Here is a 72,089-nt window from a genome sequence, read left to right as displayed (position 1 = left end):
CGGATGAGATCCCGGACGTCACAAGGAGTTCCTGAATGGTCCGGAGGTAAAGATTTATATATGGGAAGTCCTATTTTGGCCACCGGAAAATGTTCGGGGTTTTTCGGTATTGTACCAGGAAGGTTCTAGAAGGTTCCGAAGTGGGGCCCACCTGCATGGGGGGACCCACATGAACGTGGGTAGTGGGGGCAAGGCCCCACACCCCTGGTCAAGGCGCACCAAGATCCCACCTTAGAAGGAATAAGATCATATCCCGAAGGGATAAGATCAAGATCCCTAAAAAAGGGGGATAACAATCGGTGGGGAAGGGAAATGATGGGATTTCTTTCCCCCACCTTTGCCAACGCCCCAATGGACTTGGAGGGCAAGAAACCAGCCCCCTCCACCCCTATATATAGTGGGGAGGCGCATGGGAGCAGCACCCCAAGCCCTGGCGCCTCCCTCCCTCCCGTGACACCTCTTCCTCCCCGCTTGCGCTTGGCGAAGCCCTACCGGGATCCCGCTACTTCCACCACCACGCCGTCGTGCTGCTGGATCTCCATCAACTTCTCCTCCCCCCTTGCTGGATCAAGAAGGAGGAGACGTCCCCGCTCCGTACGTGTGTTGAACGCGGAGGTGCCGTCCGTTCGGCGCTAGGATCATCGGTGATTTGGATCGCGACGAGTACGAGTCCATCAACCCCGTTCTCTTCAACACTTCCGCTCGCGATCTACAAGGGTATGTAGATGCACTCCTCCCCTCTCGTTGCTAGCATCTCCTAGATTGATCTTGGTGACACGTAGGAAAATTTTGAATTTCTGCTACGTTCCCCAAAAGTGGCATCATGAGCCAGGTTTATGCGTAGATTCTATGCACGAGTAGAACACAAAGTAGTTGTGGGCGACGATTTGTTCAATTTGCTTACCGTTACTAGTGAAGGAAATATGCCCTAGAGGCAATAATAAAGTTATTATTTATTTCCTTATATCATGATAAATGTTTATTATTCATGCTAGAATTGTATTAACCGGAAACATAATACATGTGTGAATATATACACAAACAGAGTGTCACTAGTATGCCTCTACTTGACTAGCTCGTTAATCAAAGATGGTTATGTTTCCTAGCCATAGACATAAGTTGTCATTTGATTAACGAGATCACCTCATTAGGAGAATGACGTGATTGACTTGACCCATTCCGTTAGCTTAGCACCCGATCGTTTAGTATGTTGCTATTGCTTTCTTCATGACTTATACATGTTCCTATGACTATGAGATTATGCAACTCCCGTTTACCGGAGGAACACTTTGTGTGCTACCAAACGTCACAACGTAAATGGGTGATTATAAAGGTGCTCTACAGGTGTCTCCAAAGGTACTTGTTGGGTTGGCGTATTTCGAGATTAGGATTTGTCACTCCAATTGTCGGAGAGGTATCTCTGGGCCCACTCGGTAATGCACATCACTATAAGCCTTGCAAGCATTGTGACTAATGAGTTAGTTGCGGGATGATGTGTTACGGAACGAGTAAAGAGACTTGCCGGTAACGAGATTGAACTAGGTATCGAGATACCGACGATCAAATCTCGGGCAAGTAACATACCGGTGACAAAGGAAACAACGTATGTTGTTATGCGGTCTGACCGATAAAGATCTTCGTAGAATATGTGGGAGCCAATATGGGCATCCAGGTCCCGCTATTGGTTATTGACCGGAGACGTGTCTCGGTCATGTCTACATAGTTCTCGAACCCGTAGGGTCCGCACGCTTAACGTTACGATGACAGTTTTATTGAGTTTTGATGTACCGAAGGAGTTCGAAGTCCCGGATGAGATCGGGGATATGACGAGGAGTCTCGAAATGGTCGAGACGTAAAAATCGATATATTGGACGACTATATTCGGACTTCGGAAAGGTTCCGAGTGATTCGGTTATTTTTCGGAGTACCGGAGAGTTACGGGAATTTGTATTGGGCCTTAATGGGCCATACGGGAAAGGAGAGAAAGGCCTCAAAAGGTGGCCGCACCCCTCCCCATGGTCTGGTCCGAATTGGAGTAGGGAAAGGGGGCGCACCCTTCCTTCTTTCTCCTTCCCCCTTCCCTTCTCCTACTCTCACAAGGAAAGGAGGAGTCCTACTCCCGGTGGGAGTAGGACTCCCCCCTATGGCGCGCCTCTCCCCTTGGCCGGCTGCCTCCCCCTTGCTCCTTTATATACGGGGGCAGGGGGCACCCCAGAGACACAACAATTGATCCTTGAGATCTCTTAGCCGTGTGCGGTGCCCCCCTCCACCATATTACACCTCGATAATACCGTTGCGGAGCTTAGGCGAAGCCCTGCGTCGGTGGAACATCATCATCGTCACCACGCCGTCGTGCTGACGAAACTCTCCCTCAACACTCAGCTGGATCGGAGTTCGAGGGACGTCATTGAGCTGAACGTATGTAGAACTCGGAGGTGCCGTACGTTCGGTACTTGATCGGTCGGATCGTGAAGACGTACGACTACATCAACCGCGTTGTGATAACGCTTCCGCTGTCGGTCTACGAGGGTACGTGGACAACACTCTCCCCTCTCGTTGCTATGCATCACCATGATCTTGCGTGTGCGTAGGAAAATTTTTGAAATTACTACGTTCCCCAACAGTGGTATCAAAGCCTGGTTTTATGCGTTGATGCTATGCACGAGTAGAACACAAGTGAGTTGTGGGCGATATAAGTCATACTGCTTACCAGCATGTCATACTTTGGTTCAGCGGTATTGTGAGATGAAGCGGCCCGGACCCACATTACGCGTACGCTTACGCGAGACTGGTTTCACCGTTCGGAGCACTCGTTGCTTAAAGGTGACTGGCGGGTGTCTGTCTCTCTCACTTTAGTTGAACCGAGTGTGGCTACGCCCGGTCCTTGCGAAGGTTAAAACAGCACCAACTTGACAAACTAGCGTTGTGGTTTTGATGCGTAGGTAAGAACGGTTCTTGCTAAGCCCGTAGCAGCCACGTAAAACATGCAACAACAAAGTAGAGGACGTCTCACTTGTTTTTGCAGGGCATGTTGTGATGTGATATGGTCAAGACATGATGTGATATAATGTGTTGTATGAGATGATCATGTTTTGTAACCGAGTTATCGGCAACTGGCAGGAGCCATATGGTTGTCGCTTTATTGTATGAGATGCAATCACCATGTAATAGTTTTATTTTATCACTAAGCGGTAGCGATAGTCGTAAAAGCAATAAGTTGGCGAGACGACAACGATACTACGATGGAGATCAAGGTGTCGAGCCGGTGACGATGGTGATCATGACGGTGCTTCAGAGATGGAGATCACGAGCACGGTGCTTCGGAGATGGAGATCACAAGCACAAGATGATGATGGCCATATCATATCACTTATATTGATTGCATGTGATGTTAATCCTTTATGCATCTTATCTTGCTTTGTTTGACGGTAGCATTATAAGATGATCCTTCACTAAATTATCAAAGTATAAGTGTTCTCCCTGAGTATGCATCGTTGCGAAAGTTCTTCGTGCTGAGACACCACGTGATGATCGGGTGTGATAGGCTCTACGTTCAAATACAACGGGTGCAAAACAGTTGCACACGCGGAATACTCAGGTTAAACTTGACGAGCCTAGCATATAACAGATATGGCCTCGGAACACGGAGACCGAAAGGTCGAGCGTGAATCATATAGTGGATATGATCAACATAGTGATGTTCACCGTTGAAACTACTCCATCTCACGTGATGATCGGACATGGTTTAGTTGATATGGATCACGTGATCACTTAGAGGATTAGAGGGATGTCTATCTAAGTGGGAGTTCTTAAGTAATATGATTAATTGAACTTAAATTTATCATGAACATAGTCCTGATAGTATTTTGCAAATTATGTTGTAGATCAATAGCTCGCGTTGTTGCTTCCCTGTTTTATTTTTGATATGTTCCTAGAGAAAATTATGTTGAAAGATGTTAGTAGCAAAGATGCGGATTGGATCCGTGATCTGAGGATTATCCTCATTGCTGCACAGAAAAATTATGTCCTTGATGCACCGCTAGGTGACAGACCTATTGCAGGAGCAGATGCAGACGTTATGAACGTTTGGCTAGCTCAATATGATGACTACTTGATAATTTAGTGCACCATGCTTAACGGCTTAGAATCGGGACTTCAAAGACGTTTTGAACGTCATGGACCATATGAGATGTTCCAGGAGTTGAAGTTAATATTTCAAGCAAATACCCGAGTTGAGAGATATGAAGTCTCCAACAAGTTCTATAGCTAAAAGATGGAGGAGAATCGCTCAACTAGTGAGCATGTGCTCAGATTGTCTGGGTACTACAATCGCTTGAATCAAGTGGGAGTTAATCTTCCAGATAAAATAGTGATTGACAGAATTCTCTAGTCACCATCACCAAGTTAGTAGAACTTCGTGATGAACTATAGAATGCAAGGGATGACGAAAGTAATTCCCGAGTTCTTCGTGATGCTGAAATCGACGAAGGTAGAAATCAAGAAAAACATCAAGTGTTGATGGTTGACGAGACCACTAGTTTCAAGAAAAGGGCAAAGGGAAGAAGGGGAACTTCAAGAAGAACGGCAAGCAAGTTGTTGCTCAAGTGAAGAAGCCTAAGTCTGGTCCTAAGCCTGAGACTAAGTGCTTCTACTGCAAAGGGGCTGGTCACTGGAAGCGGAACTACCCCAACTATTTGGTGGATAAGAAGGATGGCAAAGTGAACAAAGGTATATTTGATATACAGATTATTGATGTGTACTTTACTAGTGTTTATAGCAACCCCTCGGTAATTGATACTGGTTCAGTTGCTAAAGAGTAGTAACTCGAAAACGGGAGTTGCAGAATAAACAGAGACTAGTAAAAGGCGAGGTGACGATGTGTGTTGGAAGTAGTTCCAAGATTGATATGATCATCATCGCACACTCCCTGTACTTTCGGGATTAGTGTTGAAACTAAATAAGTGTTATTTGGTGTTTGCGTTGAGCATGAATATGATTTGATCATGTTTATTGCAATACGGTTATTCATTTAAGTTAGAGAACAATTGTTGTTCTGTTTACATTAATAAAACCTTCTATGGTCATACACGCCAACGAAAATGGTTTGTTGGATCTCGATCGTAGTGATACACATAAATAATAATATTGAAGCCAAAAGATGCAAAGTTAATAATGATAGTGCAACTTATTTGTGGCACTGCCGTTTAGGTCATATTGGTGTAAAGCGCATGAAGAAACTCCATACTGATGGGATTTTGGAATCAGTTGATTATGAATCACTTGATGCTTGCGAACCATGCCTCATGGGCAAGATGACTAAAACGCCGTTCTCCGGAACTATGGAGAGAGCAACAGATTTGTTGGAAATCATACATACAGATGTATGTGGTCCGATGAATGTTGAGGCTCGTGGCGGATATCGTTATTTTCTCACCTTCACAGATGATTTAAGCAGATATGGGTATATCTACTTAATGAAACATAAGTCTGAAACATTTGAAAAGTTCAAAGAATTTCAGAGTGAAGTTGAAAATCATCGTAACAAGAAAATAAAGTTTCTACGATCAGATCGTGGAGAAGAGTATTTGAGTTACGAGTTTGGCCTTCAGTAAAAACAATGTGAAATAGTTTCACTACTCACGCCACCTGGAACACCACAGTGTAATGGTGTGTCCGAACGTCGTAATCGTACTTTATTAGATATGGTGAGATATATGATGTATCTTACCGATCTACCACTATCGTTTTGGGGTTATGCATTAGAGACAGCTGCATTCACGTTAAATAGGGCACCATCAAAATCCGTTGAGACGACGCCTTATGAACTGAGGTTTAGCAAGAAACCAAAGTTGTCATTTCTTAAAATTTTGGGGTTGCGATGCTTATGTGAAAAAGTTTCATCCTGATAAGCTCAAACCCAAATCGGAGAAATGTGTCTTCATAGGATACCCAAAGGAGACAGTTGGGTACACCTTCTATCACAGATCCGAAGGCAAGACATTCGTTGCTTAGTATGGATCCTTTCTAGAGAAGGAGTTTCTCTCGAAAGAAGTGAGTGGGAGGAAAGTAGAACTTGATGAGGTAACTATACCTGCTCCCTTATTGGAAAGTAGTTCATCACAGAAACCAGTTCCTGAGACACCTACACCAATTAGTGAGGAAGTTAATGATGATGATCATGAAACTTCAGATCAAGTTATTACTAAACCTCGTAGATCAACCAGAGTAAGATCCGCACCAGAGTGGTACGGTAATCCTGTTCTGGAGGTTATGTTACTAGACCATGACGAACCTACGAACTATGAAGAAGCGATGGTGAGCCCAGATTCCGCGAAATGGCTTGAGGCCATGAAATCTGAGATAAGATCCATATATGAGAATAAAGTATGGACTTTGATTGACTTTCCCAATGATCGGCGAGCCATTGAGAATAAATGGATCTTCAAGAGGAAGACGGACGCTGATAGTAGTGTCACTGTCTACAAAGCTAGAATTGTCGCAAAAAGGTTTTTGACAAGTTCAAGGTGTTGACTACGATGAGAGAGTTTCTCACTCGTATCTATGCTTAAGTCTGTCTGAATCATGTTAGCAATTGCCGCATTTTATGAAATATGGCAAATGGATAAACAAAAACTACATTCCTTAATGGATTTATTAAAGAAGAGTTGTATATGATGCAACCAGAAGGTTTTGTCAATCCTAAAGGTGCTAACAAAATATGCAAGCTCCAGCGATCCATCTATGGACTGGTGCAAGCATCTCGGAGTTGGAATATACACTTTGATAAGTTGATCAAAGAATATAGTGTTATACAGACTTGCGGTGAAGCCTGTATTTACAAGAAAGTGAGTGGGAGCACTACAGCATTTCTGATAAGTATATGTGAATGACATATTGTTGATCGGAAATAATGTAGAATTATTCTGCAAAGCATAAAGGAGTGTTTGAAATGAGTTTTTCAAAGAAAGACCTCGGTGAAGCTGCTTACATATTGAGCATCAAGATCTATAGAGATAGATCAAGATGCTTGATAAGTTTTTTCAATGAGTACATACCTTAACAAGATTTTAAAGTAGTTCAAAATAGAACAGTCAAAGAAAGAGTTTCTTGCTTGTGTTACAAGGTGTGAAATTGAGTAAGACTCAAAACTCGACCACGGCAGAAGATAGAAAAAGAATGAAAGTCATTCCCTATGCCTCGGCCATAGGTTCTATAAAGTATGCCATGTTGTGTACCATATCTATTGTATACCCTACACTGACTTTGGCAAGGGAGTACAATAGTGATCTAGGAGTAGATCACTGGACAGCGGTCAAAATTATCCTTACTGGAATAAGGATATGTTTCTCGATTATGGAAGTGACAAAAGCCTAGTCGTAAATGGTTACGTCGATGCAAGTTTTGACACTAATCTAGATGACTCTAAGTCTCGGTCTAGATACATATTGAAAGTGGGAGCAATTAGCTAGAGTAGCTCCATGCACAGCATTGTAGACATAGAAATTTGCAAAATACTTACGGATCTGAATATGACAGACCCGTTGACTAAAATTATCTCACAAGCAAAACATGATCACACCTTAGTACTCTTTGGGTGTTAATCACATAGCGATGTGAACTAGATTACTGACTCTAGTAAACCCTTTGGGTGATGGTCACATGACGATGTGAACTATGGGTGTTAATCACATGGTGATGTGAACTATTCATGTAAATCACATGGCGATGTGAACTAGATTATTGAATCTAGTGCAAGTGGGAGACTGAAGGAAATATGCCCTAGAGGCAATAATAAAGTTATTATTTATTTCCTTATATCATGATAAATGTTTATTATTCATGCTAGAATTGTATTAACCGGAAACATAATACATGTGTGAATATATACACAAACAGAGTGTCACTAGTATGCCTCTACTTGACTAGCATGTTTCCTAGCCATAGACATAAGTTGTCATTTGATTAACGAGATCACCTCATTAGGAGAATGACGTGATTGACTTGACCCATTCCGTTAGCTTAGCACCCGATCGTTTAGTATGTTGCTATTGCTTTCTTCATGACTTATACATGTTCCTATGACTATGAGATTATGCAACTCCCGTTTACCGGAGGAACACTTTGTGTGCTACCAAACGTCACAACATAAATGGGTGATTATAAAGGTGCTCTACAGGTGTCTCCAAAGGTACTTGTTGGGTTGGCGTATTTCGAGATTAGGATTTGTCACTCCAATTGTCGAAGAGGTATCTCTGGGCCCACTCGGTAATGCACATCACTATAAGCCTTGCAAGCATTGTGACTAATGAGTTAGTTGCGGGATGATGTGTTACGGAACGAGTAAAGAGACTTTCCGGTAACGAGATTGAACTAGGTATCGAGATACCGACGATCAAATCTCGGGCAAGTAACATACCGGTGACAAAGGGAACAACGTATGTTGTTATGCGGTCTGACCGATAAAGATCTTCGTAGAATATGTGGGAGCCAATATGGGCATCCAGGTTCCGCTATTGGTTATTGACCGGAGACGTGTCTCGGTCATGTCTACATAGTTCTCGAACCCGTAGGGTCCGCACGCTTAACGTTACGATGACAGTTTTATTGAGTTTTGATGTACCGAAGGAGTTCGGAGTCCCGGATGAGATCGGGGGTATGACGAGGAGTCTCAAAATGGTCGAGACGTAAAAATCGATATATTGGACGACTATATTCGGACTTCGGAAAGGTTCCGAGTGATTCGGGTATTTTTCGGAGTACCGGAGAGTTACGGGAATTTGTATTGGGCCTTAATGGGCCATACGGGAAAGGAGAGAAAGGCCTCAAAAGGTGGCCGCACCCCTCCCCATGGTCTGGTCCGAATTGGAGTAGGGAAAGGGGGCGCACCCTTCCTTCTTTCTCCTTCCCCCTTCCCTTCTCCTACTCTCACAAGGAAAGGAGGAGTCCTACTCCCGGTGGGAGTAGGACTCCCCCCTATGGCGCGCCTCTCCCCTTGGCCGGCTGCCTCCCCCTTGCTCCTTTATATACGGGGGCAGGGGGGCACCCCAGAGACACAACAATTGATCCTTGAGATCTCTTAGCCGTGTGCGGTGCCCCCCTCCACCATATTACACCTCGATAATACCGTTGCGGAGCTTAGGCGAAGCCCTGCGTCGGTGGAACATCATCATCGTCACCACGCCGTCGTGCTGACGAAACTCTCCCTCAACACTCAGCTGGATCGGAGTTCGAGGGACGTCATTGAGCTGAACGTATGTAGAACTCGGAGGTGCCGTACGTTCGGTACTTGATCGGTCGGATCGTGAAGACGTACGACTACATCAACCGCGTTGTGATAACGCTTCCGCTGTCGGTCTACGAGGGTACGTGGACAACACTCTCCCCTCTCGTTGCTATGCATCACCATGATCTTGCGTGTGCGTAGGAAAATTTTTGAAATTACTACGTTCCCCAACAGTGGTATCAAAGCCTGGTTTTATGCGTTGATGCTATGCACGAGTAGAACACAAGTGAGTTGTGGGCGATATAAGTCATACTGCTTACCAGCATGTCATACTTTGGTTCAGCGGTATTGTGAGATGAAGCGGCCCGGACCCACATTACGCGTACGCTTACGCGAGACTGGTTTCACCGTTCGGAGCACTCGTTGCTTAAAGGTGACTGGCGGGTGTCTGTCTCTCTCACTTTAGTTGAACCGAGTGTGGCTACGCCCGGTCCTTGCGAAGGTTAAAACAGCACCAACTTGACAAACTAGCGTTGTGGTTTTGATGCGTAGGTAAGAACGGTTCTTGCTAAGCCCGTAGCAGCCACGTAAAACATGCAACAACAAAGTAGAGGACGTCTCACTTGTTTTTGCAGGGCATGTTGTGATGTGATATGGTCAAGACATGATGTGATATAATGTGTTGTATGAGATGATCATGTTTTGTAACCGAGTTATCGGCAACTGGCAGGAGCCATATGGTTGTCGCTTTATTGTATGAGATGCAATCACCATGTAATAGTTTTATTTTATCACTAAGCGGTAGCGATAGTCGTAAAAGCAATAAGTTGGCGAGACGACAACGATACTATGATGGAGATCAAGGTGTCGAGCCGGTGACGATGGTGATCATGACGGTGCTTCGGAGATGGAGATCACGAGCACGGTGCTTCGGAGATGGAGATCACAAGCACAAGATGATGATGGCCATATCATATCACTTATATTGATTGCATGTGATGTTAATCCTTTATGCATCTTATCTTGCTTTGTTTGACGGTAGCATTATAAGATGATCCTTCACTAAATTATCAAAGTATAAGTGTTCTCCCTGAGTATGCATCGTTGCGAAAGTTCTTCGTGCTGAGACACCACGTGATGATCGGGTGTGATAGGCTCTACGTTCAAATACAACGGGTGCAAAACAGTTGCACACGCGGAATACTCAGGTTAAACTTGACGAGCCTAGCATATAACAGATATGGCCTCGGAACACGGAGACCGAAAGGTCGAGCGTGAATCATATAGTGGATATGATCAACATAGTGATAACGCTTCCGCTGTCGGTCTACGAGGGTACGTGGACAACACTCTCCCCTCTCGTTGCTATGCATCACCATGATCTTGCGTGTGCGTAGGAAAATTTTTGAAATTACTACGTTCCACAACAACTAGTCTTATCTTGATTCGGCGGCATTGTGGGATGAAGCGGCCCGGACCGACCTTACACGTACTCTTACGTGGGACAGGTTCCACCGACTGACATGCACTTGATGCATAAGGTGGCTAGCGGGTGTCTGTCTCTCCCACTTTAGTCGGATCGGATTCGATGAAAAGGGTCCTTATGAAGGGTAAATAGCAATTGGCATATCACCGTTGTGGCTTTTGCGTAGGTAAGAAACGTTCTTGCTAGAAACCCATAGCAGCCACGTAAAACATGCAACAACAATTAGAGGACGTCTAACTTGTTTTTGCAGGGTATGCTATGTGATGTGATATGGCCAAAAGGATGTGATGAATGATATATGTGATGTATGAGATTGATCATGTTCTTGTAATAGGAATCACGACTTGCATGTCGATGAGTATGACAACCGGCAGGAGCCATAGGAGTTGTCTTAATTTATTGTATAACCTGCGTGTCAATGAAAAACGACATGTAATTACTTTACTTTATTGCTAACCGTTAGCCATAGTAGTAGAAGTAATAGTTGGCGAGACAACTTCATGAAGACACGATGATGGAGATCATGATGATGGAGATCATGGTGTCATGCCGGTGACGAAGGTGATCATGCCGCGCCTCGAAGATGGAGATCAAAAGGCGCAAGATGATATTGGCCATATCATGTCACTTTATGATTTGCATGTGATGTTTGTCATGTTTACATCTTATTTGCTTAGAACGACGGTAGCATAAATAAGATGATCCCTCACTAAATTTCAAGAGATGTGTTCCCCCTAATTGTGCACCGTTGCGAAGGTTCGTTGTTTCGAAGCACCACGTGATGATCGGGTGTGATAGATTCTAACGTTCGCATACAACGGGTGTTGACGAGCCTAGCATGTACAGACATGGCCTCGGAACACAAGCAAAACACTTAGGTTGACTTGACGAGCCTAGCATGTACAGACATGGCCTCGGAACACAAGAGACTGAAAGGTCGAACATGAGTCGTATAGTAGATACGATCAACATGGAGATGTTCACCGATGATGACTAGTCCGTCTCACGTGATGATCGGACACGGCCTAGTCGATTCGGATCATGTATCACTTAGATGACTAGAGGGATGTCTATCTAAGTGGGAGTTCATTAAATAATCAGATGAACTTAATTATCATGAACATAGTCAAAAGGTCTTTGCAAATAATGTCGTAGCTTACGCTTTAGTTCTACTAAGATATGTTCCTAGAGAAAATTTAGTTGAAAGTTGATAGTAGCAATTATGCGGACTGGGTCCGTAAACTGAGGATTGTCCTCATTGCCGCACAGAAGGCTTATGTCCTTAATGCACCGCTCGGTGTGCTGAACCTCGAGCGTCGTCTGTAGATGTTACGAAACATCTAACATACATGTTTTAATGACTACGTGGTAGTTCAGTGTGTGATGCTAACGGTTTAAAATTGTGGCACCAAAGACGGTTTTGAAACGTCGCAGAACATATGAGATGTTCCAAAGACTGAAATTGGGATTTCAGACTAATGCCCACGTCAAGAGGTATGAGACCTCTGACAAGTTTCTTAAGCCTGCAAAACTAAGGGAGAAAAGCTCAATCGTTGAGCATGTGCTCAGATTGTCTGAGTACTACAATCACTTGAATCGAGTGGGAGTTAATCTTCCAGATGAGATAGTGATGGTTCTCCATAGTCACTGCCACCAAGCTATTAGAGCTTCGTGATGAACTATAACATATCAGGGATAGACATGATGATCCTTGAGCAACTCTCGATGTTTGACACCGCGAAAGTAGAAATCAAGTAGGAGCATCAATTGTTGATGGTTAGTAAAACCACTAGTTTCTAGAAGGGCAAGGGCAAGAAGGGATACTTCATGAAACGGCAAATCAGTTGCTGCTCTAGTGAAGAAACCCAAGGTTGAACCCAAACCCGAGACTAAGTGCTTCTGAAATGAGGGGAACGGTCACTGAAGCAGAACTACCGTAGATACTTCGTAGATGAGAAGGCTGGCAAGGTCGACAGAAGTATATTGGATATACATTATATTAATGTGTACTTTACTAGTACTCCTAGTAGCACCAGGGTATTAGATACCGGTTCGGTTGCTAAGTGTTAGTAACTCAAAATAAAAGCTGCGGAATAAACGGAGACTAGCTAAAGGTGAGATGACGATATGTGTTTCCAAGGTTGATGTGATCAAGCATCGCATGCTCACTCTACCATCGAGATTGGGGTTAAACCTGAATAATTGTTATTTGGTGTTTGCGTTAAGCATAGACATGATTGGGTTATGTTTATCGCAATACGGTTATTCATTAAAGGAGAATAATGGTTACTCTGTCTATTTGAATAATACCTTCAATGGTCTTGCACCTAAAATGAATGGTTTATTGAATCTCGATCGTAGTGATACACATGTTCATGCCAAAAGATATAAGATAGTAATGATAGTACCACATACTTGTGGCACTGCCACTTGAGTCATATTGGTATAAAACGCATGAAGAAGCTCCATGTTGATGGATCTTTGGACTCACTCGTTTTTGAAAAGATTGAGACATGCGAACCATGTCTATTAGTATATATGCATGAAGAAAGTTCATACAGATGGATCATTTGGACTCACTTGATTTTGAATCACTTGAGACATGCAAATCATACCACATGGGCAAGATCACTGAAAGGCCTCGTTTTCAGTAAGAGGGAACAAGAGAGCAACTTGTTGGAAGTAATACATTTGATGTGTGCAGTCCAATGAGTGCTGAGGCACACAGTGGATATCGTTATGTTCTTACTTCACAGATGATTTGAGTAGATGCTGAGAATATTTACTTGATGAAACACAAGTCTGAATTATTGAAAGGTTCAAGTAATTTCAGAGTGAAGTTGAAGATCGTCGTGACAAGAGGATAAAATGTCTGTGATATGATCATAGAGATGAATATCTGAGTTACGAGTTTGGCACACAATTAAGAAATTGTGGAAATTGTTTCACGACTAATACCGCCTGGAACACCATATTGTGATGGTGTGTCCGAACATCATAACTGCACCCTATTGGATATGGTGCATACCATGATGTCTCTTATCGAATTACAAATATCGTTTATGGGTTAGGCATTAGAGACAACCGCATTCACTTTAAATAGGGCACCACGCAATTCCGTTGAGACGACACCGTATGAACTATGGTTTAGAGAAACCTAAGTTGTCGTCTCTTAAAAGTTTGGGGCTGCGACGCTTATGTGAAAAAGTTTCAGACTGATAAGCTCGAACCCAAAGCGGATAAATGCATCTTCGTAGAATACCCAAAACAGTTGGGTATACCTCCTATTTCAGATCTGGAAGCAAAAGTGATTGTTTCTAGAAACGGGTCCTTTCTCGAGGAAAAGTTTCTCTCGAAAGAATTGAGTGGGAGGATGGTGGAGACTTGATGAGGTCATTGAACCGTCACTTCAACTAATGTGTAGCAGGGCACAGGAAGTTGTTCCTGTGGCACCTACACCAATTGAAGTGGAAGCTTATGATAGTGATCATGAAACTTCAGATCAAGTCACTACCAAACCTCATAGGACGACAAGGATGCGTACTACTTCAGAGTGGTACGTAATCCTGTCTTGGAAGTCATGTTGCTAGACAACAATGAACCTACGAGCTATGGAGAAGCGATGGTGGGCCCGGATTCCGACGAATGGCTCGAGGCCATAAAATCCGAGAGGATCCATGTATGAAAACAAAGTATAGATTTTGAAAGAACTACTTGATGGTCGTAAGGCTGTTGGGTACAGATGGATTTTAAAGGGAAGACAGACAATGATGGTAAGTGTCACCATTAAGAAAGCTCGAATTGTCGTTAAGATGTTTTCCGGCAAGTTCAAGGAGTTGACTGCGATGAGACTTTCTCACTCGTAGCGATGCTAAGAGTCTGTTAGAATTATATTAGCAGTTACTGCATTATTTATGAAATCTTGCAGATAGGATGTCAAAACATTGTTTCCTCGATGATTTTCTTGAGGAAAGGTTGTATGTGATACAACCAGAAGGTTTTGTCAATCCTGAAAGATGCTAACAAGTATGCAAAGCTCCAGCAATCCTTCTAAGGATTGGAGTAAGCATCTCGGAGTTGGAATGAACGCTTTGATGAGATGATCAAAGATTTTGGGTTTATACAAAGTTCATGAGAAACTTGTATTTCCAAAGAAGTGAGTGGGAGCACTATAGAATTTTTGATGAGTATATGTTGTTAACATATTGTTGATCAGAAATGATGTAGAATTTCTGGAAAGCATCCGGGGTTATTTGAAAAGTGTTTTTAATGGAAAACCTGGATTAAGCTACTTGAACATTGAGCATCAAGATCTATAAGGATAGATCAAAAACGCTTAATAGTACTTTCAAATGAATACATACCGTGACAAGATTTTGAAGGAGTTCAAAATAGATCAGCAAAGAAGGAGTTCTTGGCTGTGTTACAAGGTGTGAGTATTGAGTAAGACTCAAGACCTGACCACGGCAGAAGAGAGAGAAAGGACGAAGGTCGTCCCCTACGCTTTAGACGTAGGCTCTACAGTATGCTATGCTGTGTACCGCACCTGAAGTGTGCCTTGCCATGAGTTAGTCAAGGGGTACAACAGTGATCCGGGAATGGATCACATGATAGCGGTCGAACTTATCCTTAGTATCTAGTGGACTAAGGAATTTTCTCGATTATGGAGGTGGTAAAACAGTTCGTCGTAAAGGGTTACGTCGATGCAAACTTTGACACTAATCCGGATGACTCTGAGTAGTAAACCGGATTTGTATAGTAGAGCAGTTATTTGGAATAGCTCCAATTAGCGCGTGGTAGCTACATCTACAAGATGACATAGAGATTTGTAAAGCACACACGGATCTGAATGTTGCAGACCCGTTGACTAAAACCTCTCTCGTAAGCATAACATGATCAAACCCTAGAACTCATTGAGTGTTAATCACATGGTGATGTGGACTAGATTATTGACTCTAGTGAACTTTGAGTGTTAATCACATGGTGATGTGAACTAGATTATTGACTCTAGTGCAAGTGGGAGACTGTTGGAAATATGCCCTAGAGGCAATAATAATATGGTTATTATTGTATTTCCTTGTTCATGATAATTGTCTGTTGTTCATGCTATAATTGTATTAACTGGAAACCGTAATACATGTGTGAATACATAGACCACAACATGTCCCTAGTAATCCTCTAGTTGACTAGCTCGTTGATCAATAGATGGTTATGGTTTCCTGACCATGGACATTGGATGTCATTGATAACGGGATCACATCATTAGGAGAATGATGTGATGGACAAGACCCAATCCTAAGCATAGCACAAGATCGTGTAGTTCGTTTGCTAGAGCTTTTCTAATGTCAAGTATCATTTCCTTAGACCATGAGATTGTGCAACTCCCGGATACCGTAGGAATGCTTTGGGTGTACCAAACGTCACAACGTAACTGGGTGGCTATAAAGGTGCACTACAGGTATCTCCGAAAGTGTCTGTTTGGTTGGCATGAATCGAGACTGGGATTTGTCACTCCGTATGACGGAGAGGTATCTCTGGGCCCACTCGGTAATGCATCATCATAATGAGCTCAATGTGACCAAGTGCTTGGTCACGGGATCATGCATTACGGTACGAGTAAAGTGACTTGCCGGTAACGAGATTGAACAAGGTATTGGGATACCGACGATCGAATCTCGGGCAAGTAACGTACCGATTGACAAAGGGAATTGTATACGGGATTGATTGAATCCTCGACATCATGGTTCATCCGATGAGATCATCGTGGAACATGTGGGAGCCAACATGGGTATCCAGATCCCGTTGTTGGTTATTGACCGGAGAGTCGTCTCGGTCATGTATGCATGTCTCCCGAACCCGTAGGGTCTACACACTTAAGGTTCGGTGACGCTAGGGTTGTAGAGATATTAATTAGTATGCGGAAATCCGAAAGTCGTTCGGAGTCCCGGATGAGATCCCGGACGTCACGAGGAGTTCCGGAATGGTCTGGAGGTAAAGATTTATATATGGGAAGTCCTATTTTGGCCACCGGAAAATGTTCGGGGTTTTTCGGTATTGTACCGGGAAGGTTCTAGAAGGTTCCGAAGTGGGGCCCACCTGCATGGGGGGACCCACATGAACGTGGGTAGTGGGGGCAAGGCCCCACACCCCTGGTCAAGGCGCACCAAGATCCCACCTTAGAAGGAATAAGATCATATCCCGAAGGGATAAGATCAAGATCCCTAAAAAAGGGGGATAACAATCGGTGGGGAAGGGAAATGATGGGATTTCTTTCCTCCACCTTTGCCAACGCCTCAATGGACTTGGAGGGCAAGAAACCAGCCCCCTCCACCCCTATATATAGTGGGGAGGTGCATGGGAGCAGCACCCCAAGCCCTAGCGCCTCCCTCCCTCCCGTGACACCTCTTCCTCCCCGCTTGCGCTTGGCGAAGCCCTACCGGGATCCCGCTACTTCCACCACCACGCCGTCGTGCTGCTGGATCCCCATAAACTTCTCCTCCCCCCTTGCTGGATCAAGAAGGAGGAGACGTCCCCGCTCCGTACGTGTGTTGAACGCGGAGGTGCCGTCCGTTCGGCGGCTAGGATCATCGGTGATTTGGATCACGACGAGTACGACTCCATCAACCCCGTTCTCTTGAACGCTTCCGCTCGCAATCTACAAGGGTATGTAGATGCACTCCTCCCCTCTCGTTGCTAGCATCTCCTAGATTGATCTTGGTGACACGTAGGAAAATTTTGAATTTCTGCTACGTTCCCCAACAGAAAGCCGCCTTGTCCAAATAATGCACATTCACTAGTTTATCCATCTAAAAACAATGGAACAAAATTGAGTCATCCATGGACCGGCCATTTCATATGGATGAACTATCTAAAATATGCATAATTTGAATCAAACAACTAGTATACCTTAATCATAGCATTAACCCTACCCCTAACCCTAACCTAACTAAACCCCTAACCCTAACACTTAAGCTAGCTTGGCACAACAAGGATTGACACAAATTACTTAGGCGAATCATAAATGCACCATAAATGCAAAACTAGAGGAAGAATTAGGGCTTGCAAAACTGTTGATTCCAACAAAAGTAGATGATTTCAACCAACCAAATGAAGGGGGGTGGGAGAGGTACCTTGGGTGATGCAAATGCCCCCGATCCACCGGACAAATCTCAAGCAATGGAGGGGGATCTAGTGGGTGCTTGGGTGGGGGAGAAGAGGGGAGAGAGCTTGAGCTCGGGGAAGAAGATGAGTGGAGTGGGTGGGTGGTGAGTGGGCCCCACAAACCTATCCTCCAGGACCCTACCGACAGAGTCCCCGGCGGTAGGGTGTTAGAGCCTACCTCCACGGTCGGCGGCGGTAGGACCCTTTGCCACGTCAGCACCCGTTAACGGCCAGACGGCCGTCAACAGCACCTACCGCCAGGCCTGGCGACGGTAGCCTGTGTAAAGCTACCACCAGGGCCTCCGGCGGTAGCCAAAAGGGTCAAATCTCGAAAAAAAATTAGACCGGGATCAGATCCTGCTAAACTACGTGAAAAGGGTCAAAACATGAAATTTTGCCACCAGCGGCAAGGCATATGAGATTTCAGATCCGTGCCTTGCCGCAAAGCCTGTGGTGGTCCCTCGGAGAAAAGAGACGGGGGTGATTTACATCGCTTTAACTTAGGCTAGGCGCACAGCACACTTTTCTCACAGAAGCTCATGCAGCACAAAAGCATTACTTGCCTGGGGTTTGATGCTGCTGCGTCCTTGCTTCCATGCCAGGCTCTAGCTGGTGCGTGCACGGCCAGATCAGCGGTTAATCTTGCATCAGGTCCGCTGCTTCATGTTTCTGTTTGTGTTTAAGAGAGCTTAGTTTGATCTGCTTCTTACATTCTGCGAAAATTGGATGGATGGTTGTTGGCATCTTGATTGAAAATTACAGCCCGAGAAACGTACGGTATGCCTTCTGCCGTCTGGCTTGAAAGTAGACACTGATCTTATTGCAACAGCCCGGCGTAAAATGACAGATTGAGCATTGTTGTTTAGGTGTACCACACTGCCGTGTGCGTTCAATCAAACCACTAAATAATCCACAAACTAGTGCAGAGCTGAATGGATCTGAGTTGGAATGACAACTCGGCAGGCATCTCCAATACAAATCTACGGGTGCCACGACGTCTGTACAATGGCACACATCAGTATCATAGCTACATTATATAGTACTCCCTTCGTCCCATAATATAAGAACGTTTTTGTCACTACACTGTATTATTAACACAGCAGCAAATGTCCTTGCCAAAATAAAACAGCAGCAACAGAGCCACAATGGTCATTTGAGCTTGGGCTTTCCTGATCTGCTGCCACCTTTCTTTGCCTTCTTCTTAGGAGGTGGTTTCGCTTTCACATGCCCGTCGTCGCACTTGGGGCACAACCAGTCACCATCCAGAGCAGCACTAGCTCCAGGCTGCGGGTTCAGGCAATCGGCATGCATCCCAGCGCCGCAGCCAGCCTTGCTCCCCTCGCCGCTGCCGCTGCATATCAACATGACGGCCCCTTCCCGGTTGCTCGATCCGCAAGCAGAACAGCTTATTTCGGGGTCGCCTCCCCCGTCTGCCGCCTCGCTGGTGGTGCCGGCACCGTCGAGTTCGCCTTGCTGAGAACGCTGTAGCTCCTGCAGGGACCTGTCTGCCAGGTCGTGCATGTTGAAGAGGACGTGCTTGTTCAGAGGATGGCCGGGCTTGCACACGTACTCCACCAGGTAGTCCGCGCTGATGCAGGGGATGTTGTGGCTCACGAACTCCTGGACCCACGCGTCTGTGCCCGACACGCCTGCTGATACGACCGCAAAACTGGCGCCATGTTTCAGTACCCGGGTGTAAGGTGGGGAGGTTGCTAAGATGGTGCCATCACCGGCCTTCACTACACGCTTCAGTGTGTCCTGTTGAGAAAATGAAAGGCTTATCAGATAAAAGTGGATATATAGAACTGAAGCATTACAAAGCTGCCAGGATGCTTATCAGACAAACAAGTGTGTGTCCAAACTTACCAATGATGGAGAAATGCACTCTCCATATATGATGATCTTCATCCCGTGGAAGGCGCCATGTCCAGTACGTTGCCTTAGTTGGCGCCATTTCCTTGGAGCATCCAAACTTATTGTGTCGCCGTTGTTAGGGCCATCACCGTGCCACTCAAATGGTTCTTCCTCCACAAACTTGCCAGCCTCATTGCAAGCACTCAAGTAATCAGACTTGAGTATCCACCTGATCTTTCAGAAAAGGCAACAAACATTCAGATGTCGTGAAATGGAAATAGGGGCAAGTGACTATGTACATTCTTTTTTGAAAGAGAAATCTAGGCAACAAGAACAAGGTATAAACAACTAAAACATGAAGCCTCTGAAACAGCTCATATGGCAAGAGACTTACCTCCCAGCTGCAGCAGCTGCAAAGAATTTTTCGGTTCTGCGGAGCTCGGGTGCGATAAAATGTGTCGCTTGGAAAGACCACTGATGTGAACCCCTGCATACTCTACCCTTCAGGCGTCTAAGTATCGACATACAATCCTTCCTCAGTAAGCCATGCCCGCTTAAAATAAACCATGTTGGTTCCAACAAGGCCAAGGTTGTGCAATCATTTCCTTCTCTTATACTGTGGTCACCAGGCACATCTTTCCCATTCTGTACAGATTTTGTGATACATTTGGAACTTACACGGTTATTTCCATATTTTGATTTAGGAAAGGGATTAGCATTGGATGGTACATTCTCCTTGTTATGGTCAGTAGAACCATCCATTGCACCTGCAACTTTTTTCTTTTTGCTGCTCCTCGGCTTTGTGTTTTGCACATCTTTGGATGGTACATTCTCCTTGTTATGGTCAGTAGAACCATCCATTGCATCTGGAACTTTTTTCTTTTTGCTGCTCCTGGGCTTTTTGTTTTGCACGTCTTTGGATGGTACATTCTCCTTGTCAATGTCAGTAGAACCATCCATTGCATCTGCAACTTTTTTCTTTTTGCTGCTCCTCGGCTTTGTTTTTTGCGCATCTTCCGATATGTCCTCAAAGGAATCTTTGCAAAATGATCCAACTTCATTTGCTGTACCATCCTTATTAGCACTCTGGACATCCTTGTCAGCCATTGCCTTGCCAGCATTTGTGGAGCACTCTCCAGCCCTCTTCATTATGTCAACTTCAGCTTCAGATGGGAAGACACCAGCAGTGTTGCAAGGTTCACTACCAGATACATACTGTTGTGTCGCAGAAATTTTCCTCTTCGCAACTGCTTTGCGCACTCTGTTCTTTGGTACTCTATCAGGAGTGCACGTTTCATGGTTATCAGCACTTGCAGTGCTTGAAAGCTTTTCAGTGGAAGCTTGGGGAACTGCATCACAAAACTTCGACTTCAAAGATACTGCCTCATCTTTATCAGCGGTTGGTGCATCAGCCATCTCTATGTCAGCAGGCTGGGAAACTTCTGGAACAGCACTCCTTGCTATGACATATGCCCCCTTCTCAGATGAACCTCTTTGAAATTGATCAGCAGTTGCACCGCTTGGAAGTTTTTTAGGCTTACTTCCCTTTGAAATCACATTAACGAACTCCATCTTTGAAGCCGCTAGCACATCATTCATCTCACTGTTGGCATTCAGTGAGTTCTTGGCAATTGTGTCTGCTCTACTTCTCAGGATTTCTTCAGGAAAGGATGTTCTACATTCAGCAGCATTCGGACTGGTACAATTATTTCCTTTTTCTGCTTCTACGTTTTCATGAGAAAGAACTGCCTCGATACCATGCTTAGACTTGGACTCACTTTTACAACGTGCAGATGATTGGCGTCTACCATTTGTAGCACTCCGAAGCCTCTTAGCACCAGCGTTCTTCACTCTAGAAGCCGATACTTTCCGAGCACCTGCTTCCATGGTTGCATGAGAAACCTCCTTGTCATGCTGCGAGTCCGTCGCTACCGCTTCAATGATATTAACCTGTGATGCACTGCTCATTGCTACATTCTGATTTTGACGAGAGAAACTTGAAATTGTTTTTTCAACTTCAGGATCAATAGAAGGGCTTATGGCACATTCCTTCTCTGCAGCTGCTTCATGCTGTGCCAGTTCCTTTGCTTTAGCTGGTAACTCTACCTTCGTCTCATTATCAAAAATTTCAGGAAGTTTTTCTGCTTCAGAAGACCTTGCAAGCTTCAAAGAAGTCCTCCTATAGCTCAACAGCTTCTTTCTAGAGGAGTCAGACTTCTGCCTCTCCGTATGATTCACAATAACATCACTGTTAACTTTACCAGTAGCTTTAATGGGTCGAGATCCAGTGGAATTTTCCCCCAGATCAGAAACTGTTGCGGCATCAGATGCGATTCCCCTGCTTGAGAAAGGACTATTTGCAGTTCCAGTTGCTGAGTCTGTGCCTCCATTTAGCAGTTTTGGACTGGCTGAAGAAAGCCTGCTCTTTGTCTGAGCAAGTACAGAGTCTGGTCTATTCACATCTTTTATTGCTTCGTCTCTCAGGCTTTTGGCATCAGCAAGCTCGCTAATTTTATCATTGCTCTTCACTGATGCAGAAATATTAAACTCGACATTTGGTGTATTTCTCTCAAAACTTTGGGGAGATGCTGTTTGGTCAACCGAATTTAAATTAGTTCCTGGTGAAACTGACTTCCGAGAACGCTTTCTGGAGTAGCTTAAGATCGGTGTAGTCTTCGATGCAGAATTGCCTGGTGATACCAAATTAGCCTTAAGAAAGGCTGCAGTTCCTTCTACGTTTGCTTGACCAACTTTGTCAGCAAGATCAACTACAGGTCCATCATCCTTATGATCAACGTTTCCACTAATACGTGACGAGTGCAATGCTTTCTTCAAGAGACTCTCTGCAGAAGATGTTAGTAAACTAACATTGTTGCCAGTGAACTGACAGGGATTGTCCAAATATTCTCCATCAATGTTGTGTTTGTTGACTACTGGAATAGGAGATACCATAGTTGCTTCATGTACAAGATGATCAGCACAATCTGTGAGCCCATTTGTGTTGAGAGGAGAAGCGGCAAGTGGCCTTTTATCACCATCTTTGGTTTCATCTCTGGTAATGTGATCTCCAGGAGCCTTTTCATTGCTACTGGAGTTAATAGGAGGACGGATAGAATCGTGTGCCTCAGGATCAGCAGAATTTGTCACACCATTTGTGTTATGAGTGCTTTGTATGTCAGCTCTAACATCAAGGGGCCTTATGCATACATCTTCACGACCCTGTTCTGGAGTGCCCAGGTGTCTTCCTGCAGTAATGTCAGTATTGCCAAGGGAGACGGTAATACCATGAACGGATGCGCGGACATCAGGATCAACATGAGTTCCCATTCTGATCCCTGTAACAGAAACACTTCTGGCAATGCTTCTGCTGTGAGATAAACCTCTGCCGGCATCTTCTGCTTCATCTTCGGAGTCCTGAACTTGTACCTCCATCATCTCTTGTTCCCAACCACTGCATAAATAAGTGACCAAATTACTGGATTTAGTACCCATGAAGTGAATGATATAGATCATATTCTTATCAGAAAATTAACCAGGCATATAAACCCGATGGCTAAAATGAAAGGGGGGAAACATCAAAGAGAATAGCAAAGTGGTTTGCTGCTACACTCACCTTCTGTTATAATTATCAACTGGAAGAATTTCCCATGCCTTTAAGCTGCAGTAAAATCATATTTTCAGCAGAAATAACCATGACATGACACAATAACTTATTTACAAGACTGGTTAGTAAATACACATACCAATCTTCCAACCATTGGTGATTAACAAGATTGATATTCACCATTTTAGCAAGTTCATACTTCTCACCTGATAGAAATAGGGATGAGAAAAACCGAGAGTGAACACTAACTGTAAAAAGCGTAAACTGTATGGAAAATTATGAAGAAAACAACATACCTTCAAATTTGTAGCAAATGAGATGGGTGACTTTGTGTGATATCAAAGGCTTAGAAAACTGTGCTCCCATTAAAGTAACCATTTTCTATATTCAGTAGTGAAATCAATGGTCAGAAACATTTTTCCTCAAACACACATCGTTGTATATTAGAATACTAACACCAAAGAAGGCGTCAAGTACAAACCAAACCAATGGCGCAAAAGCTCAAACCAAACAGCAATAGCCAAGCTAAACTAACATAGCTAAAAACTGCCAAAAAAACCTAAGCTTCCTAAGCAGCTACAGCTTTGAGATGAGAACTCCAAAAATAAAATGAAGTGTTAAAACCCAAGTGTGAGAAACTACAAGTCCCTAAAAGGAAAGAGGTGAAAATGTGTTAACTGCTACAGGTGGATCTATGTCAGTAGCATTCTGAATCTTGGCTATGCAGAAGAAATGTTGGTTTCTAACATATTTGGTGTTCGTAAACTGATTCAGCAGTTTAAGTGTATATAATTAACAGCAAACTTGGCACAAGAACAAAAAACAATTTGCTAGAATCAAAGGTATGACAGTAAGCTATCCAAACAAGGAACCAAAACTTAACAACCAAGTATCATCAGTCTATCAACTGAAGGAAATCATAACTGTCCTGATTGGTAACAAAATGATATTGACCAGATACTCTATGTTATTGGCTTTATGAATTAACAACCATAGACCTCTAGGCTTGGAGGTACAAAGATAGCAGCAGTATTACCATGATGTCTTCACGCCCGTTCTTTTGGTACCCTGTCAGGCAAATGTTCAGTGATTGACTGCCCGGTATACCCTCCAGATCTCTCACTGGCTTATACAATACCTAATCATATCAAACGAAGTTCAAGTCACCAACTAATCAGCAGAAATAAGATAGTTTCAAAGGCGACTAACTAAAGGGTACTCGGTTAAGACAACGGCTTGCTGAACTTATTTAGAACACACATCTTAATTCGGGCACAGTTAGTACAGTAGCAGAACTGACCCGATCGGCATCGGCAATCACTCCGGCATCCAGGCTATCGTCCACCCACAGCTCAGTCACGACCTTCTTCCCGCCCTCTCGCGCCGCCACGCACACTGGATCATCCTACACACATTTCAGTCGAAGAACAGACACCACTGAACTAAGTCAGCGAGAAATACCCGCGACGAAACCCCCGGAGGAGCAGAGGAAGTGGAAACTCACGTAGACGAGGCCGAAGACGACCACGTGGGTGCACCCCGCCGCACCGTGCCCGCCGGCGTCGGCGCCACCGCGCCGCACAATCTCGGACCGGTACTGCCAGACGCGGAGACCTCACCCGGTGAGACGGGCCGAATCGGGCCAAACCAGCACGGAACCGAAATGAAAAGGGGGGCGTGGGGACCGCGACGAGGCGGGCGGGCGGGCGGGCGCACCTGGGACTCGGAGGCGGGGTCGAAGCCGACGAGCGCGAAGCGGACGCCCGCGAAGAGGCGCTCGTCGCCGTCGCCGTCGCCGACGCCATCGTCCTCGCCGTCGTGCGGGCGCATGGAGGAGGATCCGGGTCGGAGGGACGGGACGGCGGGTAGGGTTTGAGGATTTGGGATTGGGACGGCGCGCGAGGTTGGAATGGGGAGGACGAGAGAGGATTTTTGTTGCGTTTGGTCCGGGAGGGAAAGTTGGAGATCGTAATTTGGTTTCCGCCGGGTACGCGCGGTTTGCAAGGGGAATGGGTCGCGCGGGCTGGTTTTAGAGCCGGGGGGGCGAGAGTCTTTTGGCCCATGAGCAGGGGGTAGTGTTTTTTTTTTCTTGACAACAGCAGGGGGTAGTGTTATTAGTGAGATTAGCTTTTATCATCTAAAAAATATAGTGAGATTAAGCTTCGTGCTACTAGTTTTAGTTATAATTTCATTTTTTAAAGGTAGAGAGACAAATAAATAGGCTCACAATCTAGCTAAGTTTTCGCATTCTTTAGGTCAGGACGCCACGTGTAGCTTGTTCAACCCCATGAACCGAGATGTATTCCACACTCTGTGGCATTTGATCAATAAAACTTAGCTTGACCCCTGAAAAAAGGCTCAAAAATATCTATCTACATCTACATCTATACTTCTCTGTCTATGTCTATATATATCTTTAAAAACGGTAAGGTTTAATATTTTATTTTTCTTCTCACCACCCTTCGTCCAACCTTTTCCGGATGATAATCAATCATCCTAATTTACTTATCTTCTGAATCAATTCCACTTTACTTTGCTTATCAAATTTCTCATCAAAATATAAGATAAATCACAGGCATAATTTGATAAGCATTTATTTACACAATCGCATTAATATAGATAGGTAAATCACAAGCCAACATACTAGTAGAATACAATATTTACTAGGACAATGCACGTGCGTTGATACGGGCGACATGCAAGTAAATAAATGAAATAGATGATTATGCAATATGTCTAAAGTGCTTTCAACATACTCCCTCCGTCCCATAATATAAGAGCGTTTTTTACACTACACTAATGTCAAAAACGTTCTTATATTATGGGACGGATGGAGTATATTCTAGTGATTGTCGATGCATTGCAAGGGAGCCATATATACTTTGGTGGCTCAACGAAAATTGTGTCTAACCTATACTCCATCCTTTTTTTTACATAAGGTGCATTTTTTTCGCCACGGTCACCAAGGAACAAAATTATAGAGAATTTGAACAAAATAACAATTGGCGAACTCGTTGTTTACCGGCAAGTAAATCAATTAAGCCGGAAAAGAAAGAGATTCAGACAATCGAAAAAGAGATAGTTTCCTTTTTATGCCCATATGAGATGTACATGCAATCACGAGCGATATAATTTCATTTTTTTAAGGGCTAAAAAGAGAATTATGAGGAATTAGAAGACATGCAACGATCTCCCGGTAGATCAATACAATTAAAGTAGGACGTAGGGTATTATCTTTTCGAGAGAGCTCGAATCTGGGTAAATCCATGTGTCCCCTATTACCATCGCACCAAGGCTACCTGTTCGGGACCCCCTACCCGACATGTGCTGGGTTTGACTCCCTCAGGCGGCGGCGGAGGCAGAGGGCTGACGCGGACGAGGGAGAAGAGATGAGAGGAAAAGGGCTGGTCCGGCATGCGCCTGGACCTCCTCGTATCCGCTCACCATATAGGCTCGATCTCTAGGGTGCCGGTCAGCCCAGACATATTGGGTCGGTTTGAGGATCCTGTCTGGGTCATGACATCCGCCCGAACATATAAGGGGCATTTGAGGTGTCGCATGAGTCTATCTCATGTTTTTTTTAAAGGAGGATGACCCCGGCATCTGTATCTGGACGATGCAAACAGTCATATTATTAATTATTCACAAAGACCTTATAAAGTAATACACCAGTCCGTCTGAAGCCACCATCTTAGCAACATCTGTCACTACTCTTATCCAATTGATGAAGGGGTGCCAATTCTCCGAGCCGAATACCAAACATACCTCGCACCAAAGCCTGGCATCTAAAGCTGGAGTCCCCAACCAAGCCGCATTGTCGGGTCTGGGGCACACACCGGTCTGACGCACTCTCAAAAGTTGTCGCCGCTGTCTTCCATCGGTCCATCTTCAGAGCAAGTACTGACGCATCGACCTTGCCAGGCCTATCGTGGACGCCACCTTCCTACGCGCATCCATCATCACACATTCGTCGCTGAGACCCTACTGCGCCACGCCGCCGAGACTCCACATCGTCGATGTGTCTCCTGAAACGCCGCTCCACCGAAGAAACCGTCCATTGGTCCCTCGAGCAAATGCACACCTCCAAGAATGACTCCCCCAAGGGGGGGGGGCGACACAAGAGCGTGGTCGCCATCCGATCAACTGATCTAGCGTTTCCCCCGGAGGTAGCAGATAGAGGTGTGGAGCTTCTCCACGGCGATGCCTTTAGGAAGGTGACGACACAGAAGAGCGCCGCCATCGCCGGCCTTGGCAAGTAGCCGAGAGCAAGGTTTTCAGTCGGATCTGCTCGACGAACCTCCAGCTAGCAACGTGTGCACGGGCTGCCACCGATCTCTGCCGCCGCATAGCGCGCGGGCCACACCGGCCAGATCAGATCTGACCGGAGGCCATAGCGCGCGTGCCGCTGACTTGTCACCAGGTCCTCCACGCCGCCGCCGCCGATCCGAAACCAGATGGTGCGCCGCCGCATCACCGGCCGCCGCCGCGACCCGAACAAAGCCAGCCGCCGCGCCCATAGCCCACACCACCGCCCGTGGTCGGGATGTCCGCCGTGCCTGAAGTCGTCGCACCGCCTAGAATGGATCGGTCGTGCCTCCACGCGTTTTGGGGCCCCGCGGCACCCCTACGACACGGGAGAGAGGGAGTCCTCCACCACCGCCGTTGGCCCCCGGGCTTAGCCAGACGGCGGCGGAGGGAGCGGAGGGAGCTCGCGCCCCAAGCCGCGGGGTTTGGGTGCCGCCCGGGTCGCCCTAGCGGGGACACGGGGGCTGCGGGTCGCCCTAGGTGAGCGGGTCCTATCGAGATCAAAAAAAGCTTTCCTTAGTTTGTTTCAGGTGATTTTTTTAATTATTGGTGAACACTTTTTTTCTCTCATACGCACAAGCATACGTATCATATATTGATAGAAGAAGTAGCCAAGATGGCCAATACAACGCCTTTCGGCAAAGTGTTACACCAAAAGGTTAACACCTACATCCACCAAGGCAACACCGACACACAACTCGCCTTGCCCAAACTCAAGCCGAACAATGGCAAAGAGGACGGACACAGTGCACACAGGCCGCGTCCCAACCGAACCGAACACCTCAGAGCTGGACAAAAACATCAAAGCAAACTAGATCAACGCACTCTCCACCCATGGCGCATAGGAGATCGGCAAGTGGACAGCAGGAGCTAGCCTAGCTCGATGAAGACCTCGCAGATGAGCCGTCGATGATGGAGTACATAGCGCCCCGGATGCTCATGCCCATAGCAAGAACCAACACATGACAACCCTGCACCCCAAGTCTCGCCGCCGATGCGAACTGAGACACCCACACCAGTTACTCCTCCAAAAGACACCTGATCACCTAGGCAACGCCTTCAAGGGGACGACGTCGTGACGTCGCCGCTGCCTGGCCCGGCGAACCGAGCCTACGGTTTCCCCCGATGAGAGCAGGGGATGGACAAGGCCATGGCAACGCCTCCAAAGGAGGAGACGGTGCCCACAGGCGTCGCCGTTGCCCGCAGCCACATCAACGCACGGATTTCTCCTCGGCCTTGTCGTAACGTCTTTGGAGCGCAGCAAACTGGGAAGGGGGGGCAAAGTCGTCACCTTTGGCCATCACCATGGAAAGGGGAAGTCGTATGCGCTGCGCCGCCGCCCACGCCGTCGGAACAAGCGCGTCCACCACCACCGTGCTGGCCGACAACCACCACACACCAGCCAAAACTCGCACCACCGTGCCGCCTCATCGCACGATTTTCCGGGGCCGCCGCCCCGGCTTCCACCGAGAGGATCCGCCGCCTGGAGCCACAACCCCACCATGGAGCCAGCCGACCCCGAGCTAGGCAGAGCCCCAGCCAGACGACGCCATCACCGATGGGAGCGCCCGCTCCAGCCCACCAAGCCACCACAACACGACGCCCCACCACCACCCTCCAGGGCCGCCGGATGAACCCCCGACGCCACCAACCTCCAGGGCCGACCGGATCTGGGCAAGAGACCCCAGATCCGCCGCCACCACGCCTCAGCCCGTGCCCAGGCGAGATGCAGGGCAGCGGGAGCAAGGCCGCGCCGGCCGAGCCACCACGACGCCGGAGGGGAAGCGCTGAAGCCGGGATTGGACCACCGCCCACGCCGTTGACATGCGAGCAGCCCCGCGCTGCCCCGCATCTGCCAGGGAGGGAGACCTCCCCGCCGCCGCCCACGTCGCGAGGGCTTTGCCCCGGCGGCGCCCGCTGGCGGCGGCGAGAAGAGGAGGAGCGGGAGGGGGAGTTGCTGGCCGGCGGCGGGGATGGCTCTCCCGGGTCGCCCGCGGGGGAGCGACACGGGAGCGGGCGAGTATTGGTGAACACTGTTTTGTAGGCTTTGTTTTAGCCGTTTTGCTTTGTGCGTCAAGAAGTTTCATGTCTCCCTTCTTTATGAAAAATCTTGGTTTAGGGCAGAAACATGCTAACTTTACGAATTGGTTCCTGCTACCAGATTTGCTTGGTCGGATGAACGAAAAGAAAATCTACTTATAGAAAATTGCTTTGTTAGACCGTGGTCTCAAACTCGAACTCTGATTGCGCGTACTGATCCGAAATAGCCCATCTATCTATCTTTATATGATGAACACAAGGTCTATCTAGGACGCATCTAGATGTTCACTCTGTTTGTGATCTATTTTATTTTTTGTTTTAGTTTTTTGTTTTGTTTTTTGTTGCTGCATTATATATATGTGGGAGTTTAGATGTAACATCTTTAAAAAACATCTAAATGTGAATTAGACAAAGTGTAAACACAACCATAGGCCCAGAATCATCATCCCTCGCGCGTACGTTCTCGTCTCCGCGGCTCGAACGATTCAGGCCATGGCGGCCAAGAGATACGCGAACGTCCCGGTCTCACGGCTCGGACGATTCTGGCCTAGGCGGCGGAAAATGAGGAGGAGGATCGGCAGGTCACGCTCGAGGTCCTTGCCGCCTTACCTTCCCGACGCCGTCATCTCCAACATCCTGTCATGGCTCCCGTCCAAGTCAGCCATCCGATGCAAGGCCGTCTGCAAGGCCTGGCATGCCATGGTGTCCGATCGCCACTTTGTCAGCGATCACCTGGAGCGCTCCAAGGAACGCCCAGCGGTGCTCCTACTGCCTTGTGCGTACTCTAGACGGGAACACAACGTGCTCATGTCCTTGTGGATAGATTTCTACTACAACTCCGGCGGCGGGGATATGACAGAACTGATGTACCGCGAGCACATCCCTAAAAGCATCGGGCAATGTACTCTGCCTTTGCACTGCGATGGGCTGATCCTCACCTCCACGCTGGACCAGGAGGTCATGGTCTGCAACCCGGCGACCAGGGAGTTTGTCACCTCGCCCAAGGGCAGCCATAACCTCAATAAGCGCCCTAGGGTTGGGCTCGGTTTCGACCCAAGTAGTAGCAAGTACAAAGTGGCAAGATTCTTCTACCAGGTAGAAGACGGAAAAACATCTCAACCGATCTGCAGGTTTGAGGTGCTCACGCTGGGCACTGACAACGAATGGCGACGAACCGTTGATCCACCGTACCCGATTATGGGGGTAACTCCGGGCCATATGCGAGGCGCTATTTACTGGGCGGTCGATCTGCCGAGCGCGGAGCATCCCAATGCGTTCCTCCGATTTGATCTAGCCGACGAGAAGTTCGGTCTTACTCCGTACCCTCCTTGTGAGCGCACGGAGCCGACGTACTTCGTTGAGCTGGAGGGCGAGCTGTGTTGCGCTTGCTTTACCGGAAAGCATCTCGTAGAAGCTGAGGATGTTGTGGAGATCTGGACATGCGATGGAACGGGGGCGCCAATGTGGGCTCTGCGCTGCACCATTCCGATCCCTAAGGACTCCATTGTGCCGTACCCTGCTGGGGGTTTCACGATTCCGACCGTCATGTTTCTGGGGGAGCACTTGCTTCTCATGTGTGACCACAAGTTGCAGGAGTTCTGCGTTTGAACTGGGGAGATGAAAGAGATTGCTGGTGCTTTCAAGGACCGGGCGTACTACGATCCACGGAACAACGAGTACCAGATGTTTTCGGGAAAGGATGTGGAATTCTTTACTACTAACTATGCCCAGAGTTTAGTTCCGATAAGAGGATATGTATAAACGTCTGGTACTATTAGGGCAGATGCAGAGGGCGCCAGGACTGTTTTACTGGCCATTCGACGGTTGCAATCTCAGTTTAGTTCCAACTAACAAATATGCCTGTGCGTTGCAATGGGAGACAAAAAAAAATTATGCGCTGGCTAATAAGTATGACTCAATACCGTGACATATATGAGCATCCTCTATTTTAACATGGTGGCTTGCCATGTTGCCAATTAATTTTCTTCCCACCCTCGCTAACGATGGTCGCGATGTCAAGGTGATCACAATGCATTCGACGTGGTAAATCCCAAGGCTATGAGTTTGCCATTGCACGTCACACTTGTCATTATGTTGCGCAAGTGAATGTTTAAAACTTTGAGACAAATCTCATCAATCATGAACTACTCCCAATGCCTAGCCATATAAAAACATCTGAAAAACTAATAAAATCCTAGACATAAAGACTTTTGAATTGGTGAACATTTTCTTTCAAATCGACAAACATTTTTATTGAAATTTTGGATTTTCTCGAAAAAATCATGAACATTTTTTAAAATGCATGAAAATCTTTTTAATTCATAAACATTGTTTTACTCAACAAACATTTTTGAATCAATGAACTTCTTAAAAAAGTTGAGAAAAAAACTTCATTTTTTTATTTCTTTGAATTTTTTTCTAAAATTTCATTGACATTTTTTCATATTCCCGAATATGTTTCAGATACACAATCATTTTTCAAAATCATGAACATGATTTTATTTCCCGACCATTTTTTCCAAATCATGAATTTTTTTATAATTTGCGAACAGTTTTGCAAAACCACAACATTTTTTGAATCCGCGAAAATTTTATGATTTCCTAAACACTTTTTGAATTCACATACATTTTATGATTTCTCAAAAAAAAAAAAAACTCGCAACTTTGAAAATTCCGAATTAGTTTAAAGAAGGAAGTAAAGACAAAAAATACGAAATGAAACAGAACAGCGGAGTTAGGCCCTTATGGGCCGGCCCATGAAAGCATATGTGGGGGAGGACGTGCGTGAAATACAAAGTATGACGGCGACTTTGAAAAAAAACGAATTGTTTCCTTTACTTACAGGTGGCATAGTGGGTAATTTATAGAAACTTTAGGGGTACTTTTTTAGACGGACGACCAGAAGCACTAACTGCTTTATTATTAGGAAAAGATAAGCATCATGTGTGGTATTGATGAAAGAAATTGCGTCGGGCGCTTGCACTTTTTTTTTGTTGAGATAAGACTCCGAAGTCAGACGGCAGTTTTGCATCTTGATTAGCGTCTCACATTGGGAGGAAAGGTGCTTGGGAGATTTTTGGATTTATAATATTTATATTATATTTTTGTTAGCATCCAGATAAGCACCTACCATTTTAGATACCCTTAAACTGTTATGTCATTGAAATGATGTACAACTTTCAATCCCTATGAATCTATCTAGCAACCATGGAATCAATATTCCATTTACTGGATGACATGAAATTATAGGGAACTCCACATACATATTTCATGTATGTATTATATATATATATATTAATGGAGATCATTTTGGCTAAAGTTGAAGTTTGCCTAGGGTACAAATGGAATGAGGATGAATTGATAAAACATTCCTAGAAAAAAAATTATGCCACTTATACTTTATGATATTCTAATGAGATTGGATGTCAAAGATTTTTCATTTTATCTCCTTTCTATGAATGTAATAAATCCATAATACACTAGAAAGTCTGGCTTTACTTCGATTTAGAATAGCGTGCTTACTTTAATTTCTAAAAAAGAAAATTATTTTTTTATTTCGGATCGGCGTAGAAAATTATTAAATTGAGTATTTCATTGCGAAATTCTAAAATTTTGATCCAAGTGGGGTCAATGGTTTTGCCCCTGTTTTTCTTTGTTTGTTTTGCCACTGGAATAGACCTGCAACAGCTGTTGACAAGAAGAGTTTGTGGCAGTGCTAACAACAAAATATGTAAAGTTTTCTAAAGTCATGATCCAAATATGTAAAGTTTTCTAAAGTCATGAACTTTTTTTTGTGAATTTTGTGAAGATTTGTGAAGATTTTTTCAAATTTGTGATCATATTTCCAAATTCCTGAATTTTCTTTAAATTCATGTATGTGATTTTAGAAAATTAATAATAGATAGCCGGTCTTTGTAATGGACAACACTACAACAGCAAAAAAAACAGAAGAAAAAGGTGAGCCAAGGCGAGCGGGTTACGTTGGTGTAGGAGGGAACATGATATTTTATGCCACGAAGGAAACATTTTTAAAATACACATGAATTTGTTTTGAATGATATGAATTGTTTGAGGTACGCAATATTTTTTACTTTGTATTCACAATTTTTAAAAATGCCACAAACATATGTTTGAAAAGTGTGTGCACTTTTAAAATGCACCATGCATTTTTTGAATCATATTTTTTTATTATAAAAACATTTTGTTTTACAGTTTATAAGCAATTTTTTAATCGCATACATTTTTTTAAACTCGTGAACATTTTTAAATGTAAAAACAAATTTGTTTAAAGCTATCATTATTTTTTAAATGATGCTAATATTTATTTACACTGTGTTTACATTTTTCAAATGCGTGGTTTTTAACTTCGTAAGTGCATCTAAGTTTTGAAGTGTATGTGTTTAGAGTATTTTCGAAAATATAAACAAAAGAGAAGTAAAAAGTGTTAACCTGCAAAGCTACTTGGGGCAGTCCATTAGTTGCGAGGCCGCGGCGAGACGAGCTTCTGTCTCGCTGCGGGCGTGACACAGTGGCTCCCATTGTTGCTGCAGGATAGCCGAGAAGTCTTGTTGCCGCACATGCCCAAACGCCGGTCACGCGCGAGCAACTAGTTAACGAGCGCTCCTTTGAGGGCCTCACAACGATCAGCGCCATTTGGCGCGCTCTCAGCCATTCGCCACGTGTCGCGCTCTGAGCGCTCCTTCCGGATTTTTTTAATTTTTCCGCACACGTTTCGGCTTTTTAAATGTTTTTTTACGTTTTGGTTTTTCACCGGTCTTCCTTAGCTTTTCGATAAAAAAATTAAAAAAAATTCCCACGAAAAACACATTTTCTTTTTTTTTTCTTTCGCGAGAGTCACGCTTTTTCTTCCGCGGGAGGCACGGTGTGCTTTAGCGAGAGTCACCGCCGTGCCTCTCGGAAACGGAAAAAAACACGTTTTTGTTTTTTTTTCTTTCGGAGAGTCACGGTTTTGCTTCCGCGAGAGGCACGGTTGTGCTTTCGCGAGAGTCACAGCCGTGCCTCCTCGGAAACGAAAAAAAAACACATTTTTTCTTTCTTTTTCTCTTCCGCGAGAGTCACGGTTTTGCTTCCGCGAGAGGCACGGTTGTGATTTCGTGAGAGGCACGGGCGTGCCTTTTTGGAAAAGGAAAAAAACCCGTGCTCCCGGTTCGTTTTTTTTGTCCGGATTTTTTTGTCAAAACCTATCAACATGGGATCTAGTTTTGAAGATCTCGACGCGAGGAATCCAACGGTGAAAGCGGTTCAAGATTTGAACGCACGATTTGAGATATAAAACGTTTTGAATAAACGGATCTACGAAAAAAGGGAAAACTCCCAGGTTGCGACAAGTGGCGCGCTGCATGTGCGTCACTTGTCGCAACCACGGGAGTTTGAGTGATCTTTGCAACGAGTACTCCTCAACTAGTGATTTCGCGGTCACACCCATAACGACTAGAAACGAGAGAGTTGAGCGGTTGAGGGAAAAGGCCGGGAGACACGAACTGCCCAGGCAAAGAAAAAAAAAGGAACACCTGCCCGCACCTTGTGGTGTCCTACTCTCCAAACCGGACGAGCTCAGCTTTGGCCGCTTCTATCTATCTTGGCTGCCAAGTGCCAGGCACCGGACTGCGCTTTCACCGTCCAATTCTTGTTAGCTCAAGACTCGCTATTTCTCACCATTGAAAACTGCTCGATGCTATTAGTAACTCGACGGAGAGTGACCTCGCGTCGGCGGGGCAAAACGCGTACGTCTCTCCGCTGCCAGCCGTGTTGTTTTCATGGCATAGGAGAGTAATTAACTAACCGGCCACACCACGTACGTTATCCGGACAAAACGGTGACACCAACTGCTGCACCGTCCATGATCAATGTACTACGTAGCTTCCTGTTGAGTAGTACGAACAAAAGGTTGGTTGGGATCTGGTCTAGATCTTCCACGCAGGTGGGGCGGACGATTTCGTTCACTTTTTTTTATCAGTACAGACACAAGCGCTCATATTCACGCGCATACACTCAGCCATATGAACGCACACACGCACACACGCATACTCTACCCCTCCTCCCATTGAAAACGCATCGCCGAAAATGCTGAAATAAATCTACGAATAATGCGAGCACCAGGATTTGAACCCTGGTGGGTTGGGGATACCACTGTCCACCTAACCAACTCAACCACAGATGGGGCGGACGATTTCGTTCACCTTTGCGTCGTGACATGTACCACTTTACCCTGGACAATATTTCTGGTATGTACAAGTATGTAGTATCAAATTCACAATGCACAGCCCAAGTTCCATCATCATTATGTTATCCGTCTGAGCTCATGACACAGCGCACTAGCCAGCAGTCCTTGTTTCGTTGTTTGACCACATCATGTGCTAATTAATTTATCGCGCGATCTGTCGATGGCTCCATCCACATGGTTTCCTTTGCATGGGCCACACCCGTTGCTGAACCGCAAGAGGTTCCGTCGATCTCCTCTGTCTGTCTGCCGTAGAATTTTTTTGTTGTGATGATGGATGCAGGGTGATTAGACAGAAAATGGAAGGCGTGGAAAGAAATAGATTTCACGGGACTCCGTGTAAATTGAAGTAGCTAGACTCTGCCTGGATTTTTCGCCTGTCTCTGTAAAACCGACAGACCTCCTGGCTCCTGCTACAACTGGTGAACTGGATTGAATAAACTAATATTAGTATCTTTTTATTTCGGGTGAACTAATATTATCCGGATTGGATAGATAAATCGTTTGATTATCTCTTGCCAATATACATGCCATTTATTTAATACAGTAGCAGCATATACTGAAGTCAAACTAGAAGATGCCATCCGTCGACGAACCATACGCGGTAGGAATGGTCGGTGATTTTGGGAGTATCGCACCCAAAATCACTCCTTACCATCTTTAATTAAGTTGTCAGTTACCATATAAGGCAAGAGATATCTACGACAAGATAATGTTTGGTTTTTGTCACCTTATCCACCGAAACAAATCAACCAAGAATATCAGAGAGAGAGAGAGAGAGAGAGAAAGAGAGAGACCTATAGCTTGCTAGGAAAGTTCATCTCAGAATAGTCGCGGATCTACTCCACCCACCCACGCCCCCCGTTGCCTATATAAAGCCACGCAGGCACCACACCACCATCAAGCATCAAGCATCAAACACAAGCACGCACAAGTCCACAACACACAATTAACACAACAAAGAACAAACCCATCTTATCCATCCTTCGAAGCAAGAGAATTCGAGCTAGCGATGGCTCCGATGCTCAAGCGGATCGTGGAGGACGCGCCGAAAAGGGCGGCGTACGTGACCTTCCTCGCCGGCTCCGGCGACTACTGGAAGGGCGTGGTGGGCCTGGCCAAGGGCCTCCGCGCCGTCAACTCCGCCTACCCGCTCGTGGTGGCCGTGCTCCCCGACGTCCCCGAGGATCACCGCCGCAAGCTGGTGGAACAGGGCTGCCTCGTCCGCGAGATCGTGCCCGTGTACCCGCCGGAGACCCAGACCCAGTTCGCCATGGCCTACTACGTCATCAACTACTCCAAGCTCCGCATCTGGGAGGTGAAATACCAACTGACTAATCCTCTAGCTCTCTTCTTACATCTTGGCTCGATAGATGTTGACTGATTCTGGTGTACGAACAGTTCGTGGAGTACGAGAGGATGGTGTACCTGGACGCGGACATCCAGGTGTTCGACAACATCGACCACCTCTTCGACCTCGACAAGGGCAGCTTCTACGCCGTCATGGACTGCTTCTGCGAGAAGACGTGGAGCCACACGCCGCAGTACAAGATCGGCTACTGCCAGCAGTGCCCGGACCGGGTGGCGTGGCCGGAGCACGAGCTCGGCGTGCCCCCGCCGCCGCTCTACTTCAACGCCGGCATGTTCGTGCACGAGCCCAGCCTCGCCACCGCCAAGGCCCTCCTCGACAAGCTCGTCGTCACCGACCCCACCCCGTTCGCCGAGCAGGATTTTCTCAACATGTTCTTCAGGGACGTGTACAAGCCCATCCCGCCGGTGTACAACCTCGTACTCGCCATGCTCTGGAGGCACCCCGAGAACGTCGAGCTCGAGAAGGTCAAGGTCGTGCACTACTGCGCCGCGGTACGTCCTTGACTCCTTGTCATCGATTTCCTCACAAATGATTATTAATTATTAATTTATGGTTGATGTCCCCATGCCATGCATCTATGCAGGGCTCGAAGCCGTGGAGGTTCACCGGCGAGGAGGCCAACATGGACAGAGAGGACATCAAGATGCTTGTGAAGAAATGGTGGGACATCTACAACGACGAGGGCCTGGACTACAGGGCCAGCGATGAGACCACCAACCTGCTACGTGGAGCTCTGGTTGAGGCCGGCGCCGTGAAGTACTTCCCGGCGCCCTCGGCCGCGTAGGCTTCGCTGCATGCCGGCGTTTGCCCGGCTGGGTCGTCGCAGGATGATTAATTAAGTGCTACCAGTAGGGGATTTCGGATTTTCGATGAAGAACTATACTGTGTATAGTATCGAAGTATGATCAGGATCGATCTAACGTTTTTTTTTAGTAAGATCTACACGTTTTTTGGTATTGTAGGTCAATCTAGTCCCGTGTTTCTTGTTTTAGTTGGCACGAAAAATAGAGGCGTGTACACCATGTATAGATGTACTTGCTACGTGCGTGTATTGCTGAAACATTTTGCATGTGCTATAATAAATCAATCAAAGCTATTGCAAATTATTTGTGCATGTTCTTGTGAAGGCCACAGCGCTCTGCATGTCGTGTTTGTGTGAGGCCGTATTGCAAATTACGGTCGTATGAGTTCTTGCGGGGCACGACGCGCCCGATTAGCATCGACAAAAATGGATCTTGTCTTCTGATCCGCGCGCGTGTCCTCATCGTTTTCGACGGACTGGTCGTAGCCGGCGACGACGCGACGGCTGTGCCTTGCTCCCTTGTCCTGTTGTCCACGACCGTAACAGCTCGGCCCCGGACGGCGCTTTCCAAGTGGTTGGCAGGCGCGGCGAGCATTAATTTCGGCCTCGCGATCGGCGTGTCAAAATCCTCTCAGCGGCGCGCGTTCTCGTCCGTATCGGCCGCTGCCGGCCACCGTTCGCCGAGTCGCCGACGTGTGACGTCGTCGTCCACGTCGTGATCGCCCACATGGGCAGGTATATCGCCGACGTTGACCAGCAACTTATCCAAAAATGGAACAGTGACACCGACGACAGTTACTATACGTTCAAAGCGTTCGATTTTATGGACACTCGGCCGGTTTCATCGATCGCACGGAACGGGTCATCTGTAGACATTCGGCCGGTTACTACAGCTAGTCCTGCAGCCTTGACATGAGCGGGCCGGCCGACGCGACACACGGACGGACGACGCGCATGCATGGCCGCCCTAGCAAGCTAGGTAGGCACACTAGCTGCTGGCCGGTTCTGACTGAAGAAGCCACGTTTTTCGGCACACGTGGCGGGCTGTAGCTCTACCCTCATCTACTCACCCGGCCCCTTTGATGCTTATCGCGGCATCCTATCCGTGACAGCGTGCACCAGCGGTCACAACGCCTTTATTTAAACGGCGATCACTTTTGTCAATGCCACGCACCCCCTGTTTCGAGAATTTCTAGCCCACGTACTACCTTCTGTTGGACAAGTACGTAAAACCCCGAGTTAAGAAGCTGGCTTTGAACGAATAATAGTACGTACTTCAGTTCGATCGATGAGGGTAGCATGGAGCTCAGGGCAGGGCACAGCACATTCAGCCCCTAGAAAATTTATGTCCAACACGCAGAGCCCTTTCGTATAGAGGGGGTTTCGCCATTGAACACGCAGCCATTGCGGTGCCGCCAAATAGACCATGTCGTCAGTAGCATGAGGAAGGAGAGCCCTTCCCGGCAAGGGGATGGCGCGGCGACCGAGGGGATCCAACCCTAGCCGCAGGGTCACCGCTCCTTCTTCTCCACCCCCTCCGTCGCCGCCGGTGATCGGCGCCGGGCATAGCCTGTGTGTGCGACGGCGGCGGCGGAGGCACTCCTCCCTCTCGCGGGTCATAGGGTGACGCAGGGCGCCCTGGCTCGAGGGTGTGACCCCGATCTGGACTGCGGCGGTGCCGATCTTGTTCATGACGGCCCAGGTCTGGACTACGACGGTGTAGCGGCTGGCCAGCGTCCTAATGGCGGTTGTAGTGGCAGTGTCGGCGACGGCGATGCCTGTGGCGCGGCGGCGTCGGGGCGTGGTGGCGTCAAGGGCTGCGGGCGCGGCGGTCTGCCTGTTTGGGTGGTGGCGGCGGCACGCCATCTGCCTTTGGATCGGCAGCGGCGGCGTGGAGGGCCTAGTGGTTGCGTCGGCGGCACCTCCGGTTAGATCTGTTCTGACCGGTGCAGCCGGCGGTGGTGCTCATCTCTTCCGTCAGAGGTGGCCGGCCTGTGGCTGGGTGGTCGGATCTCGAGATTCGTCGTCTAGTCTCGGCTACGAGTCGGGGAGACATAGTTGCCGGTGAAAACCGAGCCGTTGGCGGGCGATGGTGGCGTCTTGCGCCGTTACCTTGATGAAGGCATTGTTGTGTAACTGTTGTCGACCCACTCGTGCTGCTTTGAGGGAAACCCTTGGATCTGATCTTCCAGATCGGACGATGGCGGTACTACGGTGCCGTTTCTCTCTTGGAAGTATCGTTTGTGGAGCAGCGCTGGAAGACAGAGGCAGGAGGTGGAGCGACTTCGTCTTGCACGGAGCTTCGATGGAGTTGTCAAGTCATGCCTGGCCGACAGGTGCTACGCTGAGTCATGCCTGGTTGGCAGGTGCTACGCACGACGGATCTTCCAGAGTGTTCGTGTCTGGACTGACGAGCGCAGGGCGGTGGCGCCAATGGGCGCCGTGGTTGCGTCGACGGATGTCTGGACTGGCAAGGATGATGCGGATCTCTCTTCTGAAGATGGGTAAGTGGTCCGATGATGATTGCGGCTTCTAAAACGTATGCATGTGGTGTGCGCTTTAGGTAGGCTGCACCGGCTGTTGGTCCCGATACGTTATGTGGATGTATTGGCGACGACACCGGTTTTAGATATGGGGACTAAGGGCACTCCATATTATCGAGTTTGTAGATGTGAGTGATGGTTTCGGGTGGATTGATGTATGTTCTTGTTAGACCCTTGTGAAATAATTAATAAAGATGGCTGCATGCATCGATTGATGCAGAGGCGGGGGTTTAACCTCCTTTTCTAAAAAGATAAAAGGATGGCGCGGCAGCACACGTGCTAATCCACCAAGTCAGAAGGAGGACGTCGGGTTGTGGCGGCGAAGCGATGGAACGATCCAAGCAAGGGTCTCTGTGTCAAACTTGGTTGAAGAAGGAGCGAGGTTTTTTATTTCGGACCTCACTGAAATATGCGAACTTTTAGAAATTTCGCATATTTTGGAAATTATTTCGAACCTTAATATTTAAAATTTCACTTAATATTAATGAATTCTAACATGATTTAAATTTATTTTTAAATCAGTTTAAAAATGCCTTGAAATTTCGGTGTTAAAAATATTTCAAACCCAACTGAAATATGAGTTGGCGTGGCAAATTTCGTTCAAATTTTTAGCCCCGAGAAAGAGCAACCGGCAAGGATATATGTTGGCGTGGTTCTTTGATGGTGTAGTCGTCTGTGTTCTACGTGATCCGGATATCCTAAGATGTGATCTGTAAGAGGGTTACCTTATTTACGAGTATCATGTATCGTTTGTGTATACTTTGATATGTGGTTTTTTTTTCAAGAGACGTAAGTAGAACTGTCTTTGACGGACCGAATTTAACTACAGTTTGTCTAATTTACATTTAAACGTTTTTTAAGAATGTCACAACTAAGCTCCCACAAATATATAATGCAGCAACAAGAAATAAAAAAACTAGGACAAAAAAATAAACCACAAACAAAATAAACATCAGCTTAGATGTGACATAACTATGTCACATCTAAATGTGTCCTAGACAAACCCAATTGTACATACTGCATGACGGGTCAAGAAGGAAGAAGAAAGAATTATTCGACCGATCAGCTCAGGGCACAACACATTCAGCCCCCAGAAAAATAATGTCGACTGGAATTAAGTTTCAGCCGCCGCCGGCCGCCGGCCGACCGTGCTGAACTCGCGCGATGGCGACCCCGCCCACCGGTGCACACGTACGTACACGGTCGGAAGTCCAGTCTAATCAATTTGCGGAGCGCCATGCACAAGCGTGTAACAAGTGTCGTACCGATCGATTTGATCAGATGCTATTCGTCAACACTGCGCTGCTCCCTACGAGCCAGGGCACAACGCGGCGAGGACGAGCGGACAAGCGTCGTTGGCCGCCGGACGGGGGCGGTCCGTCCGTCTAGCGAATGCACGCTGCTTCGAGAAGCCTGATCTCTCAGGATGTAAGTGGTGCTGGGTCCCAGTAGTCCCACATATGCCATCAACCAAAAACACGTTAAGTGCGTTCCTGGACACCCATAAAATTTAACCGGCGCAAATGGATAGCCCAGAAAAGCCCATCAAGCCAGCGGCACTCCACAATTCCCGATCGCATCGTTCCCAGTCAATCGCCATGACCTAGGCTAGTGCGCCGTCGCCGCCATCTCCACGGCACCACCTCCCGCTTCCAATCCTTCATTCATTCCATGGCGTCGCCGTCGCCGTCGTGTTTCTCGAAGAGGCCGCCATCCAAGGACATCGCCAGCGACCGAGCCGAACCTTGTGAGGATGCCTCCTCTGCTCTCTCCCCTATCCCGCCGACGCCCTCTTCAGCTCCTGCTCCTTCGCCGCCGTCAAAGGACCAAGCCGAGCCCTGCGTGGCTGCTCCCTCCCCGATCCCGGTGATGGCCTCTTCGGTCCCTGCTCCCCCGCCTCCTCCTCTTCTCCCCCAAGGTATGCAAATCCCCCCCCCCCCCCAGCAGTTCCCCTATAGCTAGCAGATTGGTTTGTGCAAAATTTAGAATAACCTGCTTTGACAGATTATGCTGACGTCAAGTCCCGCTGAAGTTGTCTGAATTTATTTTCATGTTAGATCTGCTATAAGTGTTCAATATCTAGATTTGGATTTTCAGTATCTGCCATATCAGACTAAACATCATTGAGGGGAATACTCAAAGAAACAGGGGCCTTGTTTGTGTCACGAGTTGAGCATATTTCTGCTTAAAAATTAATTTGAGTTCGTTCTCAGTGTCAGGTTTTGTCAAATTAAGTTGAGCAGTATGACGATCACCGCCCACAACTTTTTGTGTTCTACTCGTGCATATCATCTACGCATAGACCAGGCTCTGATACCACTGTTGGGAAACGTAGCATGGAATTTCAAAAAAATTCCTACGCTCACGCAAGATCTATCTAGGAGATGCATAGCAACGAGAGGGGGAGAGTTTGTCCACATACCCTCGTAGACCGAAAGCGGAAGCATTTGACAACGCGGTTGATGTAATCGAACTTCTACACGTTCCGACCGATCAAGCACCAAACGTACGGCAACTCCGAGTTCTGCACATGTTCAGCTCGATGACGTCCCTCGAACTCTTGATCCAGTAAAGTGTCAAGGGAGAGTTTCGTCAGCACGACGGCTTGGTGGCGGTGATGGTGAAGTGATCCGCGCAGGGCTTCGCCTAAGCACTACAACAATATGACGGAGGAGTAAACTGTGGAGGGGGCGCTGCACACGGCTAACATATATTATTGTGTCCTTCTAGGCGCCCCCCTCCCCACATATATATAGGTTGGAGGGGGGAAGAGGCAGCCAGGGGGCGCCCAAGTAGGCCGAGTCCTACTTGGGCTCCCACCCCAATTCGGCCCCCTCCCTTCCTTGTTTTGGCACTTGGAGAAGGAAGGAGGAGGTGGCGCCCCCTCCCCTTTCCTTTCTCCCTTGAGGAGGGGAAGGAAAGAGGGGATAGCCCTCCTCCCTTGCCTTCCCTAGGGCTGCCGGTGGAGGGGCGCACCAGCCCCCTGTGGGCTGGTCTGTCCCTCCCTAGGCCCATTAAGCCCATATAGCTTGCCGGGGGTTGCCCGAAACCCTTTCCGGTGACCTGATACGTACTCGGTACCCCCGGAACACTTTCGGTGTCCAAATACTATCGTCCAATATATGAATTATCTCTCGACCATTTCGAGACTCCACGTCATGTCCGTGATCTCATCCGAGACTCCGAACAATATTCGGTCACCAAATTACATAACTCATATAATACAAAATCGTCATCGAACGTTAAGCGTGCGGACCCTACGGGTTCGAGAACTTATGTAGACATGACCGAGACACCTCTCTGGTCAATAACCAATAGCGGAACCTGGATTCTCATATTGGTTCCTACATATTTTACGAAGATCTTTATCGGTCAAACCGTAATGACAACATACGTTATTCCCTTTGTCATCGGTGTGTTACTTGCCCGAGATTCGATCGTCGGTATCTTCATACCTAGTTCAATCTCGTTACCGGCAAGTCTCTTTACTCGTTTCGTAATACATCATCCCGCAACTAACTCATTAGTCACATTGCTTGCAAGGCTTATTATGATGTGCATTACCGAGAGGGCCCAGAGATACCTCTCCGATACTCGGAGCGACAAATCCTAATCTTGATCTATGCCAACCCAACAAACACCTTCGGAGATACCTGTAGAGCATTGTTATAATCACCCAGTTATGTTGTGACGTTTGATAGCACACAAGGTATTCCTCCGGTATTCGGGAGTTGCATAATCTCATAGTCAAAGGAATATGTATAAGTCATGAAGAAAGCAATAGCAGTAAAACTTAACGATCATTATGCTAAGCTAACAGATGGGTCTTTTCCATCACATCATTCTCTAATGATGTGATCCCGTTCATCAAATGACAACACATGTCTATGGTTAGGAAACTTAACCATCTTTGATTAACGAGCTAGTCTAGTAGAGGCTTACTAGGGACACTATGTTTTGTCTATGTATCCACACATGTATTAAGTTTCTGGTTAATACAATTCTAGTATGAATAATAAACATTTATCATGAAATAAGGAAATATAAAATAACAACTTTATTATTGCCTCTAGCACATATTTCCTTCAGTCCAGTGGGGCATTGGAGACGGTTGAGAAACGAAAATTCTTTCTGATCACTGGATCCTGTCTACGCCTCCGGGTATGCTGCAACCCCTCTCGCCTATTCCAGGGACCGCTACTGTCCCCTGACTAATTGACGAAGAGAGGGGGTGTGGGATGAGGAGACTGTCAGAGCGTTCTTTCCTGCTAGAGTAGTGGGGGATATTCTTCAAATCCTGGTTAACAGGAATGGAGGCAATGATTTTGTTCGCTGGCCTTTTACCAGGTTTGGTGAATATATAGTCAAGTCTGCGTACAACATGGCAAGAACAAGCTAGTTCCTTTCTGCTCGGAGTAATAGCGGTTTGGGTCAGAGCTCGCGTTGGCCTGCGGAGGAGAAACCGCGGAAAGCTTTGTGGCTAGTCAAGTCCCCTAATAAGATGAAGATTGTTCTCAGGCGCCTAGCACATGACTGTCTCCCGTCGAGTGACCAGCTTCGGCATCGCCAGGTTCCAACCCGGACAGAGTGCTGCTTCTGCGGCCGGCACGAGAGCGTGGAGCACGCTTTGCTCTTCTGCCCCCATGCTCGCGCACTGTGCGATGAGCTCAAGGAGTCCTTCGGCATCAATCTCTGGCGGTCGTCCTTTTCTTCTCCCAAGCGATGGCTCTTCGACTTCCTTTCTGGTTGCATGGATCTGGAAGCGACGGTCCTCACTGTATCCATTTGGCATATTTGGGAAGCTCAGAACACGGCGAGGAACGAACCTGTTGCGCCTCCGCCGAGGCGTACTGCCGCCAGAACTATTGCTTATATTGACTTGATCTTTCAACACCTCTACAAGCCTGTACATGCGCCTTCTTTCAACACCTCGTCTCCTGATCGTCTCTAGTCTCCGCCGCCGCAGGGTACAGTGGTGGCTTTCTCCGATGTTGCACTGTTTGAGGAGCTGGGAAAATCCGAAATAGGGGTGGTGGTGCTCAACCATGAGGGTCTGTGTGTGGCTGCTTGTTCCGAACCTTCAAGGGGCGCGTTGCCTCCCGAAGTGGCTGAAGCTTTGGCGCTCCGTCGTGCAATCAGCTTAACACGAGAGGAGGGCTTTGACGATGTTCTCTTCAACGCTGAGTGCCTTTCGGTGGTGCAGCGTTTGATGTCTCCGTCCAGAGACCGCTCGGTGGTGGGCTCCATTCTCGCGGATGTCAAAGCAATAGCAAACGGCCTTTCATCTATGGCTTTCCAGCATGTGCTTCAGCATTGTAATGTTTTAGCTCATGTCTTAGCTAGATCAAGTTTGAACTCTTCTAGTTTTTGTATTTTTCATTATACTCCGGATTGCATCCGGAAGACTCTTTGTAAATTTGTTGATTGATTAATAAAGGCCGACGTTCTTAAAAAAAGCACGGAAAGAAGCAGTAGCGTCCGGTCGGCCGAGCGGTGCTAGTCCGGCCGAGAACGACTTTTCCATTGCACTCACCGAATCATGCACACGCGTGCTGCGTGCATGCGTGCAACTTTAGCCGGTTGATTGCTCCATCACCAAGCTAGTCAGATCAGGCTTCCCGAAGCAGCTCGCATTTGCTCGACTGACCGCCCTGCTCCGGAGGCCAACGACGCTTGTCTGCTCATCGTTGCCGCTTGTGCCGTGGCTCGTAGGGAGCAGCGCAGTGTTGACGAATAGCGTCCGATCAATCGATCGGTACGAGACACTTGTTCCACGCTTGTGCATGGCGCTCCGCAAATTGATTAGACTGGACTTCCGATCGTGTACGTGTGCGCCGGCAGGCGGGGTCGCCAGCGCGCGAGTTCATCATGGTCGGTCGCCGGCCGGCGGCGGCGGAAACTTGCAGTAATTTTCTGGGGGGTGAATGTGCTGTGCCCTGAGCTGCTTTTGCTACCTTGATCGACCGAAGTACTTTCTTCGTTCCTAAATATAAGTCTTTGCATAGATTTCACTATAAACCACATACGGATGTATATAGATGCATTTTAAGTGTAGATTCATTCATTTTGTTTCGTATGTAGTCCATCTAGTGGAATCACTATAAAGACTTATATTTAGAAACGGAGGAAGTATTCTCCATAACTCGATGTTATGAACAGTAATTACTCTAATAAAAACCCTGCACGATATGGAACGTAGTCATCGCTAGTTTACTACGTACATTTGTCCAAAGATAGTACGTGGCCGGTTCGAGATTCTCGAAACAGGGGTACGTGGCATTGACAAAGGGGTCGTAGGTTATAGACCGTTTTGCACACGCTAACGTAACGGTGGACGCAGTTACGGATAGGATGCTGCGATAAGCGGCAAAGAGATGAGGGCACGTGGCACAGCTACAGTCCGCCAAGTATGCGGGGAAACATGGCCTCTTCCGTCAGAACCGGCACGCACACCAGCAGCTAGTGTGCCTACCTAGCTTGCTAGGGCGGGTATGCGCGTCGTCCGTTCTGTGCGACCGATGAAGCCGGCCGGATGTCCATAAGTTAGAAGTCAAAGGCTTTGAACGTATAGCATGCGATAACTGTCGTTGGTGTCATCGTTTTATTTCGGATAAGGGCATCTTCAACAGGTTGTATGTTAGTTTTGTTGCTAAAATATCAATGTCATTAACCAATAAGCTATCATACAACTACTCCAATAGGTTGTATCTAAGTTATCCAATAGATGAAAACATAAATGTGATTGCTCTCTATTTCATCCTGGAGATTGTGCAAAGGTTGTTGGTTAATCTACATACAACTTTGCTCTCTCTCCACATTTATTACATGCCACATCATCACTATGTCCTAGGTGGTAAATTTCCCAATACCTATGTTACAACTGTTAGAGATGCCCTAAGGTGCTGGTCAACGTTGGCGATATACCTGCCCATGTGGGCGATCATGACGAGGACGACGACGGCTCTAGATGTCTCGGTGAACGTTGGCCAGCACCGGCCGTACGGACGTGGACGCGCTAACGGTACGATTTTTTTTTAGAAAAGGAGGAAGACCCCCGGCCTCTGCATTCCCGGCCTCTGCATCTGGGAGATGCATGCGGCCATTTTATTTATTATTCTCGAGGACCTTACAAAGTAGAACAACAAAATGTCTGAATCCGCCATCTTGGCAATATCTGCCGCTACTCATATCCAAGCGATGAAGGGGTGCAAGCTGGGCCACATACCCAGACCTCTCACCTAAGCCTAACATCTAAAGCCGGAGGCCCCGACCGAGCCATCTGCCGGGTTCGGGGCTCAAACCGGTCCGACGCACTCACATGTGTCGTCGTCTCCATCTTCCACTGGTCCATCTTCAGAGCAGATTGACGTGACAACCTTGGCAGGTCCTCCACCATCGACGCCACCACGACGCCAAACGACGACCTCCACCTACGCGAGCCTTGGCAGGTCCTCCGCCATTGACACCACCACGATGCCAGACGATGACCTCCACCTACGCGAGTCCATCTCCAAGCAACGGACGTAAATCCATGCTAGGATAGGGCCGCACCACCGCCGTCGCCCACCACCCACAAGCGCCATCCAACCCCAAGGTTCCCAAAGCGGCGCCTTCAAGAAGGGAACGACGCCGTGAGCGCCGCCGCCGCCTAACAAAGTTAGGGCTTTCGCCCGGGAGACCTAGGGGAAGGTGAAGTGAGGAGATCAGTCCATACCGACACCTCCAAGGAGGGGAACGGCGCCCTCAGGCGTCGCCGTCAGCGCGGCCGGTCATGGCTGGCCAGGGATTTCGCCAGAACTAGATCCCCGCCACCAGCAGCGCCTCCTGTACAAAACCGGGGACCAAGAGCAAGCGCGGCCCGACTAGGCTGGCCCGCACGCCGAACAGGGGAGGAGGGGAGGCGCCAGATCGCGCACACCAACCGCCGCAGAAGCCGCCGCCGGCCGCCAACGACCACCGGATCCCGCCGCCCGCCCGGCCGGGACACCAGATCCACCGCCTGCACGGCTGCTAGCCGGCCGTGCCTTGCCAATGCAGTCGCCGCTCCAGATCCGGGGTTCCCCACACAGAAGCAGGGAAACCGAGGCCCAGCCGTCACCATCCTTGGCGCCCCGGGCTTGCCCGGCGGCTGCCTCAGGCGGCGGCGAGCACTACTAGAATGATGACCCGAGCATCCAGTTAAATGATGAAGATTGTCCATGGTTACGCCGCAAAGGGACACACGTGAAGAAAAAGTTTCACACACAAAGACCCCACTCTGGGATGTGATCGGCTTCATTGTCATCAGTCTGGAAAAAGTTTCCGGACTTATATATCTGGAAAGTCCCGCTTCGAACTAACCGGAGGGAATCTTTGTAATAGTTAGGGTACTTATGTGTTTTGGCATTTGAAACGCGAAGAAATTTTATGTGCAAACAAATTCTTTCATGCATTTACTAATTTTTTCAGCTAAATGACCCTCAAATTAAAAAACACTTCAAATGAACTCTGAAAAGGTTGAAAGTTGGCATGGTATCATAATTTCACCCACATAGCATGTGCAAAAAAGTAGAGAGGGTTACGGCAAAAACTGGATGCACTTCGTGTACAAAATGGACAATCTCTTTCGAAGTATCAGGGTTTCGGACGAAAACTCATCTGTTACAAAGGCATTTCATTTTTAAATAACCTAAGTATTACCAAATTAAATATAATGATAAAACACACTAATATTAAACATAAGAAAAAAGAATCACTGAAAAATCTATTTTTAAAGTTAAGTTATTCACAAACTAGTGATTCACACAAATTTCAAATAATTCAAATTTAAACTATTAAATTTGAAAACTACCGGCACTAACAGAAAGTTTGTAATTTTTTGTACCTAAAGCAAAAATATTCACAAAGAAACTCTAAATACAGCAAAAAACAACTCAAAAATAAATAAAAGAAAATAAATAAAGCAGAAAAGAAAAAAAGAAGAAAAAAACTAAATGAAAAAAAGCCCGCCTACTGGGCCACAGCGGCCTGCATACGACTAGAAACCCAACCTCTAGTTGGGCCAGGATGCAGGCCCGCTAGCCCAGTAGGCCCAACAGAGCATCGCAGCAGTGGTAGGCCAAGAAGGCCTGCTTTAGAGAGGAGCTCGAGACAGCAGCAGCGGCAGGGCTTATAAGCAGGTGCGAGCGCCCCTTGGCTAGCGAGGTGGGAGTAAACTTCTGCGCCCCTCGCCTGGCAGCGCACCATCTTTAGTACTGGTTCGTGGCTCCAACCGGTACTAAAGGGGGGTCTTTAGTACCGGTTGGGAGCCACGACCCGGTACTAAAGGGGTGCCGTTCCCGCCGCTTGGCCTGGCCAAATTTGACCTTTAGTACCGGTTGGTGGCTCCAACCGGTACTAAAGGTCATCCCTATATATACAACACTTAACAAAATTTCAGTTTCTTCTCCTCTGCTTCTTCGACCCCGTCGTCGCCGCCGCCGCCGTCGCGCCTCCCCGTCGACTCCGCGCCGCCCCGTGGCTGGCCCGCCCCCGTCGCCGCACCGACCCGTCGCCGTCGCCGTCGCCTTGGACCTCGCCTCGCCGTCGCCATCGCCTTGGACCCGCCTCGCCATCGCCGTCGCCTCGACCTCGCCCGCGCTCTGAGCCCCTCTCCCCCTCTCCTCCCTCCAATCAAAAGCGCCGCGCCGCCGCGCCGTAGGTGCACACACGCGCACATACACACACAATTTTTCTGTTTTAGCTATAGATGTTTTTCTTTTTTTAGTTTTTAGTTTTTAGTTTTTTCTTTTTTTTCTGTTTTTTATACAAAGGTTTTAGATGAATTAATTAATTAGATTAGATTAATGTCAAAGGTTTTAGATGAATTAATTAATTAGATACTTTTAGTGCTAGATATATTAATGTTATAGAAATGTTATAGAAATGTTAGTTATATATATGTTAGAAATTTAAGAAATGTTAGTTTTAGCTAGATGAATTAGATTAATTTCAAATTGTTAGACGATGATCGATGTTTTTTAGTTTCTTATAATTTTAGTTATAGAAATTTAGAATTTGCATATAAGAAATCACAATCCAATCATTTCAAAATTTTACTTTTGCAGCATATAGTATTTGTTCTCGACGATGCCCGGCCCGCATCCTCGCCATCGACCCGTTCGCGACGATGTCCTGCTTCAGAGGACCCATGTCCGGGACTGGGCTCCGCCGGGCTGGCACTGGGAGGTGCTACCTTCAGGGGCTCGCCGCTTGGTGAGGAACCACTAGTAGGAAAAGGGGCTTTTACCCCGGTTCATAAGGGCCTTTAGTCCCGGTTCAGGAACCGGGACTAAAGGGTCGTTACTAATGCCCTAGCCCTTTAGTCCCGGTTCTTACACGAACCGGGACTAAAGGCCGTCCACGTGGCCGGTGCGGGGAGCCCAGGCAGGAGGCCTTTGGTCCCGATTGGTGCCACCAACCGGGACCAATAGGCATCCACGCGTCAGCACCTGGCAGGAGCTGAGGTTTTTGTTTTTTTGAAAGGGGGGGGGGTTTGGGGGTTTTGGGGGGTTAATTTAGGTTGTTATTAGGTAGCTATTAGAGAGAAGTGTCCTCTCTTATATCTCCGTGCTTGGTTTACCAACGCTACGTACTGCTATGCCTAAACATGGCTTAGATTGAAGTGAAGGCAACATGTGGTGCATGTCGAAAGTAATACTAATCCGGACTTGATCAAGTTTGGATTGTACTACTTTCGACACGCACCACATGCATGTTGCCTTCATTTCAATCCAATCCATGTTCATTTCACCCGCTGATATATAATAACTCTTCATGCACGCATCATGCATCATCATATATAATAACAAGTCCTACTAATCATCATCATACAACTTCTACTCGTTATTAATAACAAGTCATACGATCATCATCCTCACAGTCATCGAACCAACCCTACTTAATTGTTCTTAGCACATGATCATCAGTATTAGATAGGACCGAAATACCCTCTTTAAGGTAAAATAGCATAAAACAATATAGACCCTGACTCTCCATTATGGAGAATGGAGATCATCCTGTCTCCAATTCTTGCACCTCGCTTCCTTTTGCTTCCAAGAAGCTCCTTGCGACTGTCCATACATTTTTTCCATTCTTTGATTTGCATGTCTCCACTTCTTTTAGAAATCCGGTATGGACAGTTGAGATTCGTAGGATGACCTGGTTGTATATTCAAAACATCAAGCCTACCATTCTGATACATCAAATGAGGCACACAATCCTCTGGGATTATCTGTTGAAAAACATAGTAATAACTTCATAGTTAGCAATGATAATGCACTAGTTTTAGAACTATGCAAAATATGCACGAATGTCGTAATAGTAAGAAATCTTACCAGGGTATCTCCATAGTAGTTACCGTAGTTCAACACGTGCACTAGTGGCACGTATGGAGGACCAGGACCATAATGATGAGGAGTTTGATTGTAGATATTGTAATTCTCAATATCAGTACAAAATCCGACCAGATGAGTTTTCTCCTTATAAGTTAACTCAGAGCCATCGGTGTAGTAGGTTCTGTCTACCATGTTCCGCACATTGTTTGAACAATCAAAATAAGCTGTCAATGAAAATAAGCTGTCAACTATTTTGAAATAAACAATATAAATTAGCTAATAACTATGTTTGAGAAACTCACATAGCGGTAGAATTGGAGGCGTATCAACAAGGACCCAAATGTCCATATTGTCTTGCTCGATGTCAGGATCACCAAGATCCATGGTGACAAGCATACCCTCATCAAAACCATACATCTTGCAAAATGCTTCCCAATTTTTGCAACCAAAATGGGTTACGCTCTCAGAATTATACAGATTTACTTCAAAATCTATATCATGATGGGTCCTTAGGTGAATTTTCTTTGTTTCCATACTTTCATGGTCTTCAAAACCCATCCTCTCCAAGACGTAGCGTCTTGCATGGCATGGGATAAGCTAGCCGAATTGTAAAAGATGAAAAGTACACGTTGAAATAGTTGAAGTCGTGCTTAATTATGAAAAAATAACACTTGTCGTCGTTGCGTACCGTTTCAACATCGAACGTCTCCTCCAGCTTAATACTGAAGCGCCGATCTTCGTCCAGGTGAGACCTGTCGCACTGACCTCGGTCGTCGTGGCACCAGTCGCACTCCCCCGGGAGACTTTCGTCGTCCGAGTACGACATTTCCTATGTTCATATATAATTCAAATATTAAACATCTACAATTAAATTTATGTACTAAAAAACCTAAGTTAGATCATTATTATTCATCACGGGTTGACTATCGGTTTGTCGAGTCGTTTCTTGAAAACTCTCAGCTCACGTGGTGTATACATTCGACCGTTGGTGATGGTCGCTCCTCCCTTTGTCCCCGTGTGCATTACACCAAAATGTCTAGCTAGCACACGGGAACAAAGGAGAAGCGACCCCCACGACAACAGTCAGGATTCTTCGTCCTCTCATATATATATATGGTGGAACTCTCCCTCACTGATTCCTCTCTGACATTTGCGACCGTCGGTGATGGTAGCTCCTTCTTTCGTTCTTGAGTGCATTACACCAAATTGTCTAGCACACGGGAACGAAGGAGAAGCTACCCCCACGACAACAGTCGGGATTCTTCGTCCTCTCATATATGGTGGAGACTCGACAGACTTACAGTCAACACGAAATATCGTTTAATTATCTTTCTAAAAGAGGATTTGGCTGGTCTCACCTCGATGTCGGAGGGGGCGGTGACGGGGACGACGTCGGGGATGATGGAGGGGCCCGGGGGGCTCCTAGATTTCTGCGAAAACAAAAACCCTATAAGCTATCAACTAATCATAGTGCTCTCCAATTTTAGCATTCAAAGTAGGATCGGAGTAGTTTTCCACTTTGAGCATTCAATAAGCAAAATCAAATCACAAAATAAAGTAGATTCAAATTAGGATGCATTCAATTATAAGCAAAACTACATCATCTCCATGCGTCCGTACATCGCCGAATATTATCACTAATACACCTCGAATACTATCATACATATAGCATCGCTAGTACAGCTAGAACAGTAGCGCCCGACGGGTATCGGCGCGGGCGGTGGACACCCAAAGGGACGGAACCATCACAGGATCATAGCTCCAGTGAGATCCCTGAAGAACCTGCCAGGTATTGTCGAACCTGCCCTCCAACGCAACCATGCAGCGACGGACGTGCTGGTCCTCCTCGCTGACACGGTGACGTACCACCTCCGCGGTGTCCAGAAGCCTCGGCACCGTCACTGGCCCACGCGAGCGCCACCAAACAAGGATCGGGTCAACGACGGGCTGGTTCCTCACCAACCTACGCCCACCGGAAGGTAGCACCTCCCAAAACCAGCCCGGCGGAGCCCAGTCCCGGACATGGCCCCTCTGATCAAGCCGGCCTCCTCCGCCGAGTCGACGACGAGGATGCGGGATAGGCATCGTCGACGTCGATGCGGGAATAATTGCTTTAACTAAAAAAACAAACTAGTTCTATTAATTTCCTTACTATAAATAGAATAAAGTAGTACTTACTAAAAATAAACTAGCTAGTTTAACTAGTTCTATTATTTTTCTAACTAATTCTATTAAACACTTTCTAAGTAGTACTTACTAAAATTTATCGGGGAGGGGGGTATTTATATCGACAACGACATACCCGATAAAAAAATAAGAAGAGGAAGAAGAAGAAAAAAAGAGGAGAAGAAGAAAGGAATAGAGGAGGAGATCGAAGAAAAAAAAAGAAAAAAAAGAGGAGAAGAAGAAGGAATAGAGGAGAAGAAGAAAAATATTCTATTTTTTCTTCTTCTCCTCTATTTCTTCTTCTTCTACTCTTTTTCTTCTTCTTTTTCATCTTCTTATTTATTTCTCCTCTTCTTCCTCTCCTCTTCTTCTTCTTCTCCTTCTTCCTCTTCTTATTTTCATTTTCTCTCTCCTTCTTTTTCTTCTAAATATGAACATACATAAATGACTTTGATCATACACAATTTTCAGATTCCTACACAATATGAACATATACATAAATTGACAAAGAAAATTCTATGAACAAAAAAAATCATAAAAATTCTATGAACAAAATTACAACAGAAAAAAGTCATAAAAATTCTATGAAAAATTTGATATATTCTTTGCATATATATGAACATACAAACATTTGCATATTCAATAATAATATCACCAAAAAAATCTAAACTACACATCTAAATTAATACATCTAAATTACAACAACTAAATTAACTACACATCTAACTACACATCCAAATTAATACAACTAAATTACAAATCTAAACTACACATATGTAATAGCTAGCTAGGGGGCGCGGCGGCAGCGGCGGCGGCCATTACAGGGAGGAGGAGGGCGTGGCGGCGGCGCACATCGGGAGACGGAGGGCGATGGCGTGGGCGGCGGAGGGCGGAGGACGACGGCGACGGGCGATGGCGTGGGCTCGGGGGCACGGGCGACGGCGACGGCGGCGGGGGGCGGAGGACGACGGCGACGGGCGATGGCATGGGCTCGAAGGCACGGGCGACGGCGACGGCGGCGGGGCAGCCTGGCGGCGTAGATCGAGCTCGCGGCGTCGTCGGGCGGGGGGACACTGGCGACGGAGATGTGAAATTTTCACAAGTCCTGGTTATATAGCAAGGGCATTGGTCCCGGTTCGTGGCACAAACCGGAACCAATACCCACCCTTTAGTCCCGGTTGGTGGCACCAACCGGGACCAAAGGCCTCTTTTCACCAGCGCAAAGGGCGGGAAGCAGAGGGCTTTGGTCCCGGTTGGTGGCACCAACCGGGACCAAAGGGGAGCATTGGTTCCGGTTGGAGCCACCAACCGGGACTAATGTGCTGGCGCGGTGCGGTGGGAAGTTTAGTCCCACCTCGCTAGCTGAGAGAGCTCAGCACCTGTTTATAAGCTGCACTGCAGCTCAGGTGCTGAGCTCCTCTCTAATATGCAGGCATTATACATGCCTACCTTTGTCATTGCCATGTTGGGCCTATTGGGCCTGCGGGCCTGCATCCTGGCCCATGTGCAGATGGGTTTCTAGTCGTATGCAGGCTGTGTGGCCCATTAGGCGGCATTTTTTATTTTTTCCAGTATTTTTTTGTTTTTTGAATTATTTATTTTCTTTTGATTTTTGCTTTATTTTTTTATTCTTTTTGCTTTTAGCTCAGAATAATTATAAACTTTCTGTTAATCCATTAGTTTCCAAATTTGAATAGTTTAAATTTCATCCGGAAACTCGTGTGTTACAAAGGGATTTCATTTTTTAAACCTTATTTGAACTCCTGACTTTTTGTGTGTTCAAAATGCACCATTCAAAGCCACATCCTCATTTTTCAATCCTTTCTGACTTCATTTGTTATTTTTCATGCATTTACTAATTATTTTGAACTATAAGACCCTAAAATTGAAAAGCATTTCAAATGAACTCTGAAAAGGTTGAAAGTTCGCATGATATCATCATTTCATCCACATAGCATGTGCAAGAAAGTTGAGAGGGTTACGGCAAAAACTGGATGCAGTTCGGGTACAAAACGGACAATCTCTTTCGAAGTATCAGGATTTCATCCGGAAACTCGTGTGTTACAAAGGGATTTCATTTTTTAAACCTTATTTGAACTCCTGACTTTTTGTGTGTTCAAAATGCACCATTCAAAGCCACATCATCATTTGTCAATCCTTTCTGACTTCATTTGTTATTTCTCATGCATTTACTAATTATTTTGAGCTATAAGACCCTAAAATTGAAAAGCATTTCAAATGAACTCTGAAAAGGTTTTCTTTCTACTTACAACAAAAAACTTATTTATTTTATTTCTAATTACTTATGTCTTTTACTTTAATTATTTTATTTTTATTTTACTGCTGCTATTTTTATTTATTTTACTTGCTGCTATTTTTACTTAATTAATTAAGGTTTATTTATTGTAGTTACTATAGTTTATTTTATTAAGGTTTATTTAGTTTTATTTATTTTATTAAGGTTTATTTATTTTATAAATATAAAAAAATGAAAATAGATGCGCTTATAGAGAAAATTCAACCTAAATTCATAATAAATTTTTATGAAATTTACTATGAATTTAGGTCAAATTTCCTGTATAAGGGCATCTATTTTCACTTTAAGAGAAGCTCAACACAGGCTTATAAACTGGTGTGAGCGCCCTTCGGTTGGCGAGGTGGGACTAAACACTGGCCGCAACTAGGACCAGCCCTTTAGTTCCGGTTTGTGGTATGAACCGGGACTAAAGGGTGGTGGGCCAGGAGCGTGGCCGATTGGTCCCGGTTTGTACCACCAACCGTACAAACCGGGACCAAAGGGTCCATACGAACCGGGACCAATGCCCACGAGGCCCCGGCCGCCCCCCTGGGCTCACGAACCGGGACCAATGCTCACATTAGTCCCGGTTCGTGACTGAACCAGGGCTAATGTGAAAACTGCCCTGTGACCTAAGCCCTGTTTTCTACTAGTGAACCCGGCCCCGGGTCCCGTCATCGACCCTGATCTCCTTTGGTGGCATTCGCGTGGGCCACTTTCGGTGCGGAGGGAGCCGGCCCCGCCGGAGGTGGTGCGTCGCCGTGTCAGGGAGGAGGACGAGCACGTCCGTCGCTACATGGCTGCTATGGACGTCAGGTTCTCCAATACCTGGCAGGTTCTTTGGGGAGATGACCGGAGCTATGATCTTGTGATGGTTCCTTCTCTTTGGGTGTCCACCGCCCGCACCTCAGGAACCGCGAGTGGCCTAGATTATTCTGTAGTATTCGATCTTTATTAGCTAGCTAGCTAGTGATGTATTCGATATATATATATATTCGAGACAATGTATTCAAGATTATATCTATTATTCGAGATGATGTATTCGAGATTATATATACTATTCAAGACGATGTATTCGAGATTATATATTATTCGAGACGACGTATTCAGTTTTTCCTTATTGATTGCATGCATGCATTGTAATTTGAATACTAAATTGTTTTATATTTCTTCTGGATTAGTTAAATAAAAGCTATGGCGGACAATACCGGCAGAGAGGGAGAAGAGACCCTGTTTGAGATCATACGCTCCCCTCGCGGGCCAGATGATCAGAATGAAGACGATGACGGCTCCCAATATCTGAACAATACCGGGGAGGGTGATGATATGATATTCGATCGCGACGACCGAATTGATGAAGTCATGAACTATGATTATGATGACACCGAAAATGTTGATCTTGAAATAACAGAGACCGGTGAGGTATATTTATATAAGCAGGCATCTGGTGATCATCATCACATGTTTTTAATGATTTGAAGATATATTAACGAATCGATCTTTCTTCTTTCAGCCCTCCGGATCGAGCAAATCTTCTACAGGCAGCAGGAAAGTGCGAGGCCCGGGCAAAAAGTTGAAGGAGGGCGTAAAGTACAACATCGATGCCATCAGAACTGATGGCGAACCACTAGCGCCTAAGAACATTGCGAAAAAGTTTGTTCGTCAGTGCAGAGTTCTTGTGAAGGACCAACTCCCGATCTCCCTTCAAGAATGGAAAGAGCCAGCAAAGAAACGTCCAGATCTTACTTTTGTCGATTACAGAGCAAAATCTCTGCTTTGGGAAAAACTCATGGAACATTTCACCCTACCAGATCATTTCACAGATGCAGATGTGTAGAAAGTCAAGGACGCTGCTCTTAGGAAGATGATAGTTGTATTCAACAACCACAAGAAAACTATATTGGCCAACTACGTCAAAAGAGAAAAGAAGACTCCAGAATTCAAGGGAACACTGGAGAAGCAAAGAAAACACTGGCCCTCTTTCGTGAAATTCAAGAAATCAGAATTATCTAAGGAACGGTCGAGAAAAAAATAAGGCCAATGCCGCAAAAAGGAGCAGTTCCATAGTCTGGGGCCAGGTGGCTACGCGGTGGCAATGCATAAGTGGGATAAGTTTGAGCAAGAGATGCTGGAGGCAAAGGTCACTCCAGTTACTAAGAGCTGCCCCCCAGGTGCAGAACTTGGTTCTATGCGCATGGGGGGCGTTGGACCCGAAGATAGGCCAGGTTTCGAAGAAGGCGTGTCTTAAAGGAGCCGAAGATAAGTAACTTGATGCAATAGAAGATGCTCGAAAGGGGGTGTTTGAAGGAAATATGCCCTAGAGACAATAATAAAGTTATTATTTATTTCCTTATTTCATGATAAATGTTTATTATTCATGCTAGAATTGTATTAACCGGAAACTTGATACATCTGTGAATACATAGACAAACATAGTGTCACTAGTATGCCTCTACTTGACTAACTCGTTAATCAAAGATGGTTGAGTTTCCTAGCCATAGACATGAGTTGTCATTTGATTAACGGGATCACATCATTAGGAGAATGATATGATTGACTTGACCCATTCCGTTAGCTTAGCACTTGATCGTTTAGTATGTTGCTATTGCTTTCTTCATGACTTATACATGTTCCTATGACTATGAGATTATGCAACTCCCGTTTATCGGAGGAACACTTTGTGTGCCACCAAACGTCACAACGTAACTGGGTGATTATAAAGGTGCTCTACAGGTGTCTCCGAAGGTACTTGTTGGGTTGGCGTATTTCGAGATTAGGATTTGTCACTCCGATTGTCGGAGAGGTATCTCTGGGCCCACTCGGTAATGCACATCACTTAAGCCTTGCAAGAATTGCAACTAATGAGTTAGTTGCGGATGATGTATTACAGAACGAGTAAAGAGACTTGCCGGTAACGAGATTGAACTAGGTATTGAGATACCGACGATCGAATCTCGGGCAAGTAACATACCGATGACAAAGGGAACAACGTATGTTGTTATGCGGTCTGACCGATAAAGATCTTCGTAGAATATGTGGGAGCCAATAAGAGCATCCAGGTTCCGCTATTGGTTATTGACCGGAGATGTGTCTCGGTCATGTCTACATAGTTCTCGAACCCGTAGGGTCCGCACGCTTAAAGTTTAATGACGGTTACATTATGAGTTTATGTGTTTTGATGTACCGAAGGTAGTTCAGAGTCCCGGATGAGATCGGGGACATGACGAGGAGTCTCGAAATGGTCGAGACGTAAAGATCGATATATTGGACGACTATATTCGGACATCGGAAAGGTTTCGAGTGATTCGGGTATTTTTCGGAGTACCGGGGAGTTACGGAAATACGGGAAAGAAGTATTGGGCCTTAATGGGCCTTTGTGGGAAGGAGAGGCAGCAGCCAGGAGGTGGCGCGCCCCCTCCCAAGCCCAGTCCGAATTGGACAAGGGGTTTGGGGCGCGGCCCCCCTCTCCCTTCCTTCTCCTCTTCCCCCTTCCCCTTCCCCTAGTTGGACTAGGAAAGGAGGAAACCTACTCCAACTAGGAGTAGGAATCCTACTCCCTTGGCGCGCCCCTCCTAGGGCCAGCCTCCTCCTCCCTTGGCCCTTTATATACGGGGGCAGGGGGCACCCCATAGACACAACAATTGATCTATTGATCTCTTAGCCGTGTGCGGTGCCGCCCTCCACCATAATTCACCTCGATTATATCATAGCGGTGCTTAGGCAAAGCCCTGCATCGGTAGAACATCATCATCGTCACCACGCCGTCGTGCTGACAGAACTCTCCCTCAAAGCTCGGCTGGATCGGAGTTCGAGGGACGTCATCGAGTTGAACGTGTGCAGAACTCGGAGGTGCCGTGCGTTCGGTACTTGATCGGTCGGATCGTGAAGACGTACGACTACATCAACCGCGTTATGCTAACGCTTCCGCTTTCGGTCTATGAGGATACGTGAACACACTCTCCCCTCTCGTTGCTATGCATCACCATGATCTTGCGTGTTCGTAGGAATTTTTTTGAAATTACTACGTTCCCCAACAGTGGCATCCGAGCCTGGTTTTATGCGTAGATGTCATATGCACGAGTAGAACACAAGTGAGTTGTGGGCGATACAAGTCATACTGCTTACCAGCATGTCATACTTTGGTTTGGCGGTATTGTTGGATGAAGCGGCCCGGACCGACATTACGCGTACGCTTACGCGAGACTGGTTTTACCGCCGTGCTTTGCACACAGGTGACTAGCGGGTGTCAGTTTCTCCAACTTTAGTTGAATCGAGTGTGGCTACGCCCGGTCCATGAGAAGGTTAATACAACACTAACTTGACAAACTATCGTTGTGGTTTTGATGCGTAGGTAAGAACGGTTCTTGCTCAGCCCGTAGCAGCCACGTAAAACTTGCAACAACAAAGTAGAGGACGTCTAACTTGTTTTTGCAGGGCATGTTGTGATGTGATATGGTCAAGACGTGATAAGATATAAGTTGTATAAGATGATCATGTTTTGTTGAAGTTATCGGCAACTGGCAGAAGCCTTATGGTTGGCTCTTTATTGCATAAGATGCAAGCGCCAAATAATTGCTTTACTTTATCGCTATGCGATAGCAATAGTTGGCGAGACGACCATGTGACGACACATTGATATAGATCAAGATGATGGAGATCATGGTGTCATGCCGGTGATGATGGAAATCATGACGATGCTTTGGAGATGGAGATCAAAGGCACAAGATGATGATGGCCATATCATGTCACATATTTTGATTGCATGTGATGTTTATCTTTTATACATCTTATTTTGCTTAGTTCGACGATAGCTTTATATAAGATGATCTCTCACTAATTATCAAGGTACAAGTGTTCTCCCTGAGTATGCACCATTGTGAAAGTTCTTCGTGCTGAGAAACCACGTGATGATCGGGTGTGATAGGCTCTACGTTCAAATACAACGGGTGCAAAACAGTTGCACACGCGGAATACTCAAGTTAAACTTGACGAGCCTAGCATATAACATATATGGCCTCGGAACACTGAGACCGAAAGGTCGAGCGTGAATCATATAGTAGATATGATCAACATAGTGATGTTCACCATTGAAACTACTCCATCTCACGTGATGATCGGACATGGTTTAGTTGATTTGGATCACGTGATCACTTAGAGGATTAGAGGGATGTCTATCTAAGTGGGAGTTCTTACGTAATATGATTAATTGAACTTTAATTTATCATGAACTTAGTCCTGGTAGTATTAGCATATCTATGTTGTAGATCAATAGCTCGCGTTGTTGCTTCCCTATGTTTTATGTATGTTCCTAGAGAAAACTAAGTTGAAAGATGATAGTAGCAATGATGTGGACTGGGTCCGTGATTTGAGGTTTATCCTCATTGCTGCACAGAAGAATTATGTCCTTGATGCACCGCTAGGTGACAGACCTATTGCAGGAGCAAATGCAGACGTTATGAACGTTTGGCTAGCTCAATATGATGACTACTTGATAGTTTAGTGCACCATGCTTAACGGCTTAGAATCGGGACTTCAAAGACATTTTAAACGTCATGGACCATATGAGATGTTACAGGAGTTGAAGTTAATGTTTCAAGCAAATACCCGAGTTGAGAGATATGAAGTCTCCAACAAGTTCTATAGCTAAAAGATGGAGGAGAATAGCTCAAGCAGTAAGCATGTGCTCAGATTGTCTGGGTACTACAATCGCTTGAATCAAGTGGGAGTTAATCTTCCAGATAAGATAGTGATTGGCAGAATTCTCTAGTCACCATCACCAAGTTAGTAGAACTTCGTGATGAACTATAATATGCAAGGGATAACGAAAACAATTCCCAAGCTCTTCGTGATGCTGAAATCGACGAAGGTAGAAATCAAGAAAAACATCAAGTGTTGATGGTTGACGAGACCACTAGTTTCAAGAAAACGGCAAAGGGAAGAAGGGGAACTTCAAGAAGAACGGCAAGCAAGTTGCTGCTCAAGTGAAGAAGCCCAAGTCTGGTCCTAAACCTGAGACTAAGTGCTTCTACTGCAAAGGGACTGGTCACTGGAAGCAGAACTACCCCAAGTATTTGGTGGATAAGAAGGATGGCAAAGTGAACAAAGGTATATTGGATATACATGTTATTGATGTGTACTTTACTAGTGTTCGTAGAAACCCCTCGGTATTTGATACTGGTTCAGTTAGTAAGAGTAGTAACTCGAAACAGGAGTTGCAGAATGAACAGAGACCAGTTAAGGGTGAAGTGACGATGTGTGTTGGAAGTGGTTCCAAGATTGATATGATCATCATCGCACACTCCCTATACTTTCGGGATTAGTGTTGAAACTAAATAAGTGTTATTTGGTGTTTGCGTTGAGCATGAATATGATTTGATCATGTTTGTTGCAATACGGTTATTCATTTAAATTAGAGAATAATTGTTGTTCTGTTTACATGAATAAAACCTTCTATGGTCATACACCCAATAAAATGGTTTGTTGGATCTCGATCGTAGTGATACACATATTCATAATATTGAAGCCAAAAGATGCAAAGTTAATAATGATAGTGCAACTTATTTGTGGCACTGCCGTTTAGTCATATTGGTGTAAAGCGCATGAAGAAACTCCATGCTGATGGGCTTTTGGAATCACTTGATTATGAATCACTTGATGCTTGCGAACCATGCCTTATGGGCAAGATGACTAAGACTCCGTTCTCCGGAACAATGGAGCGAGCAACTGACTTATTGGAAATAATACGTACTGATGTATGCGATCCGATGAGTGTTGAGGCTCGCGGCAGGTATCGTTATTTTCTAACCTTCACGGATGATTTGAGCAGATATGGGTATATCTACTTGATGAAACATAAGTCTGAAACATTTGAAAAGTTCAAAGAATTTCAGAGTGAGTGGAAAATCATCGTGACAAGAAAATAAGGTTTCTACGATCTGATTGCGGAGACAAATATTTGAGTTACGAGTATGGTCTTCAAATTAAAACAATGTGGAATAGTTTCACAAATTCGTGCCACCTGGAACACCATAACATAATGGTGTGTCCGAACGTCATAACCATACTTTATTGGATATAGTGCAATCTATGATGTTTCTTACCGATTTACCACTATAGTTTTGGGTTTATGCATTAGAGACAGCTGCATTCACGTTAAATAGGGCACCATCAAAATCCGTTGAGACGACGCCTTATGAACTGTGGTTTGGCAAGAAACCAAAGTTGTCGTTTCTTAAAGTTTGGGGTTGCGATGCTTATGTGAAAAAGCTTCAACCTGATAAGCTCGAACCCGAATCGGAGAAATGTGTCTTCATAGGATACCCAAAGGAGACTGTTGGGTACACCTTCTATCACAGATCTGAAGGCAAGACTTTTGTTGCTAAATTCGGAATTTTTCTGGAGAAGGAGTTTCTCTCGAAAGAAATGAGTGGGAGGAAAGTAGAACTTGATGAGGTAACTGTACCTGCTCCTTTATTGGAAAGTAGTTCATCACAGAAATCTGTTCCTGTGACTACTACACCAATTAGTGAGGAAGCTAATGATGATGATCATGTAACTTCAAATCAAGTTAGTACCGAACCTCGTAGGTAAACTAGAGTGAGATCCGCACCAGAGTGGTACGGTAATCCTATTCAAGAGGTCATGTTACTTGACCATGACGAACCTACGAACTATGAGGAAGCGATGATGAGCCCAGATTCCGGGAAATGGCTTGAGGCCATGAAATCTGAGATGAGATCCATGTATGAGAACAAAGTATGGACTTTGGTTGACTTGCCCGATTATCGGCAAGCCATAAAAAATAAATGGATCTTCAAGAGGAAGACGGACACTGATAGTAGTGTTACTATCTACAAAGCTAGACTTGTTGAAAAAGGTTTTTGAGAAAGTTCAAGGTGTTGACAACGATGAGATTTTCTCACTTGCAGCGATGCTTAAGTCTGTCTGAATCATGTTAGCAATTGCCGCATTTTATGAAATCTGGCAAATGGATAAAAAAATGCATTCCTTAATGGATTTATTAAAGAAGAGTTGTATATGATGCAACCAGAAGGTTTTTTCAATCCTAAAGGTGCTAACAAAATATGCAAGCTCCAGCGATCCATCTATGGACTGGTGCAAGCATCTCGGAGTTGGAATATACACTTTGATAAGTTGATCAAAGGATATAGTTTTATACAGACTTGCGGTGAAGCCTGTATTTACAAGAAAGTGAGTGGGAGCACTACAACATTTCTGATAAGTATATGTGAATAACATATTGTTGATCGAAAATAATGTAGAATTATTCTGCAAAGCATAAAGGAGTATTTGAAAGGAGTTTTTCAAAGAAAGACCTCGGTGAAGCTGCTTACATATTGAGCATCAAGATCTATAGAGATAGATCAAGACGCTTGATAAGTTTTTCAATGAGTACATACCTTGACAAGATTTTGAAGTAGTTCAAAATGGAACAGTCAAAGAAAGAGTTTCTTGCCTGTGTTACAAGGTGTGAAATTGAGTAAGACTCAAAGCCTGAACACGGCAGAAGATAGAAAGAGAATGAAAGTCATTCCCTATGCCTCGGCCATAGGTTATATAAAGTATGCCATGCTGTGTACCAGATCTATTGTATACCCTACACTGATTTTGGCAAGGGAGTACAATAGTGATCTAGGAGTAGATCACTAGACAGCGGTCAAAATTATCCTTAGTGGAATAAGGATATGTTTCTCGATTATGGATGTGACAAAAGGTTCGTCGTAAAGGGTTACGTCGATGCAAGTTTTGACACTAATCTAGATGACTCTAAGTCTCGGTCTAGATACATATTGAAAGTGGGAGCAATTAGCTAGAGTGGCTCCGTGCAGAGCATTGTAGACATAGAAATTTGCAAAATACTTACGGATCTGAATGTGACAGACCCGTTGACTAAAATTATCTCACAAGCAAAACATGATCACACCTTAGTACTCTTTGGGTGTTAATCACATAGCGATGTGAACTAGATTATTGACTCTAGTAAACCCTTTGGGTGTTGGTCACATGACGATGTGAACTATGGGTGTTAATCACATGGTGATGTGAACTATTGATGTTAAATCACATGGCGATGTGAACTAGATTATTGACTCTAGTGCAAGTTGAGACTGAAGGAAATATGCCCTAGAGGCAATAATAAAGTTATTATTTATTTCCTTATTTCATGATAAATGTTTATTATTCATGCTAGAATTGTATTAACCGGAAACTTGATACATGTGTGAATACATAGACAAACATAGTGTCACTAGTATGCCCCTACTTGACTAGCTCGTTAATCAAAGATGGTTGAGTTTCCTAGCCATAGACATGAGTTGTCATCTGATTAACGTGATCACATCATTAGGAGAATGATATGATTGACTTGACCCATTCCATTAGCTTAGCACTTGATCGTTCAGTATGTTGCTATTGCTTTTTTCATGACTTATACATGTTCCTATGACTATGAGATTATGCAACTCCCGTTTACCGGAGGAACACTTTGTGTGCTACCAAACGTCACAACGTAACTGGGTGATTATAAAGGTGCTCTACAGGTGTCTCCGAAGGTACTTGTTGGGTTGGCGTATTTCGAGATTAGGATTTGTCACTCCGATTGTCGGAGAGGTATCTCTGGGCCCACTCGGTAATGCACATCACTTAAGCCTTGCAAGAATTGCAACTAATGAGTTAGTTGCGGATGATGTATTACAAAATGAGTAAAGAGACTTGCCGGTAACGAGATTGAACTAGGTATTGAGATACCGACGATCGAATCTCGGGTAAGTAACATACCGATGACAAAGGGAACAACGTATGTTGTTATGCAGTCTGACCGATAAAGATCTTCGTAGAATATGTGGGAGCCAATATGAGCATCCAGGTTCCGCTATTGGTTATTGACCGGAGACGTGTCTCGGTCATGTCTACATAGTTCTCGAACCCGTAGGGTCCGCACGCGTAAAGTTCGATGACGGTTATATTATGAGTTTATGTGTTTTGATGTACCGAAGGTAGTTCGGAGTCCCGGATGAGATCGGGGACATGACGAGGAGTCTCGAAATGGTCGAGACGTAAAGATCGATATATTGGACGACTATATTCGGACATCGGAAATGTTCCGAGTGATTCAGGTATTTTTCGGAGTACCGGGGAGTTACGGGAATACGGGAAAGAAGTATTGGGCCTTAATGGGCCTTAGTGGGAAGGAGAGGCAGCAGCCAGGAGGTGGCGCGCGCCCCTCCCAAGCCCAGTCCGAATTGGACAAGGGGTTTGGGGCGCGGCCCCCTCTCCCTTCCTTCTCCTCTCCCCCTTTCCCCCCTTCTCCTAGTTGGACTAGGAAAGGAGGAAACCTACTCCAACTAGGAGTAGGAATCCTACTCCCTTGGCGCGCCCCTCCTAGGGACGGCCTCCTCCTCCTTGCTCCTTTATAGACGGGGGTAGGGGGGCACCCCATAGACACAACAATTGGTCTCTTGATCTCTTAGCCGTGTGCGGTGCCCCCTCCACCATAATCCACCTCGATTATATCGTAGCGGTGCTTAGGCGAAGCCCTGCGTTGGTAGAACATCATCATCGTCACCATGCCGTCGTGCTGACAGAACTCTCTCTCAAAGCTCGGTTGGATCGGAGTTCGAGGGACGTCATCGAGTTGAACATGTGCAGAACTTAGAGGTGCTGTGCGTTCGGTACTTGATCGGTCGGATCGTGAAGACGTACGACTACATCAACCGCGTTGTGCTAACGCTTCCGCTTTCAGTCTACGAGGGTACGTGGACACACTCTCCCCTCTCGTTGCTATGCATCACCATGATCTTGCGTGTGCGTAGAATTTTTTTTGAAATTACTACGTTCCCCAACAGTGTTTACGCCCAACAGGGAGAACGACGAGCTTACGCGCGCCCTGGGAAATCCTGAACACCCGGGAAGAACACGAGGCAAGGGCGTTGTTCCGTGGTATGAGGGCTTTTCGGACTGGAACGCCGAGTACAGAAGCCGTGCAAGAAGGAAGATGGAGGAGGAGAAGAAGAGGAAGCTGGAGGAGGAGCAGAGAAAGCAGGAAGCAGAACGCCTTCAAGGCCTAGAATCAGCGCACGCGGACTTGGCACTCAAGTTCCAGCGGCAGCGGCAGCAGATCGACTCACTTAGCCAGGAAAGGGGGTCTCAGCACGGCAGCAACTAGCGGATGATCCAGCATTGGATAGCACCGTCCCATCCATGCCGAGAAGCAGCGTGGGTTCCGCCTCGGGCGACACACTGCTGGATAGATACCCTGTGGATGACATCATGGAGAACACTAACTGTGAGTTACACTTCAAAATGAAGAACATATCCATGAAGGTGGCGGACGCCGTTTCTTATACAAATCACCCCGAAGCAACCTTCCATTGCAACCCGATTCCAGCCGGCTATGCTCGTGTCGTGGTTGATGAGGTGGTGGACCAATATTCGGGGCTATATCTTGACATTCTTGGAGGTGACGAGGAGCACACACTGGGAGAGGCCATACATCGTATCATCCTATGGAGAAAGGATTGCATCATCTTTCGAAGGCCACCGACACCGCGTCAGCCGACTCCTCCTCGAAGTCCGCCACCGCGTCAGGCCACTCCTCCTACTTCAACTCAGCCAACACGTCAGGCCACTCCTCCTCCAAGTCCACCAACGCGTTAGGGCACTCCTCCTCCTCCAAGTCCAGCACAGCGTCAGGCCACTCCTCCCGCTTCAAGTCCGGCATAGCGTCAGGCCACTCCTCCCGCTTCAAGTCCGCCAACGCGTCAGGCCACTCCTCCTCCAAGTACGACACCGCGTCAGGCCACTCCTCCTGCTCCAACTCAGCCACGTCAGCCATCTCCGTTGCCTCAGCAATCCCGGAAGAGAGCCACCACAGCTATGGTGCGTAGCGGTACAAGTCGAGGTAGTATAGGAGGTACAGGCGGAGGCAAGCGATTTCAATATGGTCCAAGCCTCGCGCCTCTTCCGAAGAGTTCTTACGACATGACCGAGGCGGAAAACAAAGCCAAAGTGAGGGCCCAATTGGACGCCCATTTTGGACCGAAACCGCCACCGCCGCCAAAGGAGAAAGTGCCCGATAAAGTCGCTGACCACTTTATTCGTATGGCTGAACCACTAGCTCCCAAGCCTGTTGACTCAGACTATGAGCGCCAAATCAGGAAGGCACATCGAGCACGACAAAAGAAGGAGTCGAGCTCGAACTCGAGCCAAGCAGCTGGTAAAAAAATGCGGGAAAACCGTTCCCCAGCTGTGAGAACAGGCGGCGCAATCGACCCCCCCGCTTGTTGTACCAACACATGAGAGTACCCGCGCTGGTCAGCTGGTAATAACCGACGAGCATAGAAGGCATGCTAAAGAGCTCGGTATCACTATTGGACAACTCCTCGAGATTGAGCCCATGTCTCTGCTCAGAGAGGAGGACATAAACTGGAAATATGTCCGCGGCGAACCTTTGGTCGAGCCTGAGGAGGTCAAGAACCTCCCAACAAGAATGTATGAATTGCATGATTGGTACATGAAAATTACCAAGAGTTCCAATCGAGAGTCCCTTATGGTGAACGTCAAGGAAGATCATTACTTCCATAAGCTAGCTCTGTCCGTTGAGTATTCAGAACTATTTCAGTTATTCAATCAAGAAGCACTCGACAAATCTCTCGTCAGTTGCTATTGTCTGTAAGTGATTTCTTTTTGTAATTTAAGTCTCAAGCTAGCTGTAGTGGTCATTGATCGATCATTACCTGTAATTATCCTCACTATATTCTTTTCTGTGGTATTATGCAGGATGAAGATGTATGAAATGAAAAAAGTTGAACGCTATGGCATTGGGTTCATTGACCCGAATATCATTAATGAAGAGACATGGACATTGGAATGGTATAAAGCAGATGTAGAGAAAAACATGCTAGAGTTCTTGAAGCGCCTCAATACCAATGAAGATATACTACTTCCTTACAACTTGCTGTGAGTCACACTGTCTTGTACTACAAATTCTGTTTTTGCTTACTAGCTAGCTAGATGTTAATAATTAAGTGTATAGGTACTACAAAAAAATACACTTCCATGATGATACGTGTTTGTCACAGTAGGTCGCGTTTTTTGTCATGCATGTACATCCATGACAGATTTATGACAGAATCAAGATAGTCATACCTGTGCTGTCGTAGAAGTGTTCCATGACATTACCAAAATTATCATCACGGAAGTGTCCACTTCCATGACGATAAATCGCGCGTCACAGAAGTGCTTTCGTCAAGGGTGACCGACACGTGGCATCCACCGTAACGGAACACCGTTAAGCTATCGGTTCGGGTTTTGGATCCGATAACCCGTTAACAGCCCCGACCAATGGGGATTTTCCACATGTAAAATCATCATTGGCTAGAGGAAACACGTGTCGGCTCATTGTTGGGACAGATGTCATCCACTCACTGGACAGAAGGCACCTATGATACGTCGACACGTGGCACGGCCAAACAGTGGCCCATTCCTGTGAAAAGGCCGGCCCGTTTGACTTGGTCAAAAGCTGGCGGGCCGGCTCATGGAAAGCCTGTTAACGGCCTGTTCGCATATAGCCCATTTACAGCCCGCTAACCCAAGGCCCGTTACGCCCTATCCGAATTAGGCCCAGTAGCGTCATCTGGGCCATCCAATATGATTCCAGCCCGTTTTCACTTCTGGCCCATGTATAGCCCATGACGTCTTTCGGCCCATATGAGGCCCTTTGTAACTCTTGTCCCATTAGCGGCCCGTGCTGAAACTGGCCCGTAATGAACAGTGTATTACTTTACACCCAATAACGGCCCGTGGTGAAACTGGCCCGTAATGAACAGTGTATCACTTTATACCCATTAACGGCCCGTTATTCCGTTGGGCCATTTCCAGCCCAAGTTAACTTTCGGCCTTCTGAGGGCCCATTTATTCTTGGGCTCATTTGCAGCATTCGGTTACTTATGGCCCATTACTGTCATTTTCTGCTTGTGGGCCAAATTCAGCCCGTCGTTACAGTCGGCCCGTTTGTGGACCGTTAGTCTGTTGGGCCATTTTCATAGCATCACCAAATACGGCCTATTAACGACTCGTTATGGTCAGCCCATAAAACATACGATTTCCATTAAAGGCCCGTCTACGGCCCATTAAAGGCCCGTACAAGACCCATAAATGAGTCGGCGGCCCATGGATCCTACGAGACATAGAAGGCCCATGGATCCTACGAGACGTAGAAGGCCCATGGATCCTACGAGACATAGAAGGCCCATGGATCCTACGAGACGTAGAAGGCCCATGGATCCGACGGCCCGTGAAGGGCCATGGTCGGGCGAGTTGGCCCCCGTTTTAACGATATAGCATATTCAAAGAATTATCATACTCAATACTATCACCTCTAAAAAGCATACACTATACAACAAAGAGATCAAGGCATAGAAAGGTAGAATAATCCTACACTATACAACAAAGAAATTACAGCCGATTATACCCACTGGGCATTATGGTTCGGCATAGGTGATAATAAAGCATACACAAACAGCAAATTACATACACTGGGCAAATACAGCTCATACATCATGGACGCGCATCAACTTAACTCCATTTGAACTATAATCTCTTCAGAAAATAGGATTGGCCGGATTCAGATAGCACAAATTCCAGTCTGCAAAATCTCCAATTCCTTCATGGTTACCTCAGTGTCTTGTTTCATTTTTTTGACTCCTGCATCTAATACCTGCATGTCCAGTCTCAACTTGTTGATTATACGTTGACAATCATGTACACGTTGTCTTGCCACCTCTAGTTGATGCTCGAGAACATCAGCACATTCCAATTCCAATCCATAATCATTCGGTAACGGCCATGCCGCACTGCTCGCAGATCTTTGTGTTGATATCAATTCATCCTGAAATGTTTCTGTAAGTACACATGACTAGGGCAAAAATATAGTTACAACAGTGAAGCGAACAAGACACTATTTTGTACTACATGGCAAAACAGGACTAACAATAATGTTACACGTCACTTCCAAAAAAAAATGTTACACGTCATGAAGCATAAGCAGGTGATATTTTAAAAATTATAAAAAAGATAGTCTGTGCAGCCTTCATACAGAAATCCCTCTTAGCTCACCAGAGGAGCATGATGTTGGGGCCAAATCGAAAACACAGACAAGTAATTTAGACAGCACGTTGCGTATAAGTAAGCAAGCAGTTGGCCATTCTGTGCCTCAACTAAAGTCTTAGGGAGCATAATGAACAGCAGAGGGTTTCATACAAACATACTACAGCAGGCAAAACTATGCAATCATTAGCGTAGTATAAACTAGATTGTGAGCCTCATGCAATAATAGTTGGTTAATAGACTTCAAAGCTTCAGGCACACTTCGGCAGAGTAATTAAATGGTAAGGCCTTTAATTATGTCAACTAATAGTGATACAAGTACCGAACATCAGGCATGATTATTTGGGCATCTCATTAACTGAGGACAAATAAAGCAATTGAAAAGAGAAAATTAACTATGCCTGAAACAAACAAGGAATTGTGTTGAGTTGCATACAGTGACTTACCTTAGCAGGTTGAAGAGGCTCAGCGCAGCTCCTACTTCTCTTGCAAGGCTCCTTCCTAACATCTTGTACT

General features: G+C 46.1%; 3 protein-coding genes across 3 annotated transcripts; 2 read left to right on the top strand and 1 right to left on the bottom strand.

Annotated features, from left to right (window-relative positions):
- Positions 1-18,776: 18,776 nt before the first annotated feature.
- On the bottom strand, positions 18,777-25,250 carry LOC109761873 (BRCT domain-containing protein At4g02110-like). Its single transcript, XM_020320694.4, has 10 exons — positions 25,045-25,250; positions 24,833-24,925; positions 24,629-24,733; positions 24,365-24,466; positions 23,625-23,709; positions 23,468-23,534; positions 23,338-23,382; positions 20,119-23,175; positions 19,737-19,953; positions 18,777-19,628 (listed from the first exon to the last, which is right to left on the bottom strand). Exons 1-10 carry the CDS (start codon positions 25,156-25,158, stop codon positions 19,020-19,022), a joined length of 4,494 nt encoding a protein of 1,497 aa, XP_020176283.1. The 5' UTR covers positions 25,159-25,250; the 3' UTR covers positions 18,777-19,019.
- A 4,559-nt stretch (positions 25,251-29,809) lies between these two features.
- LOC109761869 (F-box/LRR-repeat protein At2g43260-like) lies at positions 29,810-31,884 on the top strand. Its single transcript, XM_020320691.2, has one exon. It carries the CDS (start codon positions 30,166-30,168, stop codon positions 31,279-31,281), a length of 1,116 nt encoding a protein of 371 aa, XP_020176280.1. The 5' UTR covers positions 29,810-30,165; the 3' UTR covers positions 31,282-31,884.
- A 4,922-nt stretch (positions 31,885-36,806) lies between these two features.
- LOC109761870 (galactinol synthase 2) lies at positions 36,807-38,392 on the top strand. Its single transcript, XM_020320692.2, has 3 exons — positions 36,807-37,232; positions 37,316-37,777; positions 37,870-38,392. The coding sequence occupies exons 1-3, from the start codon at positions 36,927-36,929 to the stop codon at positions 38,068-38,070; spliced, it is 969 nt and encodes a 322-aa protein (XP_020176281.1). The 5' UTR covers positions 36,807-36,926; the 3' UTR covers positions 38,071-38,392.
- The last annotated feature ends 33,697 nt before the right edge of the window (positions 38,393-72,089 follow it).

The sequence above is a fragment of the Aegilops tauschii genome, chromosome 2, assembly GCF_002575655.3.
Source record: "Aegilops tauschii subsp. strangulata cultivar AL8/78 chromosome 2, Aet v6.0, whole genome shotgun sequence".
NCBI classification, from domain to species: Eukaryota; Viridiplantae; Streptophyta; class Magnoliopsida; order Poales; family Poaceae; genus Aegilops; species Aegilops tauschii.
Note: the sequence above shows the minus strand (reverse complement) of the source record. Positions and strands in the feature narration are given on the sequence as shown.

Coding starts and splice junctions, on each gene's coding strand:
- LOC109761873 (XM_020320694.4), bottom strand. CDS start 25,158: ATGCGCCCGCACGACGGCGAGGACGATGGCGTCGGCGACGGCGACGGC. Junction 24,926..25,044: donor ACCCCGCCTCCGAGTCCCAG/GTGCGCCCGCCC, acceptor CGCGTCTGGCAG/TACCGGTCCGAGATTGTGCG. Junction 23,176..23,337: donor GTTGATAATTATAACAGAAG/GTGAGTGTAGCA, acceptor TTATTTATGCAG/TGGTTGGGAACAAGAGATGA.
- LOC109761869 (XM_020320691.2), top strand. CDS start 30,166: ATGGCGGCCAAGAGATACGCGAACGTCCCGGTCTCACGGCTCGGACGA.
- LOC109761870 (XM_020320692.2), top strand. CDS start 36,927: ATGGCTCCGATGCTCAAGCGGATCGTGGAGGACGCGCCGAAAAGGGCG. Junction 37,233..37,315: donor CCAAGCTCCGCATCTGGGAG/GTGAAATACCAA, acceptor GTGTACGAACAG/TTCGTGGAGTACGAGAGGAT. Junction 37,778..37,869: donor TCGTGCACTACTGCGCCGCG/GTACGTCCTTGA, acceptor GCATCTATGCAG/GGCTCGAAGCCGTGGAGGTT.